Source organism: Zea mays, chromosome 1 (assembly GCF_902167145.1).
Source record: "Zea mays cultivar B73 chromosome 1, Zm-B73-REFERENCE-NAM-5.0, whole genome shotgun sequence".
NCBI classification, from domain to species: Eukaryota; Viridiplantae; Streptophyta; class Magnoliopsida; order Poales; family Poaceae; genus Zea; species Zea mays.
Window position 1 is genome coordinate 107,766,355 of NC_050096.1, and position 72,089 is coordinate 107,838,443.

A 72,089-nucleotide genomic window follows, 5' to 3' on the forward strand; every position below is an offset into this window, starting at 1 on the left:
TTCTATTTCTTCACCTGACACATCCTCGACGCCGTTCACGCACGACCGCGGTCCGACGAGCACTTACACCGGCCGAACGGGGCAACGACTGAGTTCTCCGAGCAACAGACACCGAATTGGATCGACCCTAAGCCTTTTCCCCAACCCAATTTCATCTAAGACCACCCAAGGAGCACTGGCCACGGCAACCGTGAACCCTACGGCCAGACAGCCGTGTTCCCGGCGATTAGGGGCGGTTTGGTTCGATTGGAAGGGTCGGAGAGCATCACCAATACGTAAGCATGCTAGAACAGGGATGAAAAAGGAATGAGCAGACCTGGGGACGGCTGGCCGCGGTGAGGGTGGGTTTCACGGCGGCGGAGAACGAGGTTGGGGGAAATTGGAAATTCAAGCTCGCTGGTAGATGATTGTGGCTGATTAGCGGTGGCTAGTTAGCTGACGACCTCACAAAGCTAGTCATGGGCTCAATTTATAGGGAGAGTAAGACGGTGGCCGTGAATTTTGAGGAGGACGCGCGGCGGCCGGAGGTGAGGAAGAAGCTTGCGCGGTGAATTCGTGTCCACCGCCGTGGCAACCTCCCCGTCGACGATGGGACGGGTATAAGGAGTCATGGCGACGCGGTGGAAAGGCTTGGACACGCGGCACACAGCCGGGAAGCGACGGTCACCGGCGAGTTAATCTGTTCAGCCGCAAAGAGGGAGAGAGGGCCACGGAGGTCACCGGAGTGATCGCCAGCTCACCGTCGGCGAAGATCTTTTACCGTGTGCCCTTATCTGCCCATCCCGTGCACAAGTCGGGCCGGCAACGGCACGAATCACGGCGGAGGTATCGTCGGCGGTGAGAGTTCCGCGCTGGCAGTCTGATCCAATCCAGGCTACTGTACCATCACGAGTTTCAGTCAGATGAACCTGACAGCGCATTTTGGAGCCTCATTTTCTCCAGTTTTTATGTGGAATCTATGTCAACTTTCTGCAGCAAAGGTGTAGAGCTATAATCCATCTATATCTTTGCTATAATGTGTACTCACAAAAAGTCACTGGATCCCCTTCAAAATCGAGCTCAAAGTTCATCTTAAAACATTGTCATGCTGAATTTTAGACCTCAACTAGTCTGACAGTCCATCTTTGATTGGGTTTTTCTCCAAATTTCTCTTAACAACTGAGCTCACAATCTTTAGCAAAGTTGTTCTCCTATAATTGGGCTACAATTTTGATGTGGTTACCTAGGGCACAAACCCCATAATTTGAAAGTTACAAGGGCTTCAAGTTGAGGCAATCACACTGAAATGCAGACTTAACCAAAAAGGGTTAAGTATGGCTCTTTTGCACTTAAGTCCAAATCTCAAGTTTTGGATTGCAAATTCACATATGATTGACCCAAATGACCTAATATACTTATTTAACTTGATTTTTGCACTTTAACCCAAAAGTGGGCTAATTTTGCACATAAGTCCCTAGGATTTGGTTTTAGGGTTTTCCAGGGTTCCAATTTGGGTTTTAGTATCCCAGGGGTATAAAAGTGATTCAAGTTTATTCTAGGGGTCATTTTATGACTTTTACCCTAAAGCTTTTAGGTTTTCTCAACTTGGGTTAAGTTTTACCCCCTTTAATCCCTATTTAGGGTAAAGTTCCTTACCCAGGGTTCCATTTGCAAAAACATTAAAACAATACAACTTATTTGAAATTTTTGCCTAGTAAATGCATTATAGGTGTGTCAAACATATGCAATGCCAATGCTTATGATGCCATGCTCAAGTTTTAGTTACAGTAACACCAGGGGTGTTACATCCTTCCCCCCATAAAAGAATCTCGTCCCGAGATTAAAAATCCTAGGGTAGGTAATGGTAAAGGAAACACATCACATTTTTATTTCCTTATTTCTGGTACAAGGCAGGGGTGATGTGGGGGTTCATTCCTTTATTGCAATAACTATATACACTTTACAAATTACAGGAAGCTAGAAAGCCTGGGAAATTCTTATTCAAGAAGTCTTGGGTTTCCCATGTAGCCTCATCTTCAGAATGCTGGTTCCACTGTATCTTGTAGAACTTGAGAGTCTTTCTTCGGGTGATCCTGTCCTTTTGATCCAGAACTCGAATAGGATGTTCCGAGTATGTTAAATCTGGTTCCAGGACAACATCAGTCACTTCAATGGTTCGATCAGGAATCCGGAGACACTTCTTCAATTGTGACACGTGGAACACATTATGCACAGCACACAATGTTTCGGGGAGCTGAAGTCGGTACGCCACTGGTCCGCATTGCTCAAGCACCAGGAATGGACCAATGTACCTGGGTGCAAGCTTCCCTTTAACTCCGAAACGTGATACACCCTTCATTGGTGAAACTTTTAAGTAGACATAGTCGTCTACTAGAAAGCATAAGGGTTGTCGTCGTCGGTCTGCATAACTCTTTTGTCGAGTCTGAGCTTTCTTCATATTATGAATAATTCTCTGAACCTTTTCTTCGACCTCTTTCACCATATCAGGCCTAAAGAAGTATCTTTCTCCAGGTTCAGACCAATTTAGCGGAGTTCGACATCGTCGTCCATATAAAGCTCCGAAGGGTGCCATCTTGATACTTTCTTGATAGCTATTATTATATGAAAACTCCGCTAAGGGCAAACATTCATCTCATTTCTGTGGGAATTCCAGAACACATGCCCGTAGCATATCTTCCAGTATTTGGTTTACCCTCTCAGTCTGTCCACTGGTTTGAAGATGATAGGCCGAACTGTGGAGCAACTTAGTACCCAGGGATTTATGAAGTTCTTCCCAAAATTTGGATACGAATTGAGGTCCACGATCCGACACTATGGTTTTCGGAACACCATGCAGACTAAGAATACGAGCAATGTACAATTGGGCATAGACAATAATTGGGTGGTCTGTTTTGACTGGCAGAAATGGGAAATTTTCATAAGCCGATCAATTATAACCCAGATAGAGTCGTACCCTTTTGTAGTCCTGGGTAATCTCACGATAAAGTCCATACAATATCTTCCCATTTCCATGTTGGGATAGGTAAAGATTGTAATGGACCAGCAATCTTCATGTATATGGCCTTGACACGTTTACAAGTGTCACATCTAGCCACATAGTGTGCAATTTCAATTTGCATCTTTGCCCACCAGAAGAACACATAAGGTTCCATGTGTGCAACTTGCTTTTTTTTTATGACACTGTACTATCTGAGTCTGTTGGGTGGCAATTATGCAACTTTACCCAAATAGAATCAGATGCACCATCTTGGGTAAAACACACAAGAGGTTTACCATCAAGTGGTTACAGTAAGTTCATAGCACACGAGACGGGTGTGAATGTCGAATAACACCACGGTCAACTTGTGTTAACCAAGTAATCCAAGTCCACGAAAGGTGATATAGATTCAAGAAAAATCACCAGTGGAGGGATCTGTAGATGCGGACTTTGCAACCAGTCCATTTTATCCAGCACTAGTCATGGATCGGCATGATCACATACACAGGAAAAAAACACGCGTGAGACGGTCGAGGCACGACTAGAGCGATGATTAGGTGGTTATTGGCTGACTTAATCTCATTTTGGTAAGTACTTTCTTTAGAGTGGGTTGAACCAAAGTGAGTTTAGTCAATTTGATAAATTGATCTCTAAACTCAGCATTCGTTCAACGGGCAGTTACAAGTTAGTCAAAACCAACTTGTTGAACTACTTTTGACATTAAGCAAATCCTCTCAGTACCATTGGTAAGCCAAGGGGTTGAGAGTTCACATTTGCAAGCAAAAGGTCATGCATTTGGGTAAAAATCCATTTGGTCATGTTGTTCATCCGTTTCTTCATGCAAGATGAATTATCCACTTGGTTAGGGAATACATGGATTAAATAAGAGAGCGAATGAACAAACTCCTGTATCTCAGCAGTAGGGAAAACAAATTTCCATTTTAGGAGCTAATCAGTTGTTGTCCAACACTAACAAGCTCCAAGGCTTCACCTTTACACAAAGGATGTAAAGGGAACTTATATGAGTAGTCACTACCAAGATCAAAAGAAATAAGACCACACATGTAAGTGGTATATCCTTTTGATCCAACGGAAATGACAGATGTTGCTTGATCTCTTTCACAAACAACATAGAAATTGTTTCAAGGAAGGGTCAATGGGAGATAACACATCAGTGTAATTCCATAATGGATCATGACTAGAGACCTCGATACCGACATGCGCCGAGCAGCAAAATCCTGGGTGAGGTTCTCAGCTTCGCTGCAGTACCATACGTTCTTAACCATGACACCATTACAAAACTGGCACCAATACTGAATCTCTCGTGGTAAGAATAATTTGTGTAGAGATAACATATCAATATAGTCTTATAATGGATTATGACTACTAACTGTGATACTAGCGCGTGCCAAGTAGCGCAACCATGTGTGTGCACCCACCGGAGGCCCTCGGTTTCAGCGCGGTATCACCGATTTTAGTCATAACACCATTACCAGGCATAACCAATAAGAAATCTCACGCGACACCAATAGGTTGAGCAAAGGTGACTACATACAAGGGGATACTCCACCAGTAAAGATGGTTACAAGTAGAGAGCAAAATAGATCATGGCCCAAGGCATGGTCATAATCTAAACTTGATGAAAGGAGTATGATGGGAGACTGTTAATTCAGCCCAAGCATATTTCTATGCCCATCGCAGAGATCACAAGGTCAAGGCTTAAGTTGGTATGCCTTCAATAGATATGAAGGAACCAAAGGCATCAAATTCAAGGAAATGGTCGGACATGGCTTTTCTAGGTTGGGTTAATAGAGCAACACGACGATCTGCAAGGAGAGGCCAAATACACTAGAGACTGCAACCTGCATCAGCTGATCAAGAGAATGGCTCTAAAAGGAGGCATGACTTGAAATCCTTGTTTGAAGTCTAGGTACACCTTAGGTTTGACAAGGAAATTATCTAGGCATTTATTTGTACGGGTGTGGTCATGAAGTGATAACGGAAAATTCGACTTTGGGTCGGGTCATGGTTCACTAAATACGAATATAGCCTAATCTTGGGTTTAGGCAACCAAGTCATCAACTCTCTATTGGCCATACCTCAACCTGATGGTTCTCGTATCAGTGTTGAGAACTGCTTTTTGCTGGACTAACCAGTTCATGCCCAAAATGACATCTATGTCTTGGCCTTTCAGAACGATCATATTAGTAGGAAAGTTCCGTCCGGCCAATGTTACGGGCACCTGATAAGCCACTTCTTTTCACATTTGGTAGCTTTACTGTCGGGCGTAGAAGACCATTCGTCAACCAACTTCATAGAGGGAGGGGGCCTGAAAAGGTCCAATGCACCATCAAGTGCTTCTCCCGCTACATGAGAAGGTCCGGCTTCCATCCCGACAGAATTCACAGGGACGTTCGGGTGCAGTTGTGAATACAACTCATGAACTCCTTCATGTAGTGTATTATAATAGACCTGCAAGTTATCCATGGCTAAGCTAAGCTCCTCCACATGGGCTCGAGCTTTGGCTTCCTTAGCCCAGGCGAGTAAACGAGAGTTAGCCGTCCAATCGAGTGCTAGACCTCGTTTCGCGCGTTGGTCTTGCAAGTAACGGATGGCTGCATCCGCGACCCATAGATCATTCCTGTGACGGAGTTCTGATTGAAGCAGTTCGACTTGTGCTTCCAGATCCCGATAGGATCGTTGCTACCACTGCTACTTTCTTCATGTCTTGGGGTAAGTTAATGGCAGGGTACACCAATGGGTCTAGTAGATTTGCGCGCGGTCTTTCTGGTGCGTGACAGCATTTCTCTAAGGGGGAAATGTTATTAATATAGTGCTTAGCATGATGCATGTATAAGTACAGAATCAACCTTAGTTGATTCAACCTTCTATACATTGCACTCTTCCTATCTGGTCTTTAAGATAGACTCTTCAGAATACTTAGGTAAGAAGGGAAAAGAGTTTTTAGGTAAGACTTTTGAAAATCCTTTTTGAAGATGCCTCATAATATCTGCAAAGAAGGGCTATGCTCCGATACCAGCTGTGACGGAACCTCCCAAGTAATTAGGCCCACCTACAGTTGTCCTTGTCCAACGAACCTCAGACAACCCTGTAGGTGCCCCTGAACTACTTGACAAGTTCGATATCTTTCCTTACCTTACCAGGAACGTTTCACCCGTCTTGCAGACATTACAGAACATCGGAGATAAAGAAATGCGGAAGCAATTACATAAACTTACATTTATTTCAAAAGCAAGCTTGAGTTATTTTATTACAGACCAGAACTAAAAGTGAGTGCAGAGTAGTAATATTATACAAACCAAGGGAGGCACAAACTCCTCCCGATAAGTTATAAGCAAAAGATCCTAAGTGGAGGACCGAGTCCTCCCGCACTTCAGTCTTGTTTTTCCTCATTTGGTACCACCTTGGAGCAAAAGCAACAAAAATTTGTCGCTTCCTCACCTAAAAACAACAAAGGGATAAACCCTGAGTATGGAATTACTCAGCAAGTCTTACCCGACTAAGGAAAAGACTCTCAAGGGTATGCTGGATAAATAGGAGTCAAGGAGAGGCTTTAGCAAAAATCAACTTATACTTTTGCAGAAATAGCTTACTAAAGTGAGTCCTTACTTTCAATCTTTTAACGCCATATTAAGTATTAATAGACTCTATTTGCATCTAGTCTAATTTCAACATCTCATTAATACAACATCATTTTTATCCATCGTGTTCACATCCTGACTTACGTTGTAGAAAAGTGACCAAGTCTTCATAACCGCGAAGGTACGGCGATCCGAATCGATTATACTCAGCTGAGGATCTCCAATCACACGACATATGTAGCACTTAACCCTTGCATATGTCAACCCGCCACCGGGGTTCTTAAGACCGGATCAGGTTCACGCAAACCGAGAGCACAGATACACCACCGTCCAGCCTCTTGCCACGGAGGGTACACGCTACTCTCGCCACCGCTCCACGCCCATTTCGTGTTATCTTATTCCGGCCTTAGTCTGCCCGAGGCAAGGCTTACCCATGACGAGGCATGTGACCAGTTAAAGGGTCCTCGGTCAGCACGCCTACATACGCGTTAATCCTTAACCAACCTGGGTAGAACATCACCTGTTCCTAACCCAAGTCTCAATTTAAGTATTTCCATCCTTAGGATTGTGTCTGTTCCTTAGGATGAAAGAGCATCACAGGGAACTTTGCAGTAAGATCCCACTATTGCTCCAAATGAAAATATTCTTGCAGGTAGAAGCCATCCTCTCCATGGTTAAATTGAGGACAACCTCTATCCACAAGATCTAAGCAAGGCTAAGCATTTTTTGTAAATCATAATTTTGATACTTCACAGAAGTATCTATAAAGGTATGGATATCAAGGAAAGTAATGCATCAAAGGGTTTCAAGTAACTCCTATGAACCTAATGCACATTTCACTAGACTTAAGTGTGCAAAAAGTATTTAAAAACACAAGGAAAGGGGTTGCATGCACCGGGGCTTGCCTTCGTTCACAGGTGAATCAGGCTCGGATCCGCAGATATCAAAGTAGAAACTATTCCCGGCCTGGGATTCCAAAGGTGGTGGTGGTGTCTCCTCTTCAGTTACTTCGATTTCTTCTTCACGTTCTATTCATAACCATACATAGTATAAGAATGGATGCCATGGGATGCTCATGAGGATGCAAAGATAATATAAACTTATTATCTATGTCTTGAATACAACTTTCCTTCACGGGATCCCGGGAACTTAGGGTTTCCGGAGTCGGTAAAGGAGTTCACAGGGCAGGGGGGTGGTTTTGGGTTTGGTGATCAAACAAGGTCCAAATCAATTCAAACTCTACCCAAGGCTTCTAAATATTGTTTTGAGTTCCCATAAAAAGTTTGGGCATTTTTGGACTTACCACATATTTTCTAAAAATCCATAACTAATACTTTTAACTACTTTAAATACCCTAAAATTTCTTATTTCTACTAAAAATCACAAAACTATTTTTACTAAATTCTAGGGAAAATAACAAGCCTAGGAAAATTAGTTTCACAATTTTAGCATTTTTCTACATTTTTCTATAATTGTTTTGGCTCTGGAGATAAAAGAAAAAGAAAAACAATTGAACAGCACTGGGCCGAATCCAGCCCAGGCGGCCCAGCTAGGGCAGAAAGGTGCCCGCGCGCGCCCGCGCCCTGGCACCTTTGCAGAAAGGGACTCGGGGTTTTTACTAATCGCAAACAGGTTCTCTCACTGTTTAACAGAGTCACTGACGATTTGCAGAAATGCCCCTGATGTTCTATTTCTTCACCTGACACATCCTCGACGCCGTTCACGCACGACCGCGCTCCGGCGAGCACTTACACCGGCCGAACGGGGCAACGACTGAGTTCTCCGAGCAACAGACACCGAATTGGATCGACCCTAAGCCTTTTCCCCAACCCAATTTCATCTAAGACCACCCAAGGAGCACTGGCCACGACAACCGTGAACCCTACGGCCAGACAGCCGTGTTCCTGGCGATTAGGGGCGGTTTGGTTCGATTGGAAGGGTCGGAGAGCATCACCAATACGTAAGCATGCTAGAACAGGGATGAAAAAGGAATGAGCAGACCTGGGGACGGCTGGCCGCGGTGAGGGTGGGTTTCACGGCGGCGGAGAACGAGGTTGGGGGAAATTGGAAATTCAAGCTCGCTGGTAGATGATTGTGGCTGATTAGCGGTGGCTAGTTAGCTGACGACCTCACAGAGCTAGTCATGGGCTCAATTTATAGGGAGAGTAAGACGGTGGCCGTGAATTTTGAGGAGGACGCGCGGCGGCCGGAGGTGAGGAAGAAGCTTGCGCGGTGAATTCGTGTCCACCGTCGTGGCAACCTCCCCGTCGACGATGGGACGGGTATAAGGAGTCATGGCGACGTGGTGGAAAGGCTTGGACACGCGGCACACAGCTGGGAAGCGACGGTCACCGGCGAGTTAATCTGTTCAGCCGCAAAGAGGGAGAGAGGGCCACGGAGGTCACCGGAGTGATCGCCAGCTCACCGTCGGCGAAGATCTTTTACCGTGTGCCCTTATCTGCCCATCCCGTGCACAAGTCGGGCCGGCAACGGCACGAATCACGGCGGAGGTATCGTCGGCGGAGAGAGTTCCGCGCTGGCAGTCTGATCCAATCCAGGCTACTGTACCATCACGAGTTTCAGTCAGATGAACCTGACAGCGCATTTTGGAGCCTCATTTTCTCCAGTTTTTATGTGGAATCTATGTCAACTTTCTGCAGCAAAGGTGTAGAGCTATAATCCATCTATATCTTTGCTATAATGTGTACTCACAAAAAGTCACTGGATCCCCTTCAAAATCGAGCTCAAAGTTCATCTTAAAACACTGTCATGCTGAATTTTAGACCTCAACTAGTCTGACAGTCCATCTTTGATTGGGTTTTTCTCCAAATTTCTCTTAACAACTGAGCTCACAATCTTTAGCAAAGTTGTTCTCCTATAATTGGGCTACAATTTTGATGTGGTGACCTAGGGCACAAACCCCATAATTTGAAAGTTACAAGGGCTTCAAGTTGAGGCAATCACACTGAAATGCAGACTTAACCAAAAAGGGTTAAGTATGGCTCTTTTGCACTTAAGTCCAAATCTCAAGTTTTGGATTGCAAATTCACATATGATTGACCCAAATGACCTAATATACTTATTTAACTTGATTTTTGCACTTTAACCCAAAAGTGGGCTAATTTTGCACATAAGTCCCTAGGATTTGGTTTTAGGGTTTTCCAGGGTTCCAATTTGGGTTTTTAGTATCCCAGGGGTATAAAAGTGATTCAAGTTTATTCTAGGGGTCATTTTATGACTTTTACCCTAAAGCTTTTAGGTTTTCTCAACTTGGGTTAAGTTTTACCCCCTTTAATCCCTATTTAGGGTAAAGTTCCTTACCAGGGTTCCATTTGCAAAAACATTAAAACAATACAACTTATTTGAAATTTTTGCCTAGTAAATGCATTCTAGGTGTGTCAAACATATGCAATGCCAATGCTTATGATGCCATGCTCAAGTTTTAGTTATAGTAACACCAGGGGTGTTACATTGGCCCACCTACAGTTGTCTTTGTCCAACGAACCTTGGACAACCCTGTAGATGCACATAATCACTCGACAAGTTCGGTATCTGCATCTTTTTCCTCGCCCAAGAGCATTTCACCCATCACGCAGATATTACAACACATCGGAGGAACGAATAAGCGGAAGCGAATTACATTAACTTAATTTACATTCATCAAAATATAGAGAGAGTGTTATAGTTATTACAAAACCAAGGTATAAGAGTGCATAAGTATTATTATTACAAACTTGGGAGGCAAAAACCCCTCCCGCATAAAAGTATATTGTTTTCCAAATGGGAGGCCAACATACTCCCGCGACTTCACTGTTGAGGTTCTTCTTTGGGCACCACCTTAGTGAAAAAACAACAAAAGTCTGTTGTTTCCTCACCTACAACAACATCGGTTCAAAAACCCTGAGTACAGAGTGTACTTTCGCAAGTCTTACCCGTCAAAATAAAAGACTCTCAAGGATATGCTGGCTTAAGGGAGTCAAGGTGAGGGTGATCAAGTAGCAAAGACTATGTTTGCAAAATGCTTACTAAAAGTGGATCCTTCAAAATCCAGTTTTATTAGCAAGTTAAGTCATTACCTGAATCTAGAGTTCCTTCCACCCTAGTTCAAGCACTTGACCTGCACTAGCCAAAGGTTCAACACAAACCAATAAAAAGTCCAAGAAAGGGTTCAAATAAAAAGAGCAAAAGACAACCGAAGGCTGCCCTGGTCTGGCGCACCGGACAGTGTCCGGTGCACCAGGGAGATCAACTCCGAACTTGCCACCTTCGAGAATTCTGGGAGCCACTCCGCTATAATTCACCGGACTGTCCGGTGTAGCACCAAACTGTCCGGTGTAGCACCGGACTGTCCGGTGTGCCAAGCGGAGCAACGACTACCTGCGCCAACGGTCGTCTGCAACAGCTACATGAACAGTGAACAGTGAACAGTGCGCGACTGCGCGCGCAGAGTCAGAGCAGGTATCAGATGGCGCACCAGACAGTGAACAGTGGCTGTCCGGTGCACCACCGGACTGTCCGGTGGCCCAGTTGTCAAAAGCTCCAACGGTCAAACCCCAACGGTTGGGTGACGTGGCTGGCGCACCGGATTGTTCGGTGCGCCCTTCGACAGCAGCCTTCCCCAATGGCCACTTTGGTGGTTGGGGCTATAAATACCCCCAACCACCAACACTTCAAGGCATCCAAGTTTTCAGCCAACACAATCAATACAAGAGCTAGTGCATTCAATACAAGACACAAATAGAGTGAATCAAAATCTCTCCAAGTCCCAATTCCACTCAAAGCAATAGTGACTAGAAGAGAGAGTTTTGTCGTGTTCATTTGAGCTCTTGCGCTTGGATCGCTTTTCTTCTTTCTCATTTCTTGTTCTCAACTCACTTGTAAACAAAGCAAGAGACACCAAGTTGTGGTGGTCCTTGTAGTGGACTAAGTGTCCCGTTTGATTGAAGAGAAAAGCTCACTCGGTCTAGGTGATCGTTTGAGAGAGGGAAAGGGTTGAAAGAGACCCGGTCTTTGTGACCACCTCAACGGGGAGTAGGTTTGCAAGAACCGAACCTCGGTAAAACAAATCACCGTGTCATCCGCTCTTATTCGCTTGTGATTTGTTTTCGCCCTCTCTTTCGTACTCGATTATATTTCTAACGCTAACCCCGGCTTGTAGTTGTGCTTAAACTCTATAAATTTCAGATTTGCCTATTCACCCCCCTCTAGGCGACTTTCACTGTGTTTCGAGCTCAAGTCTTGGCCTGTGTGCGTGTGTGTGCTGCGGATTTGAGTCTTGCGTGTGTTACTCTCCCTCACTTACTACTGTGCTTCTCTTGTGATAAACTTGTAAGGGCGAGAGGCTCCAATCTGTGGAGATTTCTCGCAAACGGGAGAAAGATTACTAAGGAAGATAGTTGTGGTACTCAAAGTTGATCATTGGATCACTTGAGAGGGATTGAGTGCAATCCTTGACCGAAGAAGGTCACCACAACGTGGAAGTAGGCATTGGCCGAACCACGGGATAAATCAATGCGTCTTGTGTCCATCTTTCGTGATTGGCTTTCTTCTAGAATTCACACTTTAGCAACTTGGTTTTAATTGCACTAACATTTCATAACCAAGTGTTGGCTATTTAGTGTTGAAATTCGCAGGATCACCTATTCACCCCCTCCTCTAGGTGCTCTCAATTGGTATCAGAGCCGTACTCTTCATCTAAGGGACTAACTGCCCGAAGAGATGGATCCTAAGGGTAAGGGGATGGTGGTCAACGACAAGGAGAAGGAGTCCCTCTTCAACGAGCCAAGAGACGACAAGCCCACTGACTCAGGATCGAGTCATAAGAAGAAGGATGGGAGGAAGAAGAGGCGCATAAAGAAGATCATCTACTACGACAATGACGCCTCCTCTTCTTCACCAAGGGATGATGATGACGACGACTCCTCATCGAAAAAGAAAACAGTCAATCAGAATTACTCTTTTGACTATTCTCGCATTCCTTACAACTCAAATGCGCATTTACTATCAATTCTCCTTGGAGAACCTCCACATTTTGATGGAGAGGATTATTCGTTTTGGAGTCATAAAATGCGTAGTCATTTATTCTCTCTCCATCCTAGTATATGGGAAATTGTAGAAAATGGGATGCATTTTGATAGTTCTGATAATCCTGTGTTTATCAATGAGCAAATTCATAAAAATGCCCAAGCCACTACTGTTTTGCTAGCATCTCTGTGCAGGGATGAATACAACAAGGTTAGCGGCTTGGACAACACCAAACAAATCTAGGACACCCTCAAGATATCTCATGAGGGAAATAATGCCACCATGATTACCAAAATGGAACTGGTGGAAGGCGAGCTGGGGAGGTTCGCGATGATCAGGGGAGAGGAGCCAACACAAACCTACAATAGGCTCAAGACCCTGGTCAACAAAATCCGAAGCTACGGAAGCACAAGATGGACGGATCATGATGTCGTCCGACTCATGCTCAGGTCATTTACAGTTATTGACCCCCATCTTGTCAACCTTATTCGTGAAAACCCCAGGTACACCAAGAGGATGCCCGAGGAAATCCTCAGAAAATTCGTGAGCGGGCGCATGATGGTGAAGGAGGCACGATACGTGGACGATGCACTAAACGGTCCACTACCCGTCTACAAGCCACAACATGTTGCTCTCAAAGCAACCAGCAGCAGGGAGGCGCTACCCAGCAAGGTAGCACAAGTGGAGGTTGTCGGGCTCAACGAGGACAAAATGGCACTCATCATCAAGCGCTTCAAGAGCGCGCTAAAAGGACGCAAGGAGTATCCCAACAAAAACAAGTCAAGGGGAAAATGCTACTGCTTCAAATGTGGTAAGATTGGTCATTTTATAGCTCAATGCCCCGATAACGATAATGACCAGGCACAAGACAAGCACAGGAAGAAAAAGAAAAAAAAGAACTACAGGAAGGCCAAGGGCGAGGCACACATCGGGAAGGAATGGGACTCCGATTGCTCCTCCTCCGACTCTAAGGATGAAGGACTAGCTGCCTCGGCCTTCAACAAGTCTTCGCTCTTCCCAAACGAACACCATACATGCCTTATGGCTAAGGAGAAAAAGGTACGTATTCGAGATACTCCTAAGTACTCTTCTTCTAGCGACGAGGAATCTTCCGATGATGAGGTAGATTACATTGATTTGTTTAAGGGGTTAGATAGAGCTAAAGTAGACAAAATTAATGAATTAATTGATGCTCTTAATGAAAAGGATAGACTGCTAGAAAAGCAAGAGGATATTTTATATGAGGAACATGCCAAGTTTGTTAGTGTTCAAAAATCTCTTGCTTTAGAAATTAAGAAAAATGAAATATTGTCTTCTGAGCTGTCTTCCTGTCATGAATCTATTTCTAGTTTGAATAATTTAAATAATGATTTGAGTGCCAAGCTAGAAAAAGCAAATGCAACTAGTCCATGTGTAGAGCATGTAGTAATTTGCAATAGATGTAAAGACTTTGATGTTAATGCGTGTGATGAACATGTTACTTCTATTGCTAAATTAAACAATGAGGTTGCAAGTCTTAATGCTCAACTTAAGACTTGCAAAGATGATTATGATAAACTAAAATTTGCTAGAGATGCCTACACTGTTGGTAGACACCCCTCAATTACGGATGGACTTGGTTTTCGAAAGGAAACCAAGAACTTAACAAGCCAAAAGACTTCCGTTCTCAACAAGGAGAAAGGGAATGCCCCGATGGCTAGTAGCTCTCAAAACAACCATGCCTATATTTATGATAGGAAATTCACTACTCATGCTTATAATGATAGGTGCTATGATCATGTTGTTTCTCATGATGCTACATTTAATTCTCATGCTATGTTCGCTTCTAGTTCCACTTTTGATCATGGTAGAAGTAGGCCTAGGAGAACTATGCTACTTCTCATGCACCTAGGAAAGTCTGCAATGGACCTACTACTATTTATCATGCTTGCAATACTTCATTTGTGCTTTTATGTAAAAATGCAAAAGTGGTTGCTAGGAAGTTGGGATCCAAATGCAAGGGACACAAAACTTGCATATGGGTTCCAAAAACTGTTGTGACTAACCTTGTAGGACCTAACAAGAGTTGGGTACCTAAGACCCAAGCTTAAATTCCTTGCAGGTTTATGCATCCGGGGGCTCAAGCTGGATTATTGACAGCGGATGCACAAACCACATGACGGGGGAGAAGAAGATGTTCACCTCCTACGTCAAGAACAGGGATTCCCAAGACACAATTATCTTTGGAGATGGGAACCAAGGCAAGTGTTGAGCTCTAAAAAGAGCAGTGCGGACGGTCCGGCCCCGAGGCCGGAAGGTCCGCGGTCCGGACAGTCCACGGTGGTGGCGCGAACGATCCGCGCGTGCGCAGAGTCAGTTAGGGTTCCTAGTTTCTCGTGGGATTTGTTACCTAAAACCGCGGGATTAACTCGGAAATCAGTTTGAAGCGGATCCAGACCTCCCCCTTTATATAGATGAAGGGCTACAGCCGATTGAACCCCCAACAATCGAACCAATACCACTTCTATCTCGCATTTATTTCCAGCACAATTAGGAGTAGTTCTAGTCTAGTTCTAGTTTAGCCCTAGTTTAGTATTCCAATCCCCAAATTCTCTGCCTCTCCTCGACTCTACGTCGATTAGAGGAGTCTAGGTCGGTCTGCCCGAGCCTAGACAACTCCTAGGATCTCTCCTCCTCGACGGGGTCCCTCCCGGGGGCGAGATCCAGGCGCCGTCGGCGATCTTCCGCCGCCCCTGCGCACGCACGGACCGTCCGGCCCTAGGGCGCGGACCGTTCGGCCGTCAGGCAGGGGATCCTAGCTCCTGCACCAGGTCGCGGACCGTCCGGCCCTGTGCTGCGGACCGTTCGCGTCTGACCAGGGAGCACCGCCGCCTCGCGCCAGGTCGCGGACCGTCCGGCTCTGTGACGCGGACCGTCCACGCCTGACCAGAGAGCACCACCGCTGGTTCTTTTGAGTGATTGGCGCCTCCAAAAAGGTGTCAACATACTTTTTGGCGACTCCGCTGGGGATTAGGTGTCTAGACCTGCTAAAAATTGGCCCATAGATGGCCAGTTCTAAGGATCACACCAAGATCTCCACCACCAACATCAAGCCGGCCATGGAGGCGCTCCCGGCTGATGACCAAAGGCCCTTTGAAGACCTCGTAATGCGCGATGAGAAGGAGGTGATGCGGCAATGGAACGAACAACGCGACAAGGAAGAGGCGGAACTGCTGCATAAACTCTCCGAACGGCGCAAGGAGGCGGCGGACAAGTACTTGTCACACTTCACGGTAGATCGCCACCAGAAGATCGTCCGTCAAGGGGAGATCAATATGGAATCTCTCCTACCTCCACTTCAGGGTCCCGCTGTAAGTACTCCAGATCTATTTCTTACGACTTTCATGGATCAACGAGGAGATCAGTTAAAGCAATATGTAGATGAATCTATTAAAATGCATTTACGTGCACACGAGAAGTCAGCTGCTCCTAGCTTTCCATCGCGAGAGTCTAATACAGAACCACCCGCGTCAAACACATCGGCTATAAATGGGTCACCCTTGACCCAGCCATCATATGGTATGCTGATGCACACTTTCGTGTCACCATCACAGCCGCAACCACTAGGCACGCGGCAGGTACTGGACGCGACCGGACCGTCCGAGCATCATCTTAGACAGTCCGGTTATACCGCGGACCGTCCGACGTGTTTCGCCGGACCGTCCGACCCGATGCAGACCCGCACACAAAACACTCAGGTCGCACCGTACATGGCCGGACCATCAGGGTACAACCCCGAACAATTCGGCCCCATCACGGACCGTCCGGCGCATCACGCCGGACCGTCCGAATATGTTGCGGACCGTCCGCCATCTTACGTCGGACCGTCCGGATATGGCATGAACCGGCCGACGTATTACGCCGGACCATCCGACTCTACACGAGTCCACGTGCAGACTGCCCAAGTCGCGCCATATATGACCGATCTGTCCGGGTACAACCCTGGACCATTCGGATCGATCGTGAACCGTCCAGTTCTTTACGACAGACGATCTGGGTATGAGACTACCCACGTAACACCTTATACGGCTGGGCATTCCGGATATACCTTCGGACCGTTTGGCCAGGTCGCGGACCATCCGGCCTCTTACGCCGGACCATCCGGATATGCGTACGTAGAGCCGAGAACTACGCAATATGCACAGTTTCCACATTCATCGCAGCAACATTATGGTGCCCCACCAGCAACACATTATAATCATACCATACCACCTCATGGACATAGGGCTGAATACTGTTCGGCCACAAGAGAGCCTGAGAGGTATAGGGCAGGAGCTGGTGACATTAATAGGACACCTAACACACACCTCAAACATCCCTGGGAGGAAAGCCGACAGAGTGATGTCAGGCAACCTGAGATTTCCACCCACAAACTCAATGGATGGTCGCCAGACATGGCGGAGAGGATCAGAGACGAAGTAGCTGGGGTGTTCAGGGACAAACTCGGTGTTAGTGTGTCAGGTACAGGGCAATCGTATCGGAAGCCTTATAGCCACCGATTCGACACCGTGCCATATCCACAGGGAACTAGAATACCAGACTTCTCTAAGTGGTGAAGGTGGGAAAAGCACACACGAACATATAAGCCAATTCATAGCACACTTGGGAGAATTGGCTGATGGGGAAGCCTACCGCGTTCGTTTATTCTCGTTGTCCCTTACTGATACTGCATTTGCATGGTACGCAGCTTTGCCACCAAACTCTATTAACTCTTGGGAAGAATTAGAGCAGAAATTTCATGAACACTTCTTCTCAGGAGAACATGAGTTAGAATTGGCTGACTTAGCTTCAGTCCGACAGGGGCCTGAAGAATCGGTTAATGACTATATCCGGAGATTCCGGGACACTAGAAACCGATGCTTTCAGATTCATGTCACAGAAAAACAACTAACAGGGCTAGCTTTCAATGGGTTGCAACCCTACTTAAAAGAAAAATTAGATGGCACCCAATTCTTTTTGCTAGTGCACTTACACCAGCGGGCTATGACCTGTGAAAGCCGAAGTAAGGAAACATCAAAATCGGCTAGCCATAAGATGCATCTAGTGGGATACGATAATTCGGACGATGAATCCACGGATGTATACACCGCCGAACTGGTTTGGCCAGGACAGGCTAAACCTTCAGCGTGTTCTGCTTTACAGTCGATTCGAAAGAATTGACAAGAAGAAGTTAAGTTTACTTTTAATGTTGCTAAATGCGATAAAATATTTGACGAGTTACTGAAAAACGGCAACATTAAATTAACTCATACTATTCCTCCTCCTGATGAATTAAAGAGGCGTGCTTATTGTAAGTGGCGTAATTCCTTTTCTCATGCCACTAATGATTGTAATGTTTTTCGTCGACAGATACAATCGGCCATAAATGAGGATCGATTGGCTTTTCAGGAGATGCAAGTAGACACACAACCATTTCCTGTTAATACAATAGAACTCACATGCAAAAAGGTCTTGGTTCGGCCCGAAATGGCCGATAAAGGCAAAGGCAAGGGCATCGTCATTAGCAATCCTCGCATGTCAGCTATATCACAAAAGGAGATTGCTCGAAAGGCTTCGAACGAGAAGGCTAAAAGGTCCGAAGACGCCGGGGGCAGGCACAGTTAATGAACCAAACACATCAGCCTAGCCCCAGCATCATAGATGGTCCGGCACCTACGTGCGGACAATCCGGTGCTCAGACAAACGGTCCGACTAACTCAGCCGGACAGTCCACCTATGACCAAAGGCGTCAACCTCTACACAAAGCAAGGAAAAAGACGCAAGGTCAAAGCACATATAATCGTTTGATCAAAGTCGATCCTACTTTTGATCAGTTGCTCTCCAAAAATACTAGCAAAAAGACTGTTCCACGTGATCGGTCAACAAAGAAACCCCGGTCACATGCTAAAACAAAACGGTCAAACAAAACGACCCGAAAGGCGACACAACAAGCATCGCCTATTCATTCTATGAGACCAGGGTACTTTCCACCTATTTACTCATCGTCGATATATTATCCTGTTCAAACATGGAATGGAACGATGATGAATCCATGGTACATGTATAGTCCCTTCGTCTATCCAGACTGGGGGGCACCTCCATTCTATTCCTTTTGATCCATTGATCAAATGGTCATGGTCGAGAAAGATACAATCCGAAACGGCCTTTATATTGGTGCTTTATTGAATAATCTCGATATCGAAAAGCCGGTGACCTACATCAGGTTTAGTTCATATGCTTTTGGTTCGTCAACCTTCACCAAAAGGCAGGGGGGCATATGTTGAGCTCTAAAAAGAGCAGTGCGGACGGTCCGGCCCCGAGGCCGGATGGTCCGCGGTCCGGACAGTCCGCGGTGGTGGCGCGGACGGTCCGCGCGTGCGCAGAGTCAGTTAGGGTTCCTAGTTTCTCGCGGGATTTGTTACCTAAAACCGTGGGATTAACTCGGAAATTAGTTTGAAGCGGATCCAGACCTCCCCTTTATATAGATGAAGGGCTACGACCGATTGAACCCCCAACAATCGAACCAATACCACTTATATCTCGCATTTATTTCCAGCACAATTAGGAGTAGTTCTAGTCTAGTTCTAGTTTAGCCCTAGTTTAGTATTCCAATCCCCAATTTCTCTGCCTCTCCTCGACTCTACGTCGATTAGAGGAGTCTAGGTCGGTCTGCCTGAGCCTAGACAACTCCTAGGATCTCTCCTCCCCGACGGGGTCCCTCTCGGGGGCGAGATCTAGGCACCGTCGGCGATCTTCCGCCGCCCCTGCGCACGCGCGGACCGTTCGGCCGTCAGGCAGGGGATCCTAGCTCCTGCACCAGGTCGCGGACCGTCCGGCCCTGTGCCACGGACCGTCCGTGTCTGACCAGGGAGCACCGCCGCCTCGCGCCATGCCGCGGACCGTCCGGCTCTGTGCCGCGAACCGTCCGCGCCTGACCAGAGAGCACCACCGCTGGTTCTTTTGAGTGATTGGCGCCTCCAAAAAGGTGTCAACAGCAAGGTTAAAGGACTGGGCAAGATTGCTATTACGAACGAGCACTCGATTTCAAATGTATTTCTAGTAGAGTGGCTCGGGTATAATCTACTGTCTGTAAGTCAATTGTGTCACATGGGCTATAATTGTTTATTTACAAATATTGATGTATATGTCTTTAGAAGGAGTGATTTCTTCTTATTAAACCGATGCAACTCTCTCGCCATTCGTAGCATCCACGTCACCTAAAAAATCTAGACCGCACACGTGTCCCAATTTGCAATCCCTTGCCGCACCAACGCTCATCCTTGCCAATGAAAAAGAAATAAATAATAGATGCTCTCATGCTCCCCTCTCCTCGGCATGGAGGCCCTAGACAGGGCTCCTTAGGCGTGCGACGACCTTGGCACGGGCGGTCTCCGACGCGTCAACCCTGGAACAGATACTGTTCACCGTTGGCGACAGTACGGATGCGACATGCGCCATGGTGTGGCGTCGCCTAGCTGCTTGGAACATCAGCACGAGCGTGGAGATCTCGCACAGGGCTCCCCGGGCGCGGACGCCTTGGCACAGGAGCACATATCCAGTAGCATGCCACAGTAGCGGATTTTTTTTAGAATTTACTGTTTCAGTTTAGAGTTCCATGTCGTATTCTGTCTGTAGTTCAAAATAAGGTACTCCACGCTACACAAGCCAACTTCAATGTGTTTACTCAGTATTTTTTTAAAAAAAATACAAATTACTTACACTTACAAGTTTCTCCGCTAATACATTGAAGATTCACATACCTATAATCTTTTGAAAATGAAGGCCTGAACCTATAATCTTTTGAGTCACCACCAAAACGCTACTAAACTGAGATGCACAAAATAACAATCTTCTTACTTCTCCCATTTATCATTTTACTATTATTTCCTTCGAATCAGGGCTAGGCAGAAAATCCTCAAAGTTCAGTTCTGAGGAAAATGAACACGACAAAAAATTATGTATGATCTGATTATTTTATTTTGATGCATGTAATATATTGCAATCTTTTACTTCAATTGTGAGTTTGTGACAAAATTTTATTAAACTTGGAAATAAATCATTTACCATACACCGTAGGAAAAGGCATTTGAAGTTCAGAGTTAAGACTTCGAAACAATGCCAATAGTATATAGTTTATGACTTATTTGAAAAATACTATCCCAATGTTTTTTACGCATGCATCCTAATATATGTTGCTCTAAAAACATATTGTTTATAAATACATTTATTTCATAATGATTATGATATATATTATGGAGTATTTATTTTATATGCTCGCGCTGGCGCGCGCCATTGACTAGTGGTTCATTATCTTTTAAGGGTGTATTAGACGACAAGCTCTATTTAGTTGACTTTTCAAAAGAGAATGCCGATCTAGATGCATGCTTAATAGCTAATACTAATATGGGTTGGCTTTGGTATCGCCGTCTAGCACATGTTGGGATGAAGAACCTTCATAAGCTTCTAAAGGAAGATCATGTGTTAGGACTAACCTATGTCTGTTTTGAGAAAGACAGACCTTGCGCAGCATGTCAAGCAGGGAAACAGGTGGGAAGCACTCATCACAACAAGAATGTGATGACAACATCAAGATCACTGGAACTTCTTCACATGGATCTCTTCGGTCCTTTTGCCTATCTCAGCATCAGGGGAAGTAAGTATGGTCTTGTTATAGTTGATGACTTTTCCCGCTTCACTTGGGTTTTCTTTTTGCAGGACAAATCCGAAACCCAAGGGACCCTAAAACGCTTCTTAAGGAGAGCTCATAATGAGTTTGAGCTTAAGGTGAAGAAGATAAGAAGCGACAATGGGTCCGAGTTCAAGAATCTACAAGTTGAAGAGTTTCTTGAGGAGGAAGGCATCAAACACGAGTTCTCCGCTCCCTACACACCACAACAAAATGGTGTGGTAAAGAGGAAGAACAGGACGCTAATTGACATGGCGAGAACGATGCTTGGAGAGTTCAAGACGCCTGAGCGGTTTTGGTCGGAAGCTGTGAACACAGCTTGCCACGCCATAAACCGGCTCTATCTGCACCGTCTCCTCAAGAAGACTTCTTACGAACTCCTAACTGGTGACAAACCAAATGTTTCTTATTTTCGTGTATTTAGGAGCAAATGTTACATTCTGGTGAAGAAAGGTAGACATTTGAAATTTGCTCCCAAGGCAGTAGAAGGTTTCTTACTAGGATATGACTCAAATACAAAGGCGTATAGGGTCTTCAACAAATCATCGGGATTAGTTGAAGTCTCTAGCGACGTTGTATTTGATGAGACTAATGGCTCTCCAAGAGAGCAAGTTGATCTTGATGATATAGATGAGGATGAGATTCCGACGGCCGCAATGCGAACTATGGCGATAGGAGATGTGCGACCACAGGAACTATAGGAACAAGATAAACCTTCTTCCTCGACACTGGTGCATCCCCCAACTCAAGATGATGTACAGGTACCTCAAGAAGAGGAGCATGATCAAGGGGGAGCACAAGAAGAACAGGTTATGGAGGAAGAAGCACCACGGGCCCCTCCAACCCAAGTCCGAGCGACGATCCAAAGACATCACCCCGTCGATCAGATTCTAGGTGACATCAGCAAGGGAGTAACTACTCTCTCATGATTAGCTACTTTTGTGAGCATTACTCGTTTGTCTCTTCTATTGAGCCTTTCAGGGTAGAAGAGGCCTTGCAGGATCCGGACTGGATGTTGGCCATGCAGGAAGAGCTCAACAACTTCAAAAGGAATGAAGTCTGGAGCCTAGTGCCACGTCCAAAGCAAAACGTTGTGGGAACCAAGTGGGTGTTCCGCAACAAGCAAGACAAGCACAGAGTGGTGACAAGAAACAAGGCTCGACTTGTGGCAAAAGGTTATGCCCAAGTCGCAGGTTTGGATTTTGAGGAGACTTTTGCTCTTGTGGCTAGGTTAGAGTCAATTCGGATATTATTAGCCTATGCTGCTCACCATTCCTTTAGGCTATTCCAAATGGAAGTGAAAAACGCTTTTCTCAATGGGCCAATCAAGGAGGAGGTATACGTGGAACAACCCCTTGGCTTTGACGATGACAGGTATCCTGACCATGTATATAAGCTCTCTAAGGCGCTCTATGGACTTAAGCAAGCCCCAAGAGCATGGTATGAATGTCTTAGAGATTTTTTAATTGCTAATGCTTTCAAGGTTGGGAAAGCTGATCCTACTCTTTTTACAAAGACTTGTGATGGTGATCTTTTTGTTTGCCAAATTTATGTCGATGACATAATATTTGGTTCTACTAACCAACAATCTTGTGAGGAGTTTAGCAGGGTAATGATGCAAAAATTCGAGATGTCAATGATGGGCGAGTTGACTTACTTTCTTGGATTCCAAGCAAAGCAACTCAAGGATGGCACCTTCATCTCCCAAACGAAGTACACTCAAGATCTTCTCAAGAGGTTTGGAATGAAGGATGCTAAGCCTGCGAAGACACCGATGGGGACTGGCGGACATCTCGACCTCAACAAAGGAGGTAAGTCCGTTGATCAAAAGGCATACTAGTCAATGATAGGTTCATTACTGTATCTTTGTGCTAGTAGACCGGACATTATGCTTAGTGTATGTATGTGTGCGAGATTTCAATCCGACCCCAAGGAGTGTCACCTTGTGACCGTTAAGCGAATTCTTAGGTATTTAGTTTCTACGCGTTGCTTCGGGATCTGGTATCCAAAGGGGTCTACCTTTGACCTAATCGGATACTCAGACTCCGACTATGCCGGGTGCAAGGTTGATAGGAAGAGTACATCAGGGACGTGCCAGTTTCTAGGAAGGTCCCTGGTGTCCTGGAGTTCCAAGAAACAAACATCTGTTGCCCTATGCACCGCTGAGGTCGAGTACGTTGCCGCAGGACAGTGTTGCGCGCAACTGCTTTGGATGAGGCAAACCCTTCGGGACTTTGGCTACAATCTAAGCAAAGTCCCACTCCTATGTTACAATGAGAGTGCAATCCACTTGGCGGATAATCCTGTTGAACACAGCCGCACTAAGCACATAGACATCCGGCATCACTTCCCGAGAGACCACCAGCAAAAGGGAGATATCAATGTTTACCACATTAGCACCGAGAACCAGCTAGCCGATATCTTCACCAAGCCTTTAGATGAGAAAAGGTTTTGCAGGTTGCATAGTGAGCTAAATGTCTTAGATTCGCGTAACTTTGATTGATCTATAGCATACATGTGTTTGATGCCTTTGATCATGTTACTTTGAGCTTTTACTTCATTTATTTGTGGTGCTCAAGTTGTACAAGTCATCCCCGGACCTCACAAGTTCGTATGCAAATGATGCACATGTTTAGGGAGAGATGAGCTACAACTTGACTCCTTTGAGACTAACATGTTTGTTTGAGTACACTTGAAGTAGTCTCGAAGGACCATTGAAAGGGAAAATGAACTTGGACGACGAAAAGACTTCCACTGCACTCCGGTATACATGTATTGAATTCCAAGTTCATCCTAATGCTCTCATTGCCTTTTTTGCTCTTATTTGACATTTTGGTGAGGCAATGAGGTTAAAGGGCCAAACGTTTTCCCGTTTTGGTGCTTAATGAGAAAGGGGGAGAAATTAAGGCCAAAGCAACTGGATCAGCCAACCACTTGTGAATTTCAAAAATAGCAGAGTTAGAATTTGTATTTTGCACAAATGACTCTTATTGCAAAATTTGATCTCTTATGGGGGAGAATTTTGATTATGGGAAAAAGGGGGAGTTTTTGAAACTTGATCATGCTTACTCTTGCAATATCTCTCTATTTGCCCAAACAAGTGTGTTTGACTTAGAGATAGGAAAAAGGATTTGATTTGCAAAAACAAACCAAGTGGTGGCAAAAGTGATCCAAATATGCCAAATACTAAAGGTAGAAAATTTTGGTCTTAAATTTGCACTTCTTAGTTGCTTTTTAATGTGTAGGCATAAATCACCAAAAAGGGGGAGATTGAAAAAGAAATGTGCCATTGGGACATTTCTATAAGTGTTTTGGTGATTAGATGCCCAACACATTGTTTTGAGTTCATATGTGCTAACTAAGTGAGAAGTGCAAATCAAAGAGAAAGGTATGTCTCTGGGCTTAGTTAATTGTTATTGGTTACTAACATGTTTATCTAAGTGCTAGAGACATGTCCAAGAAAAGAGAAAAGGGATGGAAGAAAGAATGGCTAAGTCAGCCAAACCAGCACCAGCCTATGGTGCACCGGATTGTCCGGTGCCCAGGCTGGCCCGACGGCGAAGTAGCTGTTCTCAGGAATTTGCGCGACGATGTGGCTATAAATCATCGGACTGTCCGGTGGTGCACCAGACTGTCCGGTGAGTCATCGGCGCCCTCGCCTAAGTCTTCGGCGACGAACTAGTCGCTCTCGGGAAAAGCCGAAGGCGCCGCGGCTAAAATTCACCGGACTGTCCGGTGGTGCACCGGACTATCCGGTGAGCTAACGGCGCTCGCGGCCAATGGTCACCTACACGATCAACGGGCGACACGTGGCTTAGCCAACGACAGATCCGAAGATCCAACGGTCGGCTTCGCCAGAAAAGGAAAGAGATCGCGCACCGGACTGCTACAGTAGTTGTTCGGTGGTGCACGGGACTGTCTGGTGCATCACTCGACAGAAGGCAAGAATTGCCTTCCAAGTTGATCTCCAACGGCTCCCAGCTGCCTTGGGGCTATAAAAGGGACCCCTAGGCGCATGGAGCAAAACACCAAGCATTCACTAAGCATCCTAAGACTCCCAGACTCCGCCTCCACGCATTTGATCGATTGTGTTAGTGATTTGAGCTCTGTTTAAGTTGTGAACCCTTTGTGTTGTGTTTCGAGCTCAAGTCTTGGCTTGTGTGTGTGTGTGGGTTGCGAATTTGAGTCTTGCGTGTGTTACTCTCCCTCAGTTACTACTGTGCTTCTCTTGTGATAAACTTGTAAGGGCGAGAGGCTCCAATCTATGGAGATTCCTCGCAAACGGGAGAAAGATTACTAAGGAAGATAGTCGTGGTACTCAAAGTTGATCATTGGATCACTTGAGAGGGATTGAATTCAATCCTTGACCGAAGGAGGTCACCACAACGTGGAAGTAGGCATTGGCCGAACCACGGGATAAATCACTGCGTCTTGTGTCCATCTTTTGTGATTGGCTTTCTTCTAGAATTCACACTTTAGCAACTTGGTTTTAATTGCACTAACATTTCATAACCAAGCGTTGGCTATTTAGTGTTGAAATTCGCAGGATCACCTATTCACCCCCCTCTAGGTGCTCTCATAAACCAGCCACATGTGAAGATTACATCCAATCCTCGGTTTTGGCCTTACTTTCAAAATTGCATCGGTGCAATTGATGGGACACACGTCCCCATAACTATTAGTGAAGAGAGAGCCCCTCCATTTAGAGATCGAAAAGTAACCCTTTCTTAAAATGTGATGTTGGCGTGCGACTTCGATTTGAATTTCACATTCATCTCATGTGGGTGGGAAGGGTCTGCATCTGATGCAGGGGTTCTTCAATCAGCTTTAAGAAAGGGTTTCAGAGTGCCAATTGATTCCATCAGCAGCAGTTTCATTTCATAACATGATTAGAGGTTTAAATGGTGAAGATGGATGGTTGGATCATCACCTAACTAACAACAATTCTAGTCAATTTGTTGAATTACCAGAGGGAGATAGCAATTATCAGCATAGTAGTCAGTCCAATGCTGGAAATGCTCTTAGAGATCAAATTGCTATGCAGATGTGGAATGATTATAATAATCATTAGTATTATTTTGATGTAATAGTCATTGGCTATTGTATACTATGTAGTCATGGCTAGAGCTTCGTGGAATATGAACTATGAGAAGATTCTTGTTGACATCTTGCAGGAGCACAATCATGTGAAGTATTAGGGCCAGAATGGTTGGGCACCAGAAGGTTGGCGTTCTATGACGCAAATGTTCAATGAGAAGTGCCCGTTGGCTTTTACAAAGGCACAATTCTAGGAAAAAGAAAAGGAACTTAAAGCAAACTATAAGGTGTTGAAGGAAGCCCTCAAGCAAAGTGGTGTTGGATGGAATGAGGCTATGGGTATGATCATTGCGGAACCACCAATATGGGCAAATATAATTGTCATAATTTTTGACTAATCATTCTTATTTCATTTGACTAATCATTCTTATTTACTTTTGATTTTGGTTACAATCTAATTGTATTCTACTTTTTCTATAATGAATAGAGTAATCCAAAGGCCAAGAAGTTTCAGTCAAGGCCATTCCCTTTGTATAATCAGTTGTCAGCACTCTATGATGGTAGTTGTGCCACCTGTGATCTTAATTTTACATCAACTCAGCAACATACATCATCCCGACAACAATTAAATATTCAAGATGAAGATGAAGCTATGAGCTCTTTCAGGATTGATGACGACCTCGGGGTTAACCCTGATTTGAACCCATTCGCTTCAAATCTGCATGGGTTGGAAGCTTCAAGTACCCGTGTTGAGATTGGTGGACATGAACGCACCCCTGCATCTTCAGAACAACTAGCGGAGAGTCATGGAAGGAAGCGTAAGCAAAGTCAGATTGCTGAGGTTCTTGAGGAATATTTGGATTACAAAAGGCAACATAATGATAAGTTGCTTGACGTGGTAAATCAGATTGATCAACAAGCTGAGGGATGTAACAAGAAGGAAGAATATTGTATTGGAAAGTGTGTTCGTGTGTTAGAGTCGATGGAAGAGTTAACTGAAGAGGAGATGGAAGCGACAATGGGCGTGTTTAAGTGCGAGGAGAACAAAGAAATATTTCTGAACAGCCAAAGGCCACGTGTCAGATTGTTGTGGCTTAGGAACGAGATCGACAAGCAAGTAGTTATATAAAGCACTCAATTTCTTCAACATTTTTTACTTGCTTAAATCTGCTATTTCAGTTTTTTTGATAGTAAAATCTGCTATTTAGTTACCTCTATTGTTTAATTGCTTAAATCTGGTATTTCAATTTTGTTTCTAGTAAAATCTGCCGCTATTTGAGTTCTGCTATTTATGTCTACATAAGCAAGTGCTTCATAAACATCTAAATCCACACCTTTGTTTCAGTTCAACAATGTCTTCTCTTTATTACAGATGTGCTAATCCAATTCAGTTTTCAGTTTTCAGAGTATGTTGACAATCTGAATTTAGTTCAAGCAATACCTTCTCTTTATTACAGATGTTTAAGCAGGTGCTTCATAAACATCTGAATCCAGTTCAACAATGTCTTCTCTTTATTACTGAATATTGAACTGAATATAAAGGCTTTCATGTCCCAAAATACAGAGGGTCTCCAAATTGGATATTGAACTGAACATAGAGGAATTGAATATATATACATTTGTCTAAGTTTTCTCATCAACATGTGATACACAAGGGATTTTCATCAACAAGTGGTCGCCAAAAGAACTGAAACATCAAGATGGCGTTTGCTTTTAGGTCATGCCATTCAGGAGATGATGCTAAGCTAAATAATCACATCTATCTGATTTTGCTATGCACTAAGACTATGTTTGTTTTATTATCATGTTATGCAATGTATCGGTCGTGTACGCTGAGACTCTATGTTTGACATTGGTCATGTATGTTGAAACTATGTTTTATTATTATGCACTGAGACTATGTTTGACATTGGTAGTGTACACCGAGACTATGTTTTATTATGAGACTATGTTTTATTATGATGCACTGAGACTATGTTTCTGCACACATGGGCTAAGTTGCATCAGCTGCAGTACTTCTCAAACATGTTCTCTTGTACAACAGCTGCACACATGGGCTACATTACGCTGCACACATGAGCAGTGTGGAGTTCTCTTCTGTGCTGAAAGAGCAGTGTGGAGTTCCCTTGGCTGCTGGCTGCCAAAGAGTAGCAGGGGAAGGCAGCCCCGTCCGGCGTTGACCACCTAAGTAATCTGGATAGCAGGGATTATGGCCCCTGGGTGCTCACTCCCCTGGGTTACCCTGCCCCAGCTGCCAAAGGAGCCCTTAAAGTATAAGCTTCATGCATCGTAGCTCTGTTTTGTGTCCCGTTTCTCGTTTACCAATGAGACGTTACATCACTGATGGACCGTGAGAAACCACAAGCCCAACATAATAGGAAGTCATATGCCCACATACTACCACATCGCTAACTAAATGAGGACGAGCGACAGAGCAAGCTATGAAAAAATAGGATCAGACTCCTTTTTAACTTATACATTTCTTAGTCTTTTGGCTAAGATAAGGTATAATATTTGTTTTTATCAGTTTAACATCTAATATGCGTATGATATTAAATTTATTTTTTATAGATATTAAATATGGGTACAACGTACATGTATTGAACTAGTATCTCATCTATTGGGGACTTGATCGTGTCAACGCACGGAATGACGAATTGACGAGAGTAGTGCTTCTAGAAGCCTGTTCCAGTGCGAGGCGGGGCGCGTGGAAAGCGTGCGGCCGTGCGGGTTGGTGCTGCACAAACCAAACGGAGGTGCAGGCCGGGTCAGAGTCAAACCCTGCTACGGCAAGGCGCAAGGCAACGAAACACCCACCCACCCCGCCAACTGCTCTCGGGCTCTCGGCCTTTTCTTTTCCTCATTACGGCCTCGGTCCACCACCTCCTCTTCTCGCCTGTGCCTTTTGCCCCTGTGCTCGCCACACGCGGCGCAACCGCCCACCCACCCAGCCAGGAGAAGAAGATCTCCGTCGCCTGCTCTTCGCTTCGCTTCGAATCGGAGGTGAGACTTCTCTTCCCCTCATGGATTTTCCGTCTGCCAGGAGTACTGGATTAGGAATTAGGATGTACGTGTGGACGGATCGCTCCTCTCTCGGGGGAGGATTCGATTCAAGTCGGATGCTTCCGACTTATGCAGGGTTAAGGAATTCGCTAGGTTAAGGAAATATTCGGTTCATGCCTCCGAGTATGCATTCTAATTGCAACTGGAGGGTCGATTTCCTTTCTAATTGACTCATGAGTAGTATCTCCTCCTGATTTTGCAGTCGTTTTTGTCTTTTCGTCATCTGTGGCTGCGCAGCGATCCCAACCTTCTTTCAAATATTCGATAATAACATAAACAATCGGCCTGGCAGGCAAATTCGGGTGTTTTTTTGCGCAATTGCACGGCAGGCAGGTCAGATCGGCCTGCGCTTATGTGCTAACGAACTGCTGTAGTGCTGTTAGGTAGGCGGACAGGTCAACAATGGACATGGGCTACCAAGTTGTTTGCTGGAATACAACTAATACTCAACTGGTTCACACTTGAAACACAGCCACAAAACAAAAGACTCACGCTGCCCTGTTTGGTTGGGCTTCTGGGGCTGCTTTTGCTTCCTAAAAGCCAAAAGCACAAGAAGGAACTGTTTTTTTCAAAGCAGCTGTTTTTTCTAATACATTTTTAAAGCATCTTAGACCTCGTTTTTGGCTTTTGGATTTCAGCTTTTCGAAATCAATGGAATAAAAAAGTATTTCATAGTTGTTTTAAGATTGATAAAGATAAGAGGTATATTTTACACTTGTTTCAATCAAACCGGTTTCAATTTTCTTATAGCTGATATTTCATAACAGTTTTTTTCACAGCTCAGAGTAGCTTTAGCTTTTCCCACCGCCATAGCTCAACCAAATAGGCTTGCCAGCTAGCTTTGCCTGTCAACATTCAGCTTCGGAGTTCAAACCATCTTTGCTGTTTGAGCATACCATTATTCCAGTCTAGGTTGACTTTACACATGATGATAGGAGACAGCTGGTGTTATGATTTGTTATGACACATGATGATAGGAGACAGCTGGTGTTCTGATTTGTTATGACGCATTGCATATAATTTCTTTGCTCAAATTGCTCTCTCAACATTTCCACACTTGCAGGTGTCGAGTAGCCAGTGGTGTCCCTATGGATTCAGCTTTTAGAAGAGCTCTCAATGAGCCTATGTGCTTGGAAGAAACCGTCGTCCAACAAGGAATTGAAAGGTGCCCATTCCTGAGGAACATCAATGAGCCTACAAGTTTTTCCTTCTCGTCCGTCAACTTCCCTATTCCCGTATGCCCTTTACTTCCTGTTCCTCTTTACATTATCACACCATCCATTTCTTAAGATCACTGGTGTTCTGGAACGATCGCTGAATTCTATTGTTTGCTGCTTGTGAAGGCAAGAGGAGCCAAGGGACCGATTTTCGAAGATGGGCCTAATTTTGACATGGCATTTCGAGTTTTCCATGGTAGAGATGGGGTTGTTCCACTTTCAGAAGGGTCATTGGCCCAGATTGAGAAGCCACTGCCAAAGCCCAATCCTGAGTTCAACCCATTGGCAGCCAAAGCAGCAACCATCAGTCTATCTGCATTTGGAGGGTTTTTCAGCTTTGGTGACTTCTCAAATAAGCGCAATAAGAAAAACTCCAACAAGAAGAACCCCAACAACCTCCCCCAGGTAAATTGAGTTAATTATACTTTCTCAATATTTCTTGTCTCCAGTGTCACAATGTTCCAGTACTGCCTAGTAAAGTCGATCTTTTTCATCACCAAAGAATGTAATTTATTGGTAGAAGTAGACATAACTCATACAATGTATCTGAACCATTCTTCTCAGTGGTAACACTAAATGGGTGGTACATGATGAAAACCTTACTATGTTTTTTCTCCAAAGGAGCGTGCCATTCAGTTGTCTGATTTTGCTTTCCCTGAAATTTCAGAATAAAGGCCAGCCTAACAATAACAACCATGAAGCACTGAGCAACGAGTGGCTGGAGATGGGCCAATGTCCACTTGCGAAATCTTATAGGGCATTAAGTGGAATTGTGCCACTTGTCGCAAAGATGATGACACCCCCAGCTGGTATGAAACTTAAGTGCCCACCTGCCGTGGTTGCTGCCCGCGCAGCACTATCCCGCACAGCCTTTGCTAAGGGGCTTCGCCCTCAGCCCCTGCCAACAAAAATACTGGTGATTGCATTGCTTGGTATGGCAGCAAATGTTCCTCTGGGCATCTGGAGGGAGCACACACAGAAGTTTTCATTGCAGTGGTTTGCCGCAGTACATGCTGCAGTGCCGTTCATAGGGATGCTCAGGAAATCTGTGCTGATGCCTAAGACAGCCATGGCCCTTACTATAGCCGCCTCGATATTGGGTCAGACAATCGGGTCAAGAGCTGAACGTATCAGACTGAAGAGGGCCGCGGCAGCAAAATTAGCAAGAGAGAGCCATGGTGACGCTGCTGACTACATCAAAGCACCAATGAGTCTGAAAACAGGGAACCACACTGTTCAGTTTTGGGATCCGCTTTCCCTCAGAGCTGAAAGCACAGTGGCTGCAGGTACCACAGCAGTTCTTGTCCCTGCCATTTCTGCTTTCAACTGATGACAGGAATGGATTCATTACGATTGTACCAGCATCGCTGGTTGGTGTATTCTTTTTTTTCTCCTATTCTAAATAATCTGATTGTTGTATCCATTACTGTACTTTTGAGCTTAAGAAAGAAATACTTCACGGCAAACTCTTCATCCTGTTTTGGTGGCCACATGACAGCGAATAAATTAGAGAACACGTTGAGCTGAGAACTTTTTACTCTCCTTTGAAATCTGTCTCTGGAAACACGGATTTCCAGCCAATCGTCAATCGAGCAGTCACAATTGCATGCCATACTGACTTTACAGTTATGTATTCTTTGTATTTTATAAGACTTATCATGATAAAGAAAATGTTTTGAAATGGGATGTAGAAGCTTTTGCTGGTGGTCAAAAAAAAAAAAACGAACAGTTAACTGATCTCAACGTACCACACCTGAAATGGTCAGGACTCAAAACGAAACAGCCGGACCATTCTAACACCACAATGTAACACCAGAAACACAACCAACAGGTTCTAGTTGCCTGCTCGAATCACCATCCAGTCAGTAAACAAGATCAATAAGCTACTAGTGCTATGGTTGGTTTGACAGCTACAAGCGACGAAAAACATCTGCTTGCTGAAGAACAGACTTAACATTCGCACAAAATACAACTTTTCGACTAGTATATCTCATCATCTGGGACATCTGGTGTAAGAAACTTCTGTGGATCCTTGTACAGCTCTTCGTAGTTGTACTTAGGCTTCACCCTCTCCGGGACAGGCTCAAGTGGGATAATACTGTCTCCATCGATCACGCCATCAATGAGTCCATAATCGACAGCCTCGAGAGGGCCCATGTAACGATCTCTGTCAATGTCTTTCTCTACCTGCTCAGGAGTGCGGCCTGTGAAGCCTGATACGATCCGAATGACATTCCTCTTGTTGGTCAATATCTCCTTCGCTTGGACCTCTACATCTAGGGCCTGCCCGCTTGCACCTCCGACAGGCTGATGGATCATAATCCTGGTGTTGGGCATGGCAAATCGCTTGCCCTTCGTGCCACCACCAAGGATTATAGAAGCTGTTGATCCAGCTATGCCCATTCCAATAGTGGACACGTCTGCCCTCACAAGCTGCATTACATCATAGATGGCCATTGTTGCGCTGAAAGAGTAACAAAACAGTCAGTCAGCAAATGACAGGATTTTGTATTAGATAACGCTATGATCAGACCAATCAGCACAGAGAACACATGTGTTGCCGCCTAAGATTGTGTCCAACAGTTCACTCATATGGTCACCCAAAACACTGTTTTACACTGTAGACTGTACTGTTTGCAGAGTGAAGTTTGAATATGAGGATGGGATGGGTAAACTGCTGGAGATAGTCAAAATTTACTTGTTCCTTAAAAGTTCTGCATCAATTTTGGTAGTACATGTAAGGTCTAGAGTACTAGGTTTGGAATTTGGGAGAAGTCCATTTTTTTACCATAGAACTATCGCCGGAGTTCCAGTTTGACCATGTAACTCCAAAACCAGAAATATTTAATGATCCAACTATCAAAACCGTTCAGGTCTAGCCATCCAGTGCTTTTGAAGGTGGTTTTCACTTAAATGGACAACACGCCAAAGCAGAGCCCACATGTTAGACCCTCTCCTGCCTCTCTCCCTCCTGTACATGTTTCTCTCTCCTCCCTCTCTTCACATCACAGTTCTCTCCTCTCTCAACTACAGTCTCAGGGTGCTCTTCTTCCCCATACTGACCCACGACGAGCTCCGGTGCAAGGCCATGGTTCTGCCCAACCGCTTTTTTAAGCATACTCATGGCTACCCTCGCTATTCCTATCTAAGCACCACCACGTCAAACCTCCTCCACTGCTTCTTCGTCGAATCCGAACTTAGGATGAGCTTACTCATATCCTGAAGATCCTCTCGACCACTCTTTTGAGCCTAGCCATGTCGCATTGGACCTGCCCCCGATCACGGTTCAGGGTAGCCCTGGTCTGATGCGTGGCAAAGGGTGGTGCAGGGAGCCAGAGAATGCCCTGGCGGACATGGGGTGGCTATACAATGTCGAGGGCAGCCATGATGGCATGGTCGATGGCATTAGAGGCACTACTATGCACCATGTTTGAACACATGGACGAGCACACAGGCAAGTGGCTGTGATGGATGGGTCAACCCGGCACAATGCGTTGAGAGAGGGCCATAGTGGAGAGAGTGTCATCGGTACGAAGGTATCAAGGATACCAGAGAAATTCGTTGAGTTCGAGAGAGGGGCGTAGACTAGCAGCCACGGGATCAGGGCGCTGACATGGCACCAAGAATACAGTCGATTTATAAAGGTTCGAGCTGCGCAAGCGTAATGCCCTACGTCATCTTTGTAGTGGATAAATTGATGGAAGCGAAGGCAAAAAATACATTATATGTTGTCTAAGCTAGAGAACCGTCTAACCCCCCCTTTACTTTGGTTCTGGTGAGAGTTCTCATCTAAGTCACAAAAGTGCAAAGCTCTAAGAAAGTCTGGACTAAGAGCCAGATCATTAAAACCCTTGCACTAAGAGCTCACTCATTCTGAGCCCTTTTAACACATGGTCTATATTGCTCTACTCCCTTTTATAGCATAAGGGAAGAGATAGCTGCATCTCTGCGTGGACGGTGGGCTCTGACAAACAGAGGCCTAACTACTCCTATTGTTGCCATAGTTGCAGAGTCGTATGTGGAGCACACCTTGGCCGTGCCAGTGCCGAGCATTTCGCGCTGCAGTTCTCAGTATGTGTGCCCATGCCGTTGAGTGCAACGTAGTTGGTAGATGGTGGTCTGAGGGTTGTTGGATAGGGGTCCACTTGACCATGAAGTCTATAAGTGCCTAACTCTTAACTGTGTGACGGGGGACAAAGTTGAGGTCAAACTCTGCCAGCTCTACCACCCACATTGTGATGCGCTCGGTTGCATGTTGGTTGCAGAATCGCTTCCAATAGAAAGGATGTAAGCACTAAGATCAAATGCGGTTGAAAATAACGACGAAACTTCTAAAACACGACAAGGATCACGTGGTCCCGACGAGCAGCATGGCGAGAGGAGGCCGGCAAGGGGGTCGAGACCTAGAGGGATAACAATCTCAGCAGGAACACCTGCAGACTCTGTCTCAACCTCTACCGGCTCACTCAACTTGCACATAGGAGCAACAACTTCTTATGCTTTTAGTTTAGAGACTCGAGTTATTGTGGGCCCTGGTAAGAGCAGGAGGCTCCCGGTATTCATTGAGCGCATCAGGCGATTTCTAGGGCCCCGAGTCTTCACGGTACACACTAGGGGTGGATCCAGACATCTAAAGCAGCGAGTATTCACAAGAGGCCCTAGCGGCGACCAAGGCTCTCAGCATTCACTGGGATCTGAGAATTTCCTGGGACCTCGAGTCTTCAAGGGAGGACCTGACGGTGGCCAGAGGCTCCTGGGATTGGCCGAGGACTGCATGGGTTGTCAAGGACCCCGAGTGTTCATAGGACCTGACAACAGCCAGAGGCTCCTAGCGCTCCATGACAAGAATCATGCTCACGACATCGGGAGTCGCAACAATGTACATGAGAAGGGGCTCACCTTGCCCGGGGCAACCATGACTGGTGGGGAGCTGATATACTCCTTGACGCATTGCAAAGCCTACTCAGCTTCATCGGTCCATTTGAAGAATCTGCTACCGTGGAGGAGCTTGAAGAAGGGGAGACCCCGCTCTCCTAGTTCGGAGATGAAGCGGCTTGTCGTCGCCATGCATCTGGTGAGGCATTGGAGATGTCGAATGTGTGTTAAGGGCTACATGAGCTCAATGGCTTAGACTTTCTCCGAGTTGACCTCGATTCCCTGATAGGACACTAGGAAACCGAGGAGCTTGCCTGAGGATACCCCAAGACACACTTCTCCGTGTTGAGCGTCATGTGGTTTGACGGAGGCTATCAAAACGCTAGCCGGATCACGAAGGACGATGCCATCTACATAGACCTCAACAATTTTGTTTATATGATCACCTAAAGTAATGTGTATTGCACACACAAAGGTGGATAAAACAACCTATAGGGTTTATTCACATAGCAGTAGATGCCCCGAGTAGTTACAAGGGGATTTTTTTTCTCGTCTTCCCTAGTCATGTTAATTTTGTGAAAAACAGAATATGCATCTAGGAAAAACAAAAGCTCACACACAGAAGTAGATTCTACTGGCCTATCTATGTGATGAATAGGGTATGGGTTTGGGGGCATGCCTTGTTCAGGTTGGTGTAGTCGATGCACATCCAAAATTTCCCCTACCTTATAAACAACAATGAGATTAGCCAGCCGCTCAGGATGTTGGACCTCACAAATAAGCCGACATGGAGGAGCTTGTTGATCTTAGTGTAGATTAATTTTTTGTCACTCCGCGGACTGTCTCCGCATCTTCGGTCTAACAAGCCATTGGGATGGAAATAGTGCTCGATCACCTCCTCAGTCGCAGGCACGTCGAAAGGTTCACATGCGAATGCATCGACATTAACCCGGAGAAAGGTGACAAACATGAGTTTCTATTATGCCCTTAGGTTCCCATCAATATGGGTCGTCTAGGAGGATTTCCGACCAATTTGTATGATCTTCATGGAGAACAGATTAACGTTTGATGGGCACGCCCCGCCTCCACTTATCAGAGCAGGCCTATGATGAATCAGGGATCATCAGGCCTCTAGGAGCATAAACGAGCACCGTAGAGGCAACCTTGGGACCCTCATAAGTGGGCCCCCCATTTGAGGCTCAGCTCTAGAACCGTACGCCATAATGTCATGTAGCTTCTTGACTGTGGGTTGTGGCCATCGCTTTGGTGCACTCATAGGGGATGGTGATGGCGCCTTTGGGGCCAGCATCTTGACAACCAAGTACCCATAGTGGGCAGCCACCATGAACTTAAAAGAGCATGGGGCACCCAAGAATGGCGTTATAAGGAAGATGGAGCTCGCTGCGATAAAATCTACATACTCGGCAACGATCAAATTGAAATACTGCTAGCTTGACGGAGCTGACAGAAAGGACCATTGCCAAGGAAACTCCCGTGAATGGGCACATGGCCCTATGGTTGGCGTGTGGAATTTGCATCTCGTCAAAAGTGTACATCGATAAGAAGCCAATTCCACCATCAATTGGTATGTGTCTGAGCCTGGCGTGCGAGATACCAAGAGAGGTAGGACCCCTGCGTCTGCCATGTTGTGTGGGCAGCCGAAGGAATCGAAGGAAATAGTTGTCTCGGACCATCTGAGGGGTTCAATAAGAGTGGGGCCACAGGATCGCATTGCGCACCTCGTAGTGGAGAAGCTTGATGGTAGGGCAGGAGCTTAGCTCGTCGGAGGCACCGTAGATGATAGTGATGGTGCGCTCTGACTCCTGGAGGTCAAGGTCGTCCCCACTACCTCCAGGAGATGGGACCTTGTTGGCGTCTTCCTTCTTTTGCGGTTGTCGATCTTGTTGGCGTTGTTGACCAAAGCGTTGCTCAACGCTCTCGGGCAAGTTTGACTATCCAACACTTAGTCAAGTCATGGCGCCAGTCTTATGCATGGAGCAATATTTCTTCTGCTCACTGTCGTAGGGCCCTGAGCAATGTCGCATATCTCCACAAGGGGCGTCATTACTGCTACCGCCCATGGTGGCATAGACCTAGAAGGCGCCTAGGCCCTTGCCCTTCTCATTGGTGATCGTTTGGAAGGGTGTGGCATCTGTCAGGCCCAGCTAAATAGCGAGGGGAGCATGCCACACATGGCCCTCGATGGCCCATGCACTTGTCCATCATAGAGGAGCTCACCAACGTCCTGAATGTTGCAGGTGACCAACTTCTCTAGTATCTTCTCATCCCATACACCTTGGCGGAAGGTGACTACAATGGAAGTCGCGGTGATGTGTGGGATGGTGTTACTAACTCGACAGAAGCACTGCACTGCACAAATGTGCCCTCAAAGATGGACATGAAATGTCAACAGAGCTCACCCCAAGACCAGATGGAGGCCTCGAGGAGATTCATGAGCTAAGACCAAGCACTACGGGTCAAGGCCACATGAAAGTAGTTTGGCACCACCTCTTCATCTCCCACGGTAGCGAGGATGGTGGTGGTGAGATTTGGAGGAACTCGGTGGGCTTGATGGTCCCATTGTACTTCTCAAGGAGGTGAGGGCAAAACTTCTGCGGACACATTATATAGAGCTGACGTGAGTGCCAAGCACCCGGCCCCGACGGGATGAATCGGTTGAGCAGCCTATCCAGCAGGTGGAGGCTGCTCTTGAGGACGTGGCATGAACCCAACCCTCTTGTCAGGACGGTGTTCGCATGAGCGCTGGTCGGCGACCCGCATTCCGCGCGCCATGCTGTAGTTGTGGAATTTGCACAAGAGGTGGAGCCATGTGTCGCAGCTCTGGAGCCTAGGGCACAACCCCCAGAACTGGGTCCTATGGAGCCACAAATGGTGCACGAGAGCGTGGATTGCGCGTCGTGCCCGGGCACAGACCTCTCAAAATGAGCTTGCATGGGTGAGATGACATGTGGTGGGCCTGGGCCACGACTACGAACCTTGCTACGTCTTGTCGTCATTGTTATGTAGCCGCTTCCTCGACGTCAAACACCGGCAGGTTGAATAGGCCTTAAGAGATAGAAGATGGAAAAATGATATGGATGAAGAGTATAATGGCCTGATGAGGAATAAAATGTGGCATCTAGTACCTGCAATGAGAAATAAATATATTGTTGATTGTAAGTGGGTATATAAAATTAAGAAAAAGTTTGATGGAACTATAGACAGGTATAAAGCCCGTCTCGTTGCAAAAGGGGTTAAACATATATATGGTATTGACTATGAAGACACTTTTAGCCCAGTGGTAAAACCAACTACTATTAGAATTGTTTTGTTTGTTGCTATCTCTAGGGGATGGTGTCTTCGGCAATTGGATGTGCAGAATGTGTTTCTTCATGGCGTTCTGGAGGAAGAAGTATACATGAGGCAACCTCCTGGGCATGAAAACAATCTTCTCAATATGTATGCAAGCTTGATAAGGCCTTGTATGGTCTAAAACAGGCTCCCAAGGCCTGGTATTCTAGATTGAGCACAAAATTAAAAGAACTAGGCTTCAGTCCTTCAAAGGCTGATACATTTATTTTCTTCTACAATAAGAATGGAACCATGATTTTTTTATTAGTATATGTTGATGAAATCATAGTAGCAAGCTCCTCATTAGAAGCTACACAAGTTCTACTCAATCTCAGATCAGATTTTGCGTTAAAGGACTTAGGAGAGTTAACTATGTCCTTGGGATAGAAGTAAAGAAAAGTGAGGCTGATATATTTATGTCACAAGAAAAGTATGCTCAAGATATCATAAAATGGGATGGTATGATGCAGTGCAAGGCACATAATACTCCTTTAGCGGTTTCTGAAAAAATGTCTATTGAATCTGGTATACCATTAGGTACAGAAGATGCTACTCATTTTAGAAGTAATGTGAGGGCGCTACATTATTTAAGTTTGACACTGTCAGACCTGTCTTTTCCAGTAAACAAAGTTTGTCAATTTCTTCATGCCCCTAGTACTGAACATTGGACAGCAGTAAAAAGGATACTCAGGTATGTCAGAGGTACTGCAGGTTATGGATTAAAATTACACAAGTCGCAGCCTATGCTCGTTAGTGTTTTCTCTGATGCGGACTGAGCAGGATCGGTTGATGATCGCTGGTCTACTAGTGGTTTCTGTATATTTTTGGGCGCTAACTTAGTTTCCTGGAGTGCCAGAAAACAGGATACAGTATCAAGGTCAAGCACCGAGACAGAATATAAGGCTACGGCAAATGCTAGTGCAGAGATTATTCGGATACGAACTCTACTCAAAGAGTTGCAGTTAAGCGCTCCAAAGACAGCAAGGTTGTTGACAATCTTGGTGCTACTTATTTGTCTGCAAATCCAGTGTTCCATGCTAGAACAAAACATATAGAAGTTAATTGTCACTTTGTGCGAGAAAGAGTTGCACATAAGTTGCTTGATGTTCAAATAGTATCGACCCATGATCAACTAGCACATGGTTTCACCAAAGCACTGTCGTCCACCTAGGGTTGACAATGGGCTCTAAATTTTACACTATAAAATGTAAGGATCGGATCGAATTAGGATTGTGCTCTATTTCTATTCATTTTGAACTAAAAATAATTTAGGGCCCTAACAAATTGTGAAAAAACATTTGGATCGCGGCCCATTACCACCCCTATGTCCACCATGCTTCAGGAATTTTGTCGCAATCTTAACTAGGGAAGTTATGATTGAGGAGGAGTGTTAAATGTAATCTCTTCGGTGTACTTATCCATGGTTGGTTCGGTTGAGATTACATTTAACAATTTAGTGCTGCAAATTGCAATGCTGCACCAAAAACAGTGATGACTGCAGACATCGTAAGAATATGTCGATCTTGACAGGGATATGGGTTTGTAATCAGTCCCCAACATACTAACAGAAGTTGTCAATCTATTGGGCCTCTATATACATGAAGCAGGCACACAAATTAAGAGTAGTCCATGGTGATGAATGAATGGATTAGAGATAATGAGGATTGAAACGGAAGTCTGTAATTAGGGAAAGAATACAAGACCTTTACCTAAGGGATCCCCCTGGTGAGTTGACGAAGAGGCGGATGTCAGAGTCCGGGTCGATGGCGTCAAGGAGGAGGAGCTGGCTGACGACGGCGTCCGCGAGGAAGTCCTCGATCTCGTTGCCGAGGAAGACTATGCGCTCCCGGAGGAGGAGGCCCATGACATCGCCGGCGCCGGCACCACCCCCCGCGGCATCCGACTCCGCGCGCCACAGAGGAGCTTGTGGTGCCAGTGAGGCGCAAGGCTTGAGGCTGACGAGTGCCCCTTGCTGCGGTCGCTGCGAGGGGGCCCAAGCGCAAGCGCGAGCGCATGGCCGCCTGACGCGCAGAGCAGCAGCCGCTGCCGCCGCCACGGAGAAGGACGCGATGGCACTTGCACTCCCGGTCGCCATATCAGACCGAGGTGGACTGCTCTGGTGGCGGCGGCAACTGCAGCGGCGGCGCTCCCCACTAGAACGAAGTGAACAGAGCAGAGAGGAGAAGAAATGGATAACACACAGCACACACTCTTTGTTTTCCCTTGCAGTTGACACCTGGACGGTGCGACTTAGGCTCTGCTTGGTTCCATAGGACTAATCTTTAGTCCCTACTTTTTAGTTCTTTTTAGTCTCTAATTCCTCAAACACAAGAACTAATAAAGGGTCTAAACTAGTTTAGTCTCTAGTCCCTCCAAGGGCTCCTAAACGGGACTAAACAGCAAAATTTCCTCTCCCGGCTCTCGAGCTGCATCGGCAAAAAAACCCTAGCCGCCACAGCCCGCGCGCGCTCCCTTCACGCCGCCACAACCCGTCACCACGCGTGCTGCCTTCACCGCGCGCTCCCCTCTTCACGGCGGAGAAGGCCGCGGAGGCGCGTGTCGTCGTTGTCCCCGTGGTGGAGGCGCGTGTCGTCGTCGTCCCGTCGGTGTCGTCGTCCCCGTGGTGGAAACCCTTCTTCGGCAATGATTTTGTTCTCCATTCATGGGATGATCCACGGGACATCGCGCTCCGTCATATCACCTTTTCGGCGCCGTCGGGTTCGTGGACATCGCGCTCGAGAGCTTCTCCCCATCCGGCCACCGCCAACTTGCTCCCCAGCCGCTTGCTCCCCATCTGACCACCAGCCGCTCGCTCCTTCTTCTCCGTCATCGGTCGCAAGATGGAGAACCACCACAACTTCAGGGACTTCTTATCCCAAGGTTGCTCTTCATCGACGTCCAAGAACCGCACTGGTCATGAAGCTCCCGAGGACGACGACTTCGACACCTTCTCGCAGTCGTCGTTTGCTCTGCCACCGCGCATCAACGTTCCAGCACCTCGCAGCCGCATTGAAGCTCTTGATCTGAACTCCTAGTCCCAGGGTACCGATTTTCCATATCTCTCATCCTACCAAGATGTTCTCCAGTCAGGTGATGGTGGATCCGACCTAGGTTTGCCTCCTCTTGGTCGTGGTAGATCAGCGCGCACACTATTTCAATCCACCAGATCCATTTCAGCTCCTATTTCTCATGCCCGAGGTGCAATTCGAGGTTACCGTGGAGTTAGGGGGAGAGGCACTAGTAGTCATGGTGGAGGTCGATCTGCTATTTATGCACCTATTGACCCTGTCCTCATTGAAGATTTTGGAGATGAACCAACCAATGAAATGGATTCTCGAGCTCCAGTGGTAAGAAAAATTTTCATGTCTTCATTACAATGTTTTACTGTGTTTGCTATAATGAATTGTATGTGCCTCAAGTGGTGATTAAACAAGATCTGTATGTACCATCATCTATTGTCCAGTGCATCAATGAATTCAGTTGGCCACTTATATTATTTTATTTTAAGCATCAATGAATTTAGTTTCTGTTTTTATTTGATGAATCAGATATCTTCTTAACTAAATCATGTTAATGTATACATTTCTAAATTCATCATCTGTTAGTTCATCACACATGAGTTAATCTATGCATTTGTAAATCTATGCATACCATTGCCATAATGATTGTTTTTAACTTTTGTTCATATTCCGTGGTTGTTACTGTGGGGGACAGATATCCCCCGGGTCCACTAGAAGGCTGGAAGGCCCGCGAAAGACTCTGGGCCCATTATTTCGCAAGGCCACCCCTTCGTGGGCCAGGGGAGGAATCACTGGCAGAATGGATCGGCGCAAGATTGGATCAACTCGAGCCCAGGCGGCTCAATGGATTTAAACGTTATCCACAGCATTGATCCGATTCTCCCGCGCAGCACCCTCAGACGTCGAAACTGAACGAGGATAAGTCGGCAGGATAATAGGGAGATAAGTTCAGTCGGTTCACTATTACTTAGGAGCACATAGTTATCATACCCGCATGTAACGCCCCATGGTCGAGTATATAAGGCCTAGAGGGCACCCCATCAAAGAATAGGTCACTCATTAGCCATCTACTCAATTCTCTAGCATCCCTCATACTAGAGAATCCCCCTGTAACCCACCACATAAAGATCCACACTAGGAAGTAGGGTATTACGCCTCTCTAAGCGGCCCGAACCTATAGAAAATTGTCTACTGTCTCTCATGCGCTCAGCACAAACCATCGAGCTACAATCGGTTACACCGTCCTACCCAAAAACACCGGCAGCTGGCGCGCCAGGTAGGGGGTGTGTCACTGATCCAAGTTAGCTCAATGGCCATCACTCTTCAGCACAAGATTGCTCTTCGCCCCGGATCTGTGTTCTGCTTCGGAACCATCTCGTTCGTGGCAGACGAAGAAGGGACTCTACATCGTATAGCGGATCCGCCGGAGAAAAAGCCTTCCTTGAAAATCCCCGAGAAAGCCGGAACGAAGAAGGAAATAGCGCAACCTCCAGCGCTCCGAGCGAAGACTGCCTCCTGCGAACCAAGAGCAGAGAGTTCATTCACCCGGAGAACCTCGTTGTCCACCTCATCCACGGAAAAATGGACACAGATTACAAGGAAAAAAAGAAACAAAGACCCGTCAAGCTGCCCTTCTGGTACCTCCGCCCTCAAAGGAGAACAGAAAGAAGCTTGTCGTCACGACAACTCCATTCTACCCCAACGTCCTCTTCATCGGGGGGAGAGTGGAATCGTCCCCCATCTCCGACGACGAACCAAATGTGTCTGGGGAAGAACCACCTCAGCGGGAAGCTCGCTGACGAAGGAACCGACGCCGTAACGTCCGGCGACATCATGAAGCCGGAGAACGAGATCCGGCGCAGCCTATATCGCGAGACGAGATCTCGGAGGTGGGAGAAACTCTAGATGAACGAGTCTTCAGGGAAAGGAGGAACTCCCACCAACGTGATCGTCGGTAAGCTCAAGAGCAAGCCGAGCAGGAAGCGAGACAGCATCGAGAGAACCCTCTCTTCGGATGAAACATGAACCCCGACTTCGCCCGAGCCATGAACACACCAAGCGAGGTCGGTGGAGTATTGGCTTGGATAGCCGATGGCCTCCCCCGGACTCCAGATGCCGAGGGCTATCGGCGGCTGCTCACTCGGGCAGCTAATCATCTCCTGCCTCTCGCTCATCCTCCGAGCGATCTACGACACACCATCAATAGTCGACGGGACGCACGGAGCTGCATCAATGCTTCGCGCAAACGACGACACGAAAACGAGATCCGGCGTCGAGAGGAGTATGACCGGGATCATGGCATCCCTGCACGAAGTCAGGCCACCAGGGTTGAGTCGGCAACGGCTTCGACTGGCGGCACGACCCGGGGACGGTCGAGGCAGCACATTGGTAACTCCCCTCCCCGGGACTGACACCACAATCGTCGATAGGAGGACACATGTGGAGTATCAGCACTCACTCCGCGTCTTAGGGCCATTCAGTGGCCCCCTATCTTCAAAGTCTCCAACGTCGACAAGTACGAGCCTAAGCAGGACCTGGGAGGCTGGTTGGCTGTCTATACCACCGCTACCCGGGCCGCTGGGGCAACTGAAGATGTGATGACTGCGTACTTGCCCATCGTCCTCGGGCAAGATGCGCTGCAATGGCTACGACACCTACCCCAACACTGCATCGACGACTGGGGCGACTTCAGTCGGCATTTTATCGCCAACTTCCAATCTCTCTCTAACAAGCCGGTGCAGCCATGGGACCTCAAATCCATTAGGCACCGAGGAGATGAGACTCTTCGGTCATACCTCAAAAGATTTCAGACCATGAGAAATCGTATTCCTGGAGTTGCAGAAGCTGCAGTGATCGAGGACTTCTACCGAGGATCTAATGACTCGGCCTTCGTCTGGGCCATACTACAAAAAGCGTCGACCACCTCCGAACAGCTGTTCAGGGAGGCGAACCTCTACATCACCACCGATGAACGTGCTCAGGACCTCATTGGAGGAACGAAGCCGGCTCCGTCCGCACCATGGTGCGACACGAACCAGCAAACCGACAAGCGCTAGGAGAAGAGGCCTCGCGAAGAAGTTCATGCCGCTGGACCACCCGTCTCTCGTGCCCGAGGGGCACCCCGCGGAGGCGAACGAACATTGGACGACATCCTCGACGCCCAATGCCCATACCACAAGGACATGCGTCATACTCTTCGGAACTACAGAGATTTCAAGCACTCCGTCGGGAATGGCCGACCCTTCCAACCTCTACCACCTCCCCCACCACGAGGAGGACCTAGAGAACCTCGACAACCTCCGCAGCAGGAAGGGGGAGGAGGCGGAGCGTTCCCGCGCGTCGATGGAGAGGTCAACGTCATCTTCGGCGGACATGAGTCGCAAGAAAGCAAGAGGCAACAGAAGCTCAATGATCGCCAGATACTGGTGGCGGCCACCAGTGCTCCTGCCCGTATCGATGGTCCGAACACCCGATCACCTTCACTCGGGCGGATCAATGGCTCAACTTCGATCATCCGGGCAAGTACCCGCTCCTCGTTGATCCGGTGATCTGAGAGAGCAGGGTGAAGAAGGTGTTAGTGGACGGGGGAAGCAGCATCAACATCACCTTCCCCTGGACACTCTTAGGCTTGGGAGTTGCACTCAAAGAGCTCCACGAGTCAGACACTCCGTTCTTCGGCATTGTGCCGACTGAAGGAGAATACACCCACTCGGACACATCTACATGTCAGTTACCTTTGGGACTCCGGAAAACTACAGAACCAAGTTCCTAAGGTTCGAGGTAGCAAGCTTCGACTGCGGATACAATGCCATCATCGGCAGGCCGGGATTGGCGAAATTCATGGCCATTCCACACTATTCATACATGATATTGAAGATGTCGAGACCACAAGGAATCATCACCATGTGCGCTGACTTCCAAGGCGCCGCAGAATGCTTCCAGTGGCCATTCAGGCGGCCCTCACCACCAAACCACCGACGACTTCCTCTGCGCAGGCAAACTCAAAGCCTGAGGAAGACCTCGCGGTACCCGCGAACGAAGCTCAAGTCGTGACCTCTATGCGGACGACTGAGGAAACGAAGAGAATCAACCTCGGGTTCGCTGACGAACGCAAGACTGCCATCATCAGCTCCAGCCTGGATGACAAATAGGAAGGCGCGCTCGTCTAGTTTCTGCAAGATAACCGAGACATATTCGCATAGCAGCCTGCGGATATGCCAGGAGTCCTGAGAGAACTGGCCGAGCACAAACTGAAGGTCTATCCCCAGGCGAGGCCGATCCGACAAAAATTACGTCGTTTCACGCCCGACAAGAGAGAAGTTATTTTGTGCCGAGCTAGCTCGATTAGTCGTGGCTGGTTTCATTAGTGAAGTACTGCATCCTGAGTGGTTAGCAAATCTTGTTCTTGTACTCAAAAAGAATAAAGTGGATTGGCGCATGTGCGTCGACTATACAGATCTCAACAAACACTGTCCGAAGGATCCCTTCGGACTTCCTAGAATAGATCAGGTGGTAGATTCGACTGCCGGATGCTCTATGTTATCATTCCTAGATTGCTACTTTGGATACCATCAAATCAGCCTGGCAAAAGAAGACGAGGAAAAAACTGCATTCATTACCCAGTTTGGAGCTTTCTGCTATACCTCCATGCCGTTTGGCCTCAAGAACGCTGGAGCAACTTACCAGAGAGCCATTTAAACATGCTTAGCCGACCACTGGGGCAAGCAGGTAGAAGCCTATGTCGATGATGTGGTGATTAAAACAGAAAGCTCGGAAAACTTCATTGAGGATCTGCAGCTGGTCTTCAACAGCCTGAGAAGGTACCGGTGGAAGCTTAATCCGGAAAAATGTGTCTTTGGAGTGCTAGCCAGGAAGTTGCTCGGGTTCATTGTCAGCCACCGAGGAATCGAAGCTAACCCGGAAAAAATCGAAGCTATCATGAGGATGGAAGCACCACGATCACAAAAGAAAGTGCAGAGGCTTACGGGATGCATGGCAGCTTTAAGCAGGTTCATATCAAGGTTAGGAGAAAAAAGGCCTACCATTCTATAAATTGCTCAAGAAGGTGGACAAGTTCCAGTGGACCTCAGAGGCTCAGGAAGCTCTTGATGCACTGAAGAAGTTCTTGACTACACCGCCAGTGCTAAAGCCGCCACGCCGAGCCATGCCAGACCAGCCGGCAGAAGATCTGCTGTTATACATCTCCTGCACGACTCACGTGGTGAGCACCACGTTAGTAGTCGAGCGGGCAGAGGAAGGACACACATATCTAGTACAACATCCCGTCTATTTCATCAGTGAAGTCCTGGGACCCTCTAAAAAGAAGTATCCCCAAGTTCAAAAACTATTGTACGCAGTACTTCTAACTGCTCGCAAGCTCCGTCACTACTTTGACGACCACAAAGTCATAGTAGTCACCGGGTTTCCAATAGGGGATATTCTCCACAACGAAGAAGCCATTGGAAGAATAGCCAAGTGGGCCTGCGAGCTGGGAGCTCACGACATTGAGTTCGGCCTCGCACTGCGATAAAGACTCAAGCGCTAGTTGACTTCGTATCAGAGTGGACCGAGCAACAAGTACCAGACAACCCGGAGGCTGCAGAAGTGTGGCGGATGTACTTCGATGGTTCGCTGAAACTGCAGGGAGTAGGATCAGGGATCCTCTTCATTGCCCTTGGAGGTGAACAACTCAAATATGCTCTTCAGTTGTTATTTTTAGCATCCAACAATGCAGCAGAATATGAAGCTCTAATCCACGGATTGAACATTGCCATATCACTGGGCATTAAGTTGTCACACCCGGTTTTGGAAGGTAAACCGAATGCGAACCATGTACGTGCCAGGATCAGAAATTCACGGACACAGCGATTACATAAATGACTCATCATAGCACAATGCTTCGAATGACAATAAAGAATAAATAATGATATTAAAGACTAGAGTCATTTACATAATATGAATCAAAGTACACAGAATCGAAACGTAGCCAATGTAAATAAACCCACCACAGACAGCTGACTGGGGGAGGTCGCTAGCCTAATCCTCGAACTCGTCGAAGTCCTGGAACTCCTGGAGAACCGCCTCGACGCCTTCTTATTTACCTGGGCATAGATTGCACCAAAGGCAACCTGGTATTTTGTGAAAGCAAGGGTGAGTACACATCAACGTACTCAGCAAATGTCCTGTTTGGCTGAGGTGGACTAGCTTTATGTGGAGTTAAGCTCAAGCAGTTGCTTTTAGTTGGCCAGGTGTTTATTATTAGTGGAAGCCCAAGTTTTATCATATAACCAACCCGTGAACCATTTCCTCACCGAGGAAGCATCATTATCATCATCAGACCAAAACCATAAATAGAACCATTGTATCTCGATCATATGTATCTCTAATCAAAGAGGATCCTAAGGCCGCTCATAACCATGAGCACGGCTGATATATCAGTTTCATTCCCTCTGCAGAGGTCGCAAACTTTACCCATGAGTCGTGATTCCCTTTCTGCCCAGGGAGAGCTAATCCCCATTGATCACTTCCTAGGTGGTCCGGCAGGGTATCACTACGTAGCTGTTACAAAGATTCCCTAGAGGTCATAGCCGCCCGTTAGGTTTCTCCAGTTTGATAAACACAGTACCCCTCCCCGCAGGAGGGTGACTAACAAAAGCAAAACGAAAGAACCTCGGCACTCAGCCTCGACAGAGCAAGCACTGTGCCTGGACCCCATTGACGGCACGACGGCGAAGCAACTACACCTCTAGTTCCTCTAATTAATTAGCTAAGGGCATCCCATTTCACCCTCATGGTTGCACTGTTATCCCGGGTGGTCTCTCAACGAACAGGTCCTTACGGAGAGGTACTCGGGAAACAACCCGAGTCCCCTTAAATGCCACAAGTATATCATCATATCCAGAATAAGACCATAGTATCATCATTGTATCTCATCATGTTCATTGATTAAAGTAAAGCGCTAGCATGTAGCTAACCATAGTAACCCAAAAGGTAAATCAAGGACAAGGTGAATAGAAAGCTAGTAAATCCTTAGGTTTCAATTAAGTAGTGCAGGACAGTGAATTATAAATAGATAGGACATAATGGGTCAGAGGACACTTGCCTTCACCAACCAGATGCTTAGGGTCTTCAACTTCGTAGAACTCGTAGAGTTTGATCTCTTGGTCGCCGAAGCTTGACCGTCGATTCCTCGAAGCTCGGAAACAAATCACGATCTATTCCCGACGCATAGCGAATACAAACAGGAACAAACAAACAAATATATATGCATAAGAACATTACACCATACCAGATAAAATATTATAAAAGCATGCAACATAAAATAGAGCTCGATTCTACGGTCACGCGATAGAAAGAAACGTCGAACTCGAAGCTACGGTTGAGAAGTTAGCGCATTAATGTTAAACAAGTATTAACTATAACTTTTAGTTCAACATTATCAAATATCAATATTATACATCGTTTAGTTCGATTAATCTGCTACACCAACAAATGTCAGTTAATTAAATAATTTAATTAAAACGAGAGATTCTAAGCGAGACGAATTTACGACGCGTGAAACTACACGACAGCGTACAAACGACGCACAGACACGCGCGACATAGCACGCTGACGACACACGAAACAGCGCGCGCGACGAGCGCGAACGACGCGCGAACCAGCACGACAGTGTGCGAAACAACGCGCAGACACGCGCGATATAGCATGTTGACGACACACGAAATAGTGCGCGCGACCAGAGCGAACGACGCACGAACCGACATGCCACCACATGCAGAACAGCTCGCGCAACAGGCGAGAAAATACTAAATAGAAGACGCGTTTATACTAAACAAATATTAAATAAATAAAAGTAGTTAAGTTCACATTAGCCATGTTAATGTTTGTTATAAAAGCGCAAGTTGAACACTACACATTTAATCTAATTGGAATATTAATTTAATAAATATTAGTCGAGCAAACCTTAAGTCAATTATCTAAAATATGTGACCTGACGAATTAACGTTATTAACATGAGTGTTTATAAGCAAAAAAACAATTTATTATCACGCGCAAACGTCGTGCGACACACGTGGTCGACACATGATATACGCGCGACCCACGCGAACAGCGCGCGACGACGCGTGCGAACGGCGCACGACAACGTGTGCGAACAGCACACGCGGCACGCGACGATGCGAGCGAAATAGCACTGCGGCACGCGAAACAATGCACGCAACGTCGCGCCAACGACGCCCACGAACGACGCACGAACAACATGCATACGACGCGCGGACATCGCGACGATGGCGAGCGCAATACACGCGAACAACGAGTAAACAACGCGCGACACGCGAGATTCACTAACAGATATCATGTTTATACTAAACAAGTATAAATTAAGAAACGTTCGAGTAGGCATAGTCATATTAACATGTATTTATAAAGCACAACTAAAACTATAAATTAGTTTAACTAGATTGCTACTTTTATAATTGTTGGATAAATAAATAATTAAATAAAATAAAATGTGTATTATGACAAAAAAATGCTACTAATACTAAATAGACGTTGCTATGAAGTTAACGCGACTGAAACAAGTCCAAACAGATTTATGATGAATAATATATTGAATAAATAACAATTCGTGGATTACAAAATACACGGCTAGTGAGAACCGCTAATCACACATCACGATTACCCTAAGCACATATTGAATCAAGACATTTGAGTCACATTAATCACGTTAACATTTATTTATGAAAGCGTATGCTAGGAACTGTAGAATAGTTTTACTAGAAAAGTATTTAAATAACCATCGAAAAACCAAATACTTGACTAACTAATTAATTAAAGATTGTTTCGCGGCAAAATATTGTTTCTAACATATAAACGGCATTATTACGAAGCTAACATAACTGGTACGGGTCGAAATTGAACAACAACGCAAAAGATATTGAATAATTAATGAACTACAGAATTAAAGCAACGTTGCACATTAGGATTGGCTACAACCAAGGCCACACTGTGGGTCACATGGAAAACAAATACACAAGATCCAAAAAGGGGATCAAATGTGGCTATGGTTGTTCTCTTCTCCCTTGAGGCACGAGTCGCACAACACACAGGGAGAGGTTCCTTATGCCTTCTTCCACCTTGGGAAAACAGAGAATAGCATGGGGAGAAGGAATGAGAAGGAATCGGCCATGGGAGAGAAGAGAGAAGAGGGGATCAACCAGGTGAGAGAAGGGAGAAGAGGGGATCAGCCATGGTGGTCTCCAGGCCTGGGGAGGGGCTAGGCTCGGTCTCCTGCAAGGATGGCGAGCAGTGCAGGGTCCTGCTCGCGCACGCAGGGGCTAGATGGGCGTTGTGCCGCTGCTAGCCAGGGGGTTGGTCGGGGCACCGCTGACTGCACCAAGGGTTAAATGAATCACACCAGGGTTGTTGGTCATGCTGCGCGCTGGGCTCCATGGCCACGCCGAGGGGACTAGGCCACCGCATCAAGGGGCTAGGAGCAGGGGGCTCTGCTCCGGCCGCCATGGTAGTGCGAGAGGGCTGGCCACGAGAATGGCTAGGCTGCGGTCGTGGGCGCGGATGACGGCGTCGTCGAGCAATGTGTCATAGCGGTGAGGGTCTTCGCTAGTTGAGCACGGAGACGAACGGGAAGGAAAAATCACCAGAGGAGGTTTCTCACCTTGATACATGGCCGGGACGCCGATGGTTTGGACATGAGCGATGGTGAGCGCGGCACGGCTCCTCTGCCCGACGGTGAGCAAGACGTGGGGTGGCTATTGTGCGGTCGGGAGATGGCTGCGCTCTATGAGACCAAGGGAGGGGAGAGCGGATACCAGCGATACAAATATGGGCGACTGGGTGAACGGTTGGTAGGAACGTGCGTCGTGGCCGATTCAAGCAGAAGAGACGGTTTCCATGGAAGGGATTATGAGTGGGGATCGCACAGCTGAACGAGGATGCCGCGGTGCAGCTCATAGCTGGTCTTGTGGCACAGAAAGTCAGGCACGGCGTGTAGGGGCATGGGCTGGCTACGCACAACAGCAGCCATGACCGCCGTCTGCTCAGCCACGTGCAGCTGCACGGCGAGAGGACAGGCCGCGGGGCGACGACTAGGATAGACAGAGCTGACACATGGGCCCGAAATAATAGCGAGAGGAACAAGTGTTGAAAAAAATGGTTGCACGCACAATGTGTGGACGTTGCGCGGCGAGACAAGGAAAGGTGAGGTAGATGAAGGTAAATACCGAGGGTTAGACATGGGGTAGACTGGGGTAGAAGGGGCAGGAGCATCTTGGGGAATTGTCGAGCGACGACTGGGTGTATAAGGTAATAGTGCGGAACGAAGTGAAGGTTTTACAGATCATAGAGAAACTGTCGAGGTAGACGCCGGGGTAGATACGAGCAGCATTGTGAATCATCTAGGCCCCTTTGGTGATGTTTTGGTAATTAATGACAACTGCTTGTGGAATAACGATTCTTGGAGAAATAAGAATGCAGGGTTGGACCACATAGAACAGGAAATGTTGGAGAATCATAAGCATTGGTTGTGGATCAGATGAAGGCAAAGGTATAATATAGGTTTCGTTTTTGCCGGTCTTGAGGAGTTTAGAGAAGATACCTGACCGAATTAGTAGGCTAGATAGCCATACTATTAAGAGGGGTCAATGTCTTTGATCTGTGTAAAACTTAGTGCCTCATAGAGCATCAAGTAGTTGCATTTGCATGAGGACTAACAGCGCTTCAAATTTATTGAGTTAAAAGTTCTTTCAAAAGCAAGTTTGAAAAATTGCAAAGTGTTGGATGCGCGGACCGTCTGGGCCTTGAGGGCGGACCGTCCGCGATCCACCAGAGGGGTCCGAAGTCTGACCACTTCGGCAGCCACATTGTTCCATTGCACTGCGGACCGTCCGGGCCTTAGGGCCGGACCGTCCGCAGTCATGACCAGAGAAGGCTGGTTTCGGGCCAAACCCTGAATTATAGCGCGGACCGTCCGGCTGTGATGGGCGGACAGTCCGCAAGTGTCAAACATGTTTTGGACAGGGACTGTGTGATTTTGTAGATTTGTACTACGGACTGTCCGGGGGACTAGTCCGGACAGTACTGTCTCAGGTCTCGGACCGTCCGGCTTTATAGGCGGACGGTCCGCTTGTGTTAACTATCCTTGGTCCGAGGCTCGGGTGCCTCAAGCTGCCAGGTCGCGGATGGTTCGGCCTTGGAGGGAGGACTGTCCGGATCCACCTTTTCTGACAGCTCTGACAGTTTTCAAACGGGAATTATAGCCGTTATACGTACGGCGGACCGTCCGGCCCTAGGGCGCGGACCGTCCGCGTGTGCGCAGTACTGGTGCTTTTTGCACATAACGGTTGGATTTTGATGGGGGACTATAAATAGAAGGGCAGCTCGTGTGAGAGTGCTCACTTGGCCATTCCTTGCACACATTGATCTCATTTGTGATCCTCCAACTCACTCTCTCACACTCGTTGCTTGAGATTGCATTCTAGTGAGAGATTGAGGGTTCCTAGTGCATTTGCATCATTCGGTGATTCTTGAGGCACTAGGTGGTACACCGAGCAAGCGTCATTGGCTTGTTACTCTTGGAGGTTGCCGCCTCCTAGACGGCTCGGGTGATTGTCTCCGTCGAGCTCTCCAAGAAGATTGTGGAGAAGCCGCGGTGTTGATTGTGAGGGGTTCGCGCCTACCTCGCCGGAGCGGCAAAGGTGACATTAGTGGAATCGAGGTATTGAGTGATTTCTCGTCCACTTGGCTCAAAGATCAAGCTGTGTCTTGATAGAGGAGCAAGTGAGAGCTTGAAGTCCACCTCAACGTGGATTAGGGGTGATCGGCAAATCACCGATACCACGGGATAAATTTCGGTGTCTCTACCTTCTTGCATTACTTATTGCCTTGCAAGTGATTAGTGTTTTGCATATTGTTCCTCAAGTATTCAATCACCATAGTTGTTTCTCATACATTGTTTACTTATTGTCACTAGAGAATTTATTCCTCTTGTTATATTGATTAAATTTACCTAGTGTTTTCGATTTTAGTCAAAACCGCCTATTCACCCCCCCTCTAGCCGGTGTCCTAGATCCTACAAGTGGTATCAAAGCCGAGGACTCCATTGTTTGTGGATCTAATCATCCCGGAGTGGGACAAAATGGCTAGTAACAACAATGTGCACATTGGGAAGCGACCGCATTTTGATGGAAATAATTATGACTATTGGAAAATAAGAATGTCAATGCATCTTAGAGCAATGGGTGGAAAAATTTGGCCAATTGTCAGGGATGGATTTGTTGTGTTGAAAGAAGATGAACCATCCATTAGTGATAATGAGAATATCCTCACAAATGATCAAGCCATGAATGTCTTTTATGATGCTCTTGATATAAATGAGTTCAATCGTATCAAGAATCTCACAACCGCTCATGAGATTTGGATTAAGCTAATGGAAATTCATGAAGGAACTACAATTGTGAAGAGTGCCAAACTATATGTGTGCAAAGGGAAGTTTGAGCAATTTATTATGAAAGAAGATGAGAGTGTATCCGATATGTTCAATCGGTTAAATGAGATAGTAAATGAACTCAAGGGACTTGGTTTTAATGTACCGGATGTGGATTTCACTCACAAGTTCCTTAGATCACTTCCGGAGAAATATGAGACCATTGTGACAATGTTAGTAAGGAGTGATCTATCTACAACTTCTCCAACCGAAGTATTGGGAGAAATTCTCACTCAAGATATATTTAAGAAGTCGCAAGCCGATGCTTTAAGTTTGGCAAAGAAGGTGAAAAATGAATCAATTGCGCTCAAAGCTAAGGCCTCAAAGGCAATTGAAAAGGAAGATAGTAATGATGAAGAAAATGAAAGTGAGAGTGATGGTGACATGGCTCTATTTGTAAGGAAATTCAATAAATTCATGAAGATGAAGAGAGGTCAACCTAGAAGAGGTCAAACATCTAGAAGAAATGCTTTCAATGATAGAAAGTGTTTTGAGTGTGGGGAACCCGGTCACATTGCCATGAATTGCCCAAGCAAGAAGAAGAAGGGCAAAGATGAAAGTGACAAGAAGAAAAAGAAATACTATAACAAGAAGAAAGATGGCAAAGCCTACTTAGTTGAATGGGACTCGGATGATGATGATGATGATGACACCTCATCCAAGCTTAATGCCGGAATTGCCATCAAGGAAGCTCCCTCACTCTTCTCATCCCCCCATTGTCTCATGGCAAAGGGAGATGCTAAGGTAAAAATCATCACCGATTTAAATGATATAAAAGATGATGATGATATCGATGATGTTGATGATGATGGCTATTCATATGATGATCTTGTTAGAATGTTAGGTGAGGCCGATGACTACATGCACAAAGAAAAAGAAAAATTTAAGACCTTGAAGGAATTGTATAAAAACCTCCAAGTGTATTTTGAGGAGCTCAAGACCTCTCACAATGACCTAAAAGAAAATTGTGAGAAGCTTGCGGATGCTCAAAAATCATCTATTGTGCATGAAGTTGAGGTGGTCACTAAGGATGTTGGAGTCACTTGTGACTTACTTGATAGTCTTGCAAGTGAACCACTACCTACTAACTCTATTTGTGATAAATGCAAAATTTCTCTCAATGATAACATTGCTCTTGATGAATCAAAAATTATTGTTGAGAATGAAGTGTTAGTAGATAGAGTAAACACTCTAACTCATGACCTAGAAAAGGCATATGGTGGTAAGGCTAAATTGGATTTCATATTGGGAAGTCAACGGTGCTCTCTTAACCGTGAAGGTCTTGGATATGTTCCCAAGAAAGGAAAGAATGCTTTTGTAAAGCAAAAGACATTGTTTGTGAAAGAATGTGACAAAGTGTGTCACAAGTGTCACAAAAAGGGACATGTTAAGAAAAATTGTCCCAAGTTCAAAAATGTATCCTCCACTTGTTTTCAGCATTGTTATGTTCTTTCTCATAATGCAAAAGGTGTTAATGCTAAATTTGTTGGTACTTCAATTGTTGGAAACAAAAAGAAAGCTATTTGGGTGCCAAAGACCTTGGTCACTAACATCCAAGGACCCAAGCAAGTTTGGGTACCTAAAAGAGATTGATTTCCTTTTGTAGGTAAACTACAAGGCGGGAGGGAATCATTGGGTGTTAGATAGTGGATGCACTCAACACATGACCGGAGATATGAAAATGTTTACCCAAATGAGTGAGGAAGATTGCTCAAATTATGATAGTATCACATTTGGAGATAATCGCAAAGGAAAGGTTAAAGGTTTGGGTAAAATTGCTATTTCAAATGATCATTCTATATCAAATGTGCTCTTGGTTGAGTCTTTGAATTTTAATTTACTTTCCGTAGCTCAATTATGTGATTTAGGTTTTTGTTGCAATTTCACGATTGAAGATGTTATTATCTCTAGTGTTGATGGTAGCAATCTTAAGTTTAAAGGTTTTAGACATGAAAATCTTTATCTTGTTGATTTCTCATCTAATGAGGCAAAGCTCACAACTTGCCTATTCTCAAAAGCTTCACTAGGTTGGTTATGGCATAGAAGACTTGGTCATGTTGGAATGAAGCAACTCAATCGGTTAACCAAGCATGACTTAGTTCGTGGCTTGAAAGATGTGAAGTTTGAGAAGAACAAATTGTGTAGCTTTTGTCAAGCCGGGAAGCAAGTGGCAAACACTCATCCAAATAAAAGTCAAATGTCCACTCATCGACCTTTGGAATTACTTCACATGGATTTATTTGGGCCCACATCTTTTGTAAGTATTGGTGGTAATTCTTATTGTCTTGTGATTGTGGATGACTATTCAAGATTTACTTGGGTTTATTTTCTTCGAGACAAATCCAATGTGTTTGAAACATTCAAGTCATTTGCTATATTGGCTCAAAATCAATTTGATTTCGACATCAAAAAGGTTAGAAGTGATAATGGGTCGGAATTCAAAAATGCGAGAATTGATGAATATTGTGATGACAAGGGTATTAAACATGAATTCTCTTCCAAATATACCCCGGAACAAAACGGTATTGTTGAAAGAAAGAATAGAACTCTCATTGATATGGCTAGGTCTATGTTAGCGGAATATAATATATCGGATTCTTATTGGGCCGAGGCAATAAATACCGCTTGTCATTCATCAAATATACTATATTGTCACAAGCTTTTGAAGAAAACTCCATATGAATTGCTCATTGGTAGAAAGCCAAATATCTCATATTTTAGGGTATTCAGTTGCAAATGTTATATTTTGAGAAAGGGAAGCCGACTTTCTAAATTTGAAAAGAAATGTGATGAGGGTTTTCTTCTTGGATATTTATCAAATAGTAAAGCTTATAGAGTCTTCAACAAAACTCATGGTATTATTGAAGAAGCATATGATGTTGAATTCGATGAAACAAATGGGTCTCAAGATGAGAGTGATAATCTCGATGATGTTGGGGGAACTCAATTGATAAATGCAATGAAAACAATGGCCATTGGTGAAATAAAACCAAAGGAAGATGATGATGAAAATAGTGTGGTTGTCATTCCTTCATCCTCAACTCTAAATGAGGAAGATCACCAAAGCCAACAACATGATGAAACCATGGATACTCATGATCAAGGTACTTCAAGACTTTCGGTTCCTCCTAATGCTTCAACTAGCAATTATCAAACGGTATCAAGAATTCATCATTCCATTGTGAAGGATCACCCGGTTGATCAAATTGTGGGTGATATTAGTAAGGGTGTTCAAACTCGCTCTCGCATAGCTTCGTTTTGTGAACATTTCTCTTTCGTATCTTGTATGAAACCTAACCGTGTAGATGAAGCTCTACTTGATGTTGATTGGGTGAATGCAATGCATGAAGAATTAAATAACTTCGCTCGAAATGAAGTTTGGGAGCTTGTTGAGAGACCAAAGAACCACAATGTTATTGGTACAAAATGGGTGTTTCGCAACAAGCACAATGAAGATGGTGTGGTAGTAAGAAACAAGGCAAGATTAGTTGCACAAGGATATACTCAAATTGAGGGATTGGATTTTGGGGAGACATTTGCTCCCGTGGCAAGATTAGAAGCAATTCGGATTCTTCTTGCTTATGCTTGTGCACATAATATCAAGCTCTACCAAATGGATGTAAAGAGTGCTTTTCTAAATGGTAAGATTAGTGAACTAGTGTATGTTGAACAACCTCCCGGTTTTGAGGACCCCAAAAGACCTAACCATGTGTTCAAGCTTTCTAAAGCTCTCTATGGGCTTAAGCAAGCTCCACGCGCTTGGTATGAAAGGCTTAGGGATTTCTTGCTTTCCAAAGACTTCAAAATTGGGAAGGTTGACACTACTCTATTCACTAAAAGAATTGGCAAAGACTTATTTGTTTGTCAAATCTATGTTGATGATATTATTTTTGGATCTACTAATGAATTATTTTGTGAGGAATTCGGAAAAATGATGTCAAAAGAATTTGAAATGTCTATGATAGGAGAATTGAGCTTCTTTCTTGGCCTTCAAATCAAACAATTGAAAGATGGAATTTTTATAAGTCAATCAAAATATTTGAAGGACATGCTCAAGAAGTTTGGTTTAGAAAATGCAAAGCCTATCAAGACTCCAATGGCAACAAATGGTCATCTAGACTTAGATGAAGGAGGTACTATGGTTGATCAAAAACTTTATCGTTCAATAATTGGTAGTTTGCTTTATATTACCGCATCTAGGCCCGATGTTATGTTTAGTGTATGCATGTGTGCTCGATTTCAAGCTTCACCTAGAGAGATTCACTTGAAAGCCGCTAAAAGAATTCTAAGATATTTGAAGTACACTCCCAATATTGGTCTATGGTATCCCAAAGGTGCTTAATTTGAATTAATTATATATTCGGATTCGGACTATGCGGGGTGCAAAGTTGATAGAAAAAGCACCTCCGGTTGTTGTCAATTTCTTGGTAGATCTATTGTTTCATGGCCTTCTAAAAAACAAAATTCGGTTGCTCTCTCTACCGCCGAAGCGGAATATATATCGGCCGGAAATTGTTGTACTCAACTATTATGGATGAAACAAACTTTATTGGATTATGGAATTATTTTCAAGAATGTGCCTCTCATGTGTGATAATGAGAGTGCGGTAAAATTAGCTACCAATCCGGTCCAACACTCAAGAACTAAGCATATTGATATACGACATCACTTTTTAAGGGATCATGTTGGAAAGGGGATATCTCTATTTATTCCATTGGCACGGACGATCAATTAGCAGACATTTTTACAAAGCCTTTGGATGAAACAAGATTTTGTTCTCTAAGAAGTGAAATGAATGTGATCGATCTCTCAAATGTGGCTTGAAGTTGATCATGCATGTGTCGTGTTGCATCTCGGTTCTACATATGCTCTTTATGCTATTTATTTGGTATTATTGATGCATTTTTCATTCTAAATTGCTCTAGATAGTTTAATACAAAAATTTGCATAACTCAATTACATAATATGAATATGCATGCATACTAACTCTTGGATTGGTCGAAATGTCCATATATGAGCACCAATTCGGATTTGAAATTCAAAATCAGAAAGTGGACAGACATTGGAAAACTGAGTATCAGGCCGCGGACCGTCCGCCCATGGACCGCGGACCGTCCGCAGAATCAGGAACTGGACAGTCCGATCAGCAATGCAGACCGTCTGAACTCATCAGGGCGCGGACCGTCCGCGACAGGCAGTAAAATCGAGCAGAGGCCGCAGACTTGTCATTTGTGTTACTTGCCCCTTCTCTCTTGCTCTCCACTCGCCAAATAGTCTCCTTTGTCGATTGTGCGCGGACGGAGAAGTGACGTTGCGCACGGACAGTTCGACAACTTGTGGCAACGTTCAATCAACATGTCTTCATCACGGTATTTCATAATCTTGTGGATTTCATCAAATTTCTTCAATTTTTGAGATTATTTGGGTTTCCTCTCTGATCTGAAATTGAGCAGTAGTTTTACAAATCTGATTGGTGGGATTGTTAGTATTACTCACTATGAATGCTGTGCAAAATTTTGAACTCGTTTGGATGGGTATTCTCTGCAAAATCATCAATTCAACATTTGTGGCGGCTAGGGTTCTTTGGAGTCGCCCCTGGTCGGTCGCGGACCGTCCGCATGGTGGGCGCGGACAGTCCGGCCCCCTGGCAGAGCAGTGCAGTTCTATTGCTTTTATTGTGGTGTTTGCTATCAACTTCTCATCTATGGATGTCTGTCACATTATTGCAGTGGTTTTGGTGGTCTCTGCAAGAAACTTGCAGGTCGCTTTAAATCAAAGCGCCCTCGTGGAGATGATGCTGACTATACACCAACCACTGATTCAGAGGCCCAATCCTCAGCTGGGGGCACTGAATCTATGGATGCTGAAGACTTTCCTCATGTTCATCCCGATTATCCCATTGACACCTCAGGATGGACATATCCAAAGCGGAGGTTTTCTATGGCCGAGTACTACTCAAGACGGACTATGAACCAATACACTCTGCCATCTGACACCAATATTCAATTTTTCCACACTCAGCTGCAGTTTGATGTTTTTTGGGGCACCTTGGTGGATACAAATTTTCATAAACATCAAGTGATTGATTGGTCCTTCATGCTAGGTCAATCAGTCATGGAGGGTCTGATCCCTAAGTTTGAGACGTGTGGCCTGTATCAGTTTATGGGGCAACGAACAGACTTCAGTGAAATGGCTGTCAAGCAATTCCTGGCCACCTCAGAAATTGATATAGAAGAAGAATCCATCACCTGGATGACTGGCTTCAAGCGCTATTCCGCCTCCTTTGCTGACTTTGCCACTGCCAACAATCTGGATTATGGCACCATTTCAGCTGGACTGGATCTCTACACTGAGGATAATTTTGAGGACATTATGTAATTCTATGAGCCAGCACGGCTGGGAATACCCAGGAGGATTGGAGAGACAGCAGGACTCAGACATCATCCTGTTGTGATCAACAAAATTGCCAGAGTCACTATTCTTCCCAAGAGTGGGGATAAGAGCAAAATACGGGACAAATTCTGGAATATTATCCATCACATCATGAACGGTGAGGTAATGAATGTTGTTCTATTCATGATGAGACAGCTCAATGATTTGAAGATGGACAAGAACCAAAATTTAGCGTATGCTCCTTATATTATGGCTCTCATCAAAGCCAAGACCAGATTTGAGGGGCCCTGCGAGATTGTTCACACACCGTTCAGACCCTTTAAGAATGAGATAGGGTTTCTCACCAGGCCACTCACTCCCTTCCCAGATGATGAGGAAGACCCTGGCTATAATGCAGGAGCAGCTCCTGATGTTGAGGCCGAGCAGATGCCTCCTCCTCCACCTCCTCCTCAGCCTCAGCAGTATTGGCAGCCTGGTCCAGGCTACTTTGATCCTTATTTTCACAATATGCAGCAGGGGCTTGAGACTCATATTGATACTCGCTTTGAGGGCATGATGTCACATGTGGATCACCGCCTAGATGACATACAGTCTCGCTTTGACAGTAACTGGGATGCGCTCAACTCTGAGTTTTCTGTGTTTCGTGATCACATTCACACTAATGTCACTGATCCTATCATGACCAGGCTGAATAATATGCAGCAGAGTTTTCAAGATAACATGGGCGCTCTCTCCAGCCAATTTGACAATCTTTCTACAAATGACAGCATGCATGATATCAGTCAGAGGCAGCATGTAACACCCTGAATTTGGGGGTATAAAATTTCTTTTCTAATATCCACCAAATTCAGGTGTTACCCTCTCTTTTCCTTAATTTTTTCTTTTCTTTTTCCTAAATAGTGGTGAGTTATTTTGTTTTATATATTTACAAGTCTAGTAAAATAAAACCCTAAAGGAATAATGATTGATGCATCATGCGGAAATATATATTTGTTTTTGTGTGATGTTTTGCTTTGGTGTGTATCTATTTAATATGTAGCTCATTTATTGTAAATAAATTTGATAGTAGGAAAAAAAGAAAAGAGAAAGAAATAAAAATGGAAAAGGCCCATCCCTCCTTTCCCCTGGCCGGCCCAGCCAGCCCCTCTTCCCCCTCTTGGGCCACTCGGTCGTTCTGGCCCACCAGGCCATCCCGCGCCCCTCCTCTCCGCGGCCCAGCTGCGCTGCCCGTGTACGCCCGAGGCCCAACGCGCCTTTCCCACTCCTCCCGCGCGCCAGCCCAGCCGCCAGCTCGCTCCCCCTGGCGCGGCCTAGCTCGCGCTCTCCCCTTCCCCCACCATCCCGGCCCAGCGCGCGCGCTTCCGCCAGCCCACCCGCACCCTAGCGTGTAGCGCGGCCCAGCACCCCACGCGCTGCAGCCCAGCCGCCCAACGCGCCCTGCTGGCCTCGCGCTCGCGCACGGGAGTGCCACCGCCGCCAGGAACGCGCCCACGATGAAGAAACCACCCCTGTTGCCTCTTCCGTCGCGAAAATATCGTCAACCGCCCCCCATGCCGCCCATATTCATGCCCCAGCCCTGCTCGACCTCTCCCTCTTCCCCATGCCTGCACCTCTCACTAGTTCTTGGCTAAATTCGTCGCTCTCGTCTCTCTCGCCCAAAGCCGTCGTCGTCGTCCGTCGAACCCACGCCATTGTCGTCATCCGCCCATGGTGAGCCCTCCTTCTCCTTCTCCCTTCCCCTCCCTTCCTTTGCGTTAGTCGCGCGGTCCAGCGTGCGCGCGGTGCGGCCTGGCAGCCGCGGCCTGGCGTGCTCCCGGCGGGCGTGCTCGCGGTGCGGCCGCCCCGGTGTGGCTCGTGGCCCACGGCGTGCAGCCAGCGAGGCTTGCGGCCAGCCCAACGTGTCCCGTGCGCGTGGCCTGGAGTCCCTTGCTAGCACGACTCGCTGCCAATGCGACTCCAGCGCGATCAGTTCTCGTCCCCTCCCTTGTTCAACTCACTGAGCCCGTTGATATAACCCTTGACGTAGTAACCTACAACCCCTGCGCGTGCGCGTTCGTGTCGCTCACCTCATCGTAGCTCGTGCGTTGTCGCTTGTGACACACATGTCGTTCGTGCGTCGTCGCTGTACTGTTCGCGTCGTTCGCGCGTGCCGCGAGCATTGTTTCGTGTATGTCGTGCGCATTGCCGCACACGTTATTAAATGGTTCCATGTTAGCTGCTCGTATTAACTAAGTAATTCTTGTTCAATTGTTGAGTAATAAAGTAATTGTTCAATCGGATCGAATTTATGAGTTTAATTATGCGATTGTAAATACATAGTAATGTGATTTTTTAACCACTTAGATGTTGTATGGAATGTCTAGTTAGTGTTTAGTATAAAAACAACAGCTCAATCGAATCTAGTTTATAATTTCAATTATGCGTCGGTAGATATTTGGTAACGTGTTGTCATGCGTGTCCATCTCCCGTTGTTCCGCGCATGTCATGTGCGTAGTCGTCGTCTATTTTCTTGTTCGTGCGCGCGCGCCATGCGTCCGGTCCGCATGTTAAATCATGTGTTGTTTTGCACGTGTCGTTCATGTAAATCGCAATTGGCACGCTTCAATAGGATCACTTTGCCATATCATTCATGTTAAATACTTGATTAATTGTTTAGTATTCAGTTATTAAAGTCAGAATTTAATTAGAACGAGTCTATAGTTTTAACTCGTGCTTTTATAAATACAAATGTTAATTGACTCGGTTAATACCAGCTTAAATACTTTTATTTATTCGTTTGTTGTTGTTCGCATGCTGCATCGTTTGCGCGTCAGCGTGCTGTTCGCGCGCGTAGTCGCGTTGACTCGCGCGTATCATGCACGGTTGTGTGTGTTGTTTCGCGTACGCGCAGCGTGGCGTCGGGGTCCCGACGACATCCGTCTACCCCTAGACGACGTTCGTCTACCGTAGACGACGCCCGTCTACCCCCCTTAACCCGTTCGTCTACCCCTTCGTCTACCCCTAGAACATCGTTTGACTTTAAAATCTAATTTAAGAATTCGATTTGCACCAACATGATTAATCTTAACTGAAATATTCTTTGTTAATAATTGCTCAGATTAATCATGCTTTTATTTATTAGTTTTTCATGTCGCTTGCCTTGCCACGCGTCTGGTTCGTGTGTCGCGCGACGTCTGCGTGTGGTAATAAATTAGTTTCGTCTATAACTCATGTTGGTAACGTTAACTTGTCGGGTCGCTTATTTTAGATAATTAACTTAAGGTTTGCTCGGCTAATATTCATTAGACTAATATTTATAACTATATTAAATGTGTAGTGTTCCACGTGAGCTTTTATAATAAATATTATCATGGCTAGTATTAACTTAACTACTTTTATTTATTAAATGTTTGTTTAGTCAAATGCGTTACATATTTAATTTTTCTCGCCTGTCGCACGTGCTGTTCCGCACGTGATGGCGTGCTAGTTCGCGCGTCGTTCGCACTGGTCGCGTGCACTGTTTCGGGTGTCGTCAGCATGCTATATCGCGCGTGTCCGTGCGTCGTTTGCACGCTGTCGTGTTGGGTTCGCCGTCATCACGTTGTCTGCGCGTGTCGCGCGTGGTGCGCATGCTAGGTCGCTTGCGGTCGTGCTGTTTCACGCGTTACGTAATTCGTCTCGCTCCGCTAATTCGACCCGCTTAGAGTCGCTGATATTATTTAAATTACTGGTTCAACTAAGAATTGTTAGTGTGGTCAGCTAATTAAAATTGTGCAATAGCTCTAGTTTCATTTTAAATAAATATTAATTAATATAATCAGATCAAACTAAATGTTATGATTAATACTCGTTTAGTGTGGACGCGATAACTTCTCGACCGTAGCCTCGACCATCGCGTTTCTTTCCCTCGCGTGACCATAGAATCGAACTCTATTTTATGCTGCATGTTTTTATAACAATTTATCCTGTATGGGGTAATGTTCTTATGCATATACATATGTTTGTTTGTTTGTGCCTGTTGGTATTTGCTGTGCGTCGCGAATAGTTTGCGATCCGTTTCCGAGCTTCGAGAGATCGAAGGTCAAGCTTTGGTGACCAAGTGATCAAGCTCCTCGAACTCTACGAGATTAAAGATCCTGAGCATCTGTTTGGTGAAGGCAAGTGTCCTCTGACCCATTATGTCCCATTCACTTTTAATGCACTGTCCCGCATTACTTAATTGAAACCTAAGGATTGACTAGCTTTCCATTTACCTTATCCTTGTTTACCTTTTGGGTTATCATGGTTAGCATTATGCTATTGCTTTACTTGAATCAATGAACATGATGTGAATACTTATGATACTATGATGTTATCCCGATGATGTTCCTGTGATACTTTAGGGGGCTCAGGCTGTTTCCTGAGTGCCTCTCCGTAAGGACCTGTTTGGGGAGTGACAACCCGGGATAACAGTGCAACCATGAGGGTGTAATGGGACGCCCTTAGCTGATTAATTAGAGGAACCAGAGGAGTAGTTGGCTTCGCCGTAGGGCCGTCAATGGGGTCCGGGCACAGTACTTGCTCTGCCGAGGCTGGTTGCAGAGGTTCTTGATTTGGTTTTGTTAGTCACCCTTCTTTTGGGGAGATGTACTGTGTTTATCAAACTGGAGAAACCTAACGGGCGGCTATGACCTCTGGGAAATCTTTGTAAAGGCTACGTAGTGATACCCTGCCGGACCACCTAGGAAGTGATCAATGGGGAGTCATGATCCCCGGGCAAAATGGGAATCACGGCTCATGGGTAAAGTGTGCAACCTCTGCAGAGTGTTAGAAACTGATATATCAGCCGTGCTCACGGTTATGAGCGGCCTTGGGATCCTCTTTGATTAGAGATACAGCTGGTTCGAGACTCAATGGTTCTATTAATGTTTTTGGTTCGATGATGATCATGATGTTCCTCGAGGAGGAAGCTGTTCACGGGTTGGCTATTACTAAAACTTGGCTTCCACTAATAGTAAATACCTTACCAACTAAAAGCAACTGCTTGAGCTTAACTCCACATAAAGCTAGTCCACCTCAGCGAAACGGGACATTTGCTGAGTACGTTGATGTGTACTCACCCTTGCTTTCACAAAACACCAGGTTGCCTTTGGTGCAATCTATGCTCAGGTAAAGAAGAAGGCGTCGAGGCGGATCCCCAGGAGTGCCAGGACTTCGGCGAGTTCGTGGTTTAGGCTAGCGACCTCCCCCAGTCAGCTGCCTGTGGTGGGTTTGTTTACGTTGGCTACGTTTCTGTTCTGTGTACTTTGATTATATTATGTAAATGACTCTAGTCTTTCATATTATTACTTATCTTTATTGTTATTCGAAGCATTGTGCTATGATGAGTCATTTATGTAATCGTCGTGTACGTGAATTTCTGATCCTGGCACGTACATGGTTCACATTCGGTTTACCTTCCAAAACCGGGTGTGACACAGCAGCAACTCCAACAAGATTTTGGCCAGTTCTCCTCTCTATTTGACACATTCAGCACTCACTACTACAACATGCATCCTCCGCCCAGTGATCAGTGAGGCCTCTCCTTTGTGGCAATTGATGCCAAAGGGGGAGAGAAGTGATGAGAAGAGAAGTTGTCAGGTGTCACTTTTAGGGGGAGTTGTTGGTCTATGTGGACATTAAGATCATGCATATGCATATTTACCTTTTTTATGTCGCATGCATTAGTTTATGTCTTATGCATTTGGAACTGGCTTTAACTGTTAACTCTATGTCGTATGTCTGTGGACAATTATCTGTAATATTCTGTGGGTTGAACTATGTTTTAGTTCAAATTACTCTGTGTGTGGTTAATCGAGGAGTGATTATAATTGCTGCGCTTACTCTACGGATCATCTCTTGTATGCCTCGATAACCATGATTGTAGGAAAGTCTCCATCAAACTCCGATATATTATGTGTGTTATATCTTCAGCTTCAAATAATCCTGCACACACTTAGGGGGAGCCTTTCTTACATACTGAGTTTTTATTGGGATTTATCTATCTCTCGGACAGAACTTCAAATCAAGATAAGTCCTATGAAACTCATCTCCAAAATCTATCTTATACCTTAGGTATGAGGGAGATTTGGAAAAAACTAAACTTCTCTTTAATATATTATGTAGTGTTGTCATCAATTACCAAAAAGGGGGAGATTGTGAATCATCTAGGCCCCTTTGGTGATGTTTTGGTAATTAATGACAACTGCTTGTGGACTAACGATTCTTGGAGAAATAAGAATGCAGGGTTGGACCACATAGAACAGGAAATGTTGGAGAATCATAAGCATTGGTTGTGGATCAGATGAAGGCAAAGGTATAATATAGGTTTCGTTTTTGCCGGTCTTGAGGAGTTTAGAGAAGATACCTGACCGGATTAGTAGGCTAGATAGTCGTACTATTAAGAGGGGTCAATGTCTTTGATCTGTGTTAAACTTAGTGCCTCATAGAGCATCAAGTAGTTGCATTTGCATGAGGACTAACAACGCTTCAAATTTATTGAGTTAAAAGTTCTTTCAAAAGCAAGTTTGAAAAATTGCAAAGTGTTGGATGCGTGGACCGTCCGGGCCTTGAGGGCGGACCGTCCGGGCCTTGAGGGTGGACCGTCCGCGATCCACCAGAGGGGTCCGAAGTCTGACCACTTCGGCAGCCACATTGTTCCATTGCACTACGGACCGTCCGGGCCTTAGGGCCGGACTGTCCGCAGTCATGACCAGAGAAGGCTGGATTCGGGCCAGTCCCTGAATTATAGCGCGAACCGTCCGGCTGTGATGGGCGGACAGTCCGCAAGTGTCAAACATGTTTTGGACAGGGACTGTGTGATTTTGTAGATTTGTACTACAGACTGTCCGGGGGACTAGTCCGGACAGTACTGTCTCAGGTCTCGGACCGTCCGGCTTTATAGGCGGACGGTCCGCTTGTGTTAACTATCCTTGGTCCGAGGCTCGGGTGCCTCAAGCTGCCAGGTCACGGACGGTCCGGCCTTGGAGGGAGGACTGTCCGGATCCACCTTTTCTGACAGCTTTGACAGTTTTCAAACGGGAACTATAGCCGTTATACGTACGACGGACCGTCCAGCCCTAGGGCGCGGACCGTCCGCGTGTGCGCAGTACTGGTGCTTTTTGCACATAACGGTTGGATTTTGATGGGGGACTATAAATAGAAGGGCAGCTCGTGTGAGAGTGCTCACTTGGCCATTCCTTGCACACATTGATCTCATTTGTGATCCTCCAACTCACTCTCTCACACTCGTTGCTTGAGATTGCATTCTAGTGAGAGATTGAGGGTTCCTAGTGCATTTGCATCATTCGGTGATTCTTGAGGCACTAGGTGGTACACCGAGCAAGCGTCATTGGCTTGTTACTCTTGGAGGTTGCCGCCTCCTAGACGGCTCGGGTGATTGTCTCCGTCGAGCTCTCCAAGAAGATTGTGGAGAAGCCGCAGTGTTGATTGTGAGGGGTTCGCGCCTACCTCGCCGGAGCGGCAAAGGTGACATTAGTGGAATCGAGGTATTGAGTGATTTCTCGTCCACTTGGCTCAAAGATCAAGCCGTGTCTTGATAGAGGAGCAAGTGAGAGCTTGAAGTCCACCTCAACGTGGATTAGGGGTGATCGGCAAATCACCGATACCACGGGATAAATTTCGGTGTCTCTACCTTCTTGCATTACTTATTGCCTTGCAAGTGATTAGTGTTTTGCATATTGTTCCTCAAGTATTCAATCACCGTAGTTGTTTCTCATACATTGTTTACTTATTGTCACTAGAGAATTTATTCCTCTTGTTATATTGATTAAATTTACCTAGTGTTTTTTATTTTAGTCAAAACCGCCTATTCACCCCCCCTCTAGCCGGTGTCCTAGATCCTACAAGCATGCCGTTCGCGAGAAGAAACGGTTCAGTGATCTCGCTAAAAAGGGCACGAGGTCTGGAACAGGCTTGACGAGAGGAAAATATATGTACATATATTATCGAGTTTCCATAATTTTATAGTTTTAGCAAATACTAAATTTTAGGTATTTAATTAATATTAGAAAAACTAAAATTCATATTTAATACTCGAAGAAACGTTCCGAAGGTTCCAAAAACTCGTAGGAACATCCTCGAGATATTTTAATCTGTTACGATAACATTTTGCACTCATAAACAGTATGCATCGGCATGAATGCAACAATCAAATTTCCTCTAAGATTTTATTTTACTAGGCTTAGGCATAGATATAAACAAAATAACTCTTCACTATTTAGGAAAAAGAGAAGAAAAGCAAGGAAAGGAGAGGGTAACACCTGAATTTGGTGGATATTAGAAAAGAAATTTTATACCCCTAAATTCAGGGTGTTACATAAGTGGTTGATGGTATATGGAGATTCACTGGTGGTCATAAGTCAGATAAATAAAGAATGGGATTGCTCGAATGATTCTATGGGCACGTACTGTACAACCGTTCGAAAACTGGAAGACAAATTTGAAGGGCTGGAATTTCATCATGTGGAAAGAGATCTGTAATATCCCAAAAAAATGTTGACCAAAAGTTAATCTCTGGTGCGTGGATGAGGTAAAGGGTTGTGGGCCATTGGATGCAAAGATAGAAGTCATCTGTGGCGTCGTTTCTTTCTCCCACAAAAACCCTAGGTGGCCACCCCCTTTTTTTTCCCTTCACCCCCCCTCTTGGCCGCCACCTCCTTTTCTCCCCCTTGGCTGGACGCCCCCTCCCCCTATGGCAGCCATCATCCATTGCTTCCTCCCCCAAGATCTCCCCCTACGCAGCAAGGATCGAGAAAAGGAGGGGCACGTTGAATTGAAGAGGAAGAGAGGATCAAGGAGATGTTCTTCCCCATCTCTTCTTGAAGATTTCTTGGGGAAACCCTAGGTGGCTACACTCCAGATCATGTCTAGTACATTTCTTCTTCTTCGATGAAGGCAAGTGAATGTAGCGGTGGTTGCTTCTGTTCTGACCTGTTATTTCTATTGCCTACACTCTAATATTCAGAAGTATCAGATTCTTTCATAATTGGACTCTATGGTGATGCTTTACTTGCTTGCATTATACTGATGCTCAATCATATATTGATGATGATTATGATTTGAGTATGACTCACGAGATTAATTCACATATCTGAAGGTAAATGAAGTATTATTTGAGGTTGGTATTGTATCTGAAGATAAATGAAGTATTATTTGAGGTTTGTGTTGTATCTGAAGGAAGTGAAGTTTATTGATAAATGTAGCATGCCATATACATTGCATGACTCATTTGCATATGAAGTTTTGTCGTGACCTATGGTCCGACCGTACCGGTACAACTTAGCATCGTACGTTGCCCGAGAAGGGGTATGATGCGGCTTCATACCCTTAGAGGTATGAAGGCAGAGGACATAAGCATTGCATTCATATGCATTCATTGAAGTGATATTTGCAGATGATGTGGTTTTATACCCCCAGAGGTATGAAGATAGAGTACCTACGCATTGCATTCATATGCATTCATTGAAGTGATATTTGCAGATGATGTGGTTTTATACCCCCAGAGGTATGAAGATAGAGTACCTACACATTGCATTCCTATGCATACATTGAAGTGATATTTGCAGGTATTGTTGACGCAGGGAAGTGTTATAGAACCTATTGTGGTTGTTCGAGGAAATGAGATGGTATTGGTTATAGTGGGACTACTGTGTTCTATATCTACAAGTATTTCTGATTTTTTTATTGTGTCTCTTTTAAAATGTTGATGAATTCAATTTGTGGTTTAAATATCTCGTCAGAACAATTAGCTTGCTGAGATGTTTCATCTCACTCTTGCATTACTCAATGCAGGTGCTTGTTGCTCATCAAGGGGAGTGGGAAGTAGCAGCACATCCACCTTCACTCTCATAATAATGCTGCCCAGACACAACCATGATTTAATTAGAAACTTCTTGTCAAAGGATGTTTGTTTTTAACTAGTCGTGTGCTCTGATTAATTCAGTTCATTGTTGTTATGGTTGTCTTCCCATTGCTAGCAGATTATTAATGTCTTATATGTTTTCTTATCATGATATCTATTTATACTTTGTTGCTTCCCCCGTTTATGCAATTTTCAAAGGAGATGCTGTCGAAATTTTATATATGAATGTTAGATGTGTAGTTTAGTAGCATTCTGGGGTGTTTGTGGATCCCGGGGTGTTACAGTTGGTATCAAAGGATAGGCTTTAGATTCTTGGCAATTTGAAGATAAATTTGACACACTTGCACATATAGGAAGGGTATGGGTTCAAATATCTTTGATATATATTAATGTCTTTGGAGTGCAGATGACAATAGTTTCACCCCTCCCTATTCCTTTACGGTGATGTGGTAAGTTGTTTATGGCTTAATGCTTGATATAATTTATTTCTGAAATTTTGATATTGTTTTATTAATGCGGTAGATATCGCTGGTCATTGGTGAGAATGAAGTTGTTATTATGTTTGTGATATACAAGTATGCCTATGTCGTTTTCACCATGTTTTTCATGGTTGAGTTTTATTACAATAATATTGTTATATATGCTTGATTGTGGATGTTTCTAAGAGGAGTGTGAATTGCGTGTTTTGGGGTACAAGGTAATCATCAATTTGAATTTAAGTTGTTGAGCGGTTGGTGGATAGCTCCAACTATCATTGCAAAGAATGATTGTTTATGTTGAGAAACCAGTTTTGAAAGAAATGAATATTGGTACTTTATATGGATTTTTGGGGGAAGTCTTTTCATAGCCAGAATGGCTTACATGTCTCTCTCATATTGTGTGTTCTAGTTGCCACAAAGCCTAGATGTGGTTTAAAGTGGTTGCCTATTAGTCATACTAATTGTAGAATAAATCTTTGATTCTCTTGATCCATTGATTATGTATTGATACATTGAGGATCTGATGGTTCCCTTTTCGATGCATGCTTGTGGAGCCATTTTTTTAGACCACCTATCTATTGGTTTGAAGGAAGTCCTTGCCTAGCCTAGAGTTGGTTGGGTGTGGCTAGTCACCTACTCCTAGATGATGTGGTGTTTACATCAGCTTAATATGTTTGTCAAATGTGTGAAGGATTAGGGGTTATTATTATTGACTTTGTATGTCTGGTACTTTGAGTGCATCGTATGATAGAATGAAATGTAAGTTTCTGAACTACAGTAGATGAAGACTTATATTATGTGTAGGTTATCCTTACTAGTTGGATATTTTTCTTAGTTGAGATGTTGAATGAAGTATAGTGACATGGGTTAAGCAAGTATTGTGTTGTTGTTGGGCTATCAGTGCTCTATGTAGAGTTTTTGGCATTTCTTCGATGAACTATGCCGCACAAGATGTTATTGGCTTCTTT

At 45.4% G+C, this 72,089-nt stretch overlaps 2 protein-coding genes and 2 pseudogenes across 2 annotated transcripts; 3 read left to right on the top strand and 1 right to left on the bottom strand.

The window, feature by feature from the left end:
- Positions 1 to 26,275: 26,275 nt before the first annotated feature.
- On the top strand, positions 26,276 to 27,473 carry LOC103644844 (uncharacterized; annotated as a pseudogene).
- Positions 27,474 to 28,818: 1,345 nt separating this feature from the next.
- LOC111590663 (uncharacterized) lies at positions 28,819 to 29,003 on the top strand (annotated as a pseudogene).
- A 213-nt stretch (positions 29,004 to 29,216) lies between these two features.
- LOC100193661 (uncharacterized) lies at positions 29,217 to 32,152 on the top strand. The gene is made up of 4 exons (NM_001138754.2): positions 29,217 to 29,347; positions 30,471 to 30,642; positions 30,751 to 31,029; positions 31,292 to 32,152. The coding sequence occupies exons 2-4, from the start codon at positions 30,496 to 30,498 to the stop codon at positions 31,952 to 31,954; spliced, it is 1,089 nt and encodes a 362-aa protein (NP_001132226.1). The 5' UTR covers positions 29,217 to 29,347; positions 30,471 to 30,495; the 3' UTR covers positions 31,955 to 32,152.
- Positions 32,153 to 32,301: 149 nt separating this feature from the next.
- Positions 32,302 to 41,056, bottom strand: LOC100272517 (ATP-dependent Clp protease proteolytic subunit). The gene is given in 2 exon segments (NM_001146986.1): positions 32,302 to 33,088; positions 40,560 to 41,056. Coding segments are annotated over 2 exon segments (870 nt in total). The 5' UTR covers positions 40,946 to 41,056; the 3' UTR covers positions 32,302 to 32,604.
- Between the last annotated feature and the right edge of the window lie 31,033 nt (positions 41,057 to 72,089).

Bases quoted from the DNA above. Each gene is read 5' to 3' on its own strand.
- LOC100193661 (NM_001138754.2), top strand. From the start codon at position 30,496: ATGGATTCAGCTTTTAGAAGAGCTCTCAATGAGCCTATGTGCTTGGAA. The intron at 30,643-30,750 runs GTATGCCCTTTA...CTGCTTGTGAAG, and splicing joins CCGTCAACTTCCCTATTCCC to GCAAGAGGAGCCAAGGGACC. The intron at 31,030-31,291 runs GTAAATTGAGTT...CTGAAATTTCAG, and splicing joins ACCCCAACAACCTCCCCCAG to AATAAAGGCCAGCCTAACAA.